This window comes from Calonectris borealis, chromosome 1 (genome assembly GCF_964195595.1).
Source record: "Calonectris borealis chromosome 1, bCalBor7.hap1.2, whole genome shotgun sequence".
Classification (NCBI taxonomy): Eukaryota; Metazoa; Chordata; class Aves; order Procellariiformes; family Procellariidae; genus Calonectris; species Calonectris borealis.
Window position 1 is genome coordinate 102,652,760 of NC_134312.1, and position 69,974 is coordinate 102,722,733.

The 69,974-nt window shown below is 52.7% G+C and overlaps 1 protein-coding gene across 1 annotated transcript; it reads left to right on the plus strand.

The window, feature by feature from the left end:
• The first annotated feature begins 767 nt into the window (after positions 1-767).
• CD101 (CD101 molecule) lies at positions 768-19,807 on the plus strand. The gene is made up of 8 exons (XM_075169979.1): positions 768-886; positions 2,126-2,503; positions 3,430-3,846; positions 6,985-7,368; positions 8,826-9,233; positions 13,858-14,265; positions 15,130-15,525; positions 18,112-19,807. Exons 1-8 carry the CDS (start codon positions 838-840, stop codon positions 18,306-18,308), a joined length of 2,637 nt encoding a protein of 878 aa, XP_075026080.1. The 5' UTR covers positions 768-837; the 3' UTR covers positions 18,309-19,807.
• Positions 19,808-69,974: the final 50,167 nt, after the last annotated feature.

Consider the following 69,974-nt stretch of genomic DNA (forward strand, 5'->3'; position numbering starts at 1 on the left):
GGGGCTGTGGCCAGCAGCCTCCTGGCCTCAGCCCTCCGAGTGCAGCTCCCCGTGGTCTCACCGCCCCGTCAGCAGTGCTGGTCCGGGGTCCTCCGCATCTGGGTGCCTGCCCATGGGATGCGCGTACAGGAGAGCGTTCCCGGCCAATTTCTGGCTGTGTGGTGATCCTTCAAGAGCCGATAAGCTGCCTGGACTGCGCTGGCTGTAACGAGGGAGGGTCTCCTGTCCATGTAGCCAATGGGCTGGTGGGGGTGCTGTGGGGGAGAACACCCCACTTGGGGTGCCCCACTGGACCCTGAGGAAGAGCTTGGTCAGCCGTCCTCGGGGAGCACTGTGCCAGCCCAACCTGTACCTGAGGCATCACGCTGCTGTCTGCAGCTACGGAAAATAAATAGCTGTGGAGAGCTTCAGCCCCAGAAATCTGTCCCCATTGCTCCCTGGGGTCCGGCCCCTCGCCCCGTCTGTTAGCAGGAAGCAAGCTACTCCGTGCAACAAAGCGGGAGTCACGAGGCAGAGGGTTACCCTGTGAGCTGCTGTCGGGCAGCAAAGCCACAGCCAGTAGTGCCGAGCACCTGGCACGCACACAGCGGCAGGAGGGGCCTTGGGCATCGCCCTTGCCCAGGCGGTGTGAGGCTGGGGTGCCGGCTGTCACCTCCGAGGAGCGTGTTACTTTGCACCCTACTCCCCAGCTCTCCCCGCTGTTTCTAAGCAGAGGAAACCACCACCTCCCGACAGCTTCCTCCCAGCCGCTTTCAAAATAGCGGGGTGGCTGTTGCCATCGCCCATGAGAGCCTTCCACAGCCCCTCTGGGAGAGGACCCAAGCAGAGCCATTTCCCATGGGGCTGGTGCGGTGCCTGGCAGCTGCCTTCCTCCTCCTCCTCCCAGGTGAGTGCCCTGCCCGGTGGCGGGGGCTTTCCAGGGGCAGGCGAGGGGAAAGTAAAGCAGCTGGGGTCGGGAGCAGCGCTCGCATGGGTCAGAGGTGCGGGCTGTCTCCCTGGACACTTTGCCTTCCTAAAGTGGGCGGACAGGACCTTTGCAGGTGGGTGGCTCAGCAGGGTGGCTGGGGCTGTGGGGTGAGGACAGCCCTGCCGTAGCCAGCGCTGCTGTAGCTCGGTGGCCGTGGGAAGAGGTGCAGCAGCATGTTCTCCTTCTGGCACTGTGGTTTCACTCCGAAGCGATAGCCCAGATCCTGGCAGGGTTTTGGTGAGGGGACATGCGTGCCCCTGTTGCCTCGCTGCTAGGGGTGTGGAGGGGGTTACCTCACCCCTCTTCCCTTGGGAGGGGGTTTCTGAGGGTTTCTTAGGCTGTGCCACCACCAGCTCTCTTCCCTAGTCTGGTCTCCGTGGTTGGTTTTTAACTCGGTGCCCACATCCTGTGGGCATTTTGCTTGGTGTGCATGCTGGGCACCAGAATAGAGTGAGTCACCGCTGGGAGCTCTGAAGGGGAGGGGAGGGTGCACAGGTGGCCATCACCTCCTCAAACCCTCTGCAGGCAGAAATAGAGGGAGCCCTTGATGCCTCGCGGTGCTCCCTGCCTTTGAAGGAGCTCTTGCTGGCCCCCTCCCCTGCCCTCCCCAGTTTCTGTCCATGGAGCACCTCTGCATCACCCAACCTGCCCCTTCCCTCTGTTGTCCCATGTCCCTTGGCTTCTGCGTTGCATCTCCGTCTCTGACAGTGGTCAGTTCTGGCACCTGCTTCTTGTCCCCTACAGCTTGTGCAGGACTTGAATGCTTGGTCCTCTTAATTTTAACACACCACAAACCTTCCTCCAGTGATCTCAGCCTGGTTGCTGCTCCCTCTGAACAACTGGCTGAGAGATGCTCTCCAGCCATGAAAGGGCTTGACAGCCCTCTGGCCATGATGCTCTGGTCTCTGTCGTGTGACCCCCAGTGTGCTAGGAGACAAGAAAGTTCGGAGGTCTGTTGTTACAGGACTTGTTCTTACAATTGCAAGGGGCGTGAAATCCCTTGGCCTTCATGCTTCAATGACTGAGACTGTACAGCAATTCTTTTCAGTATTACATTGCGGTCTTGTGCACATCCAGACCCACTGCCGTTTTGGGTGTGCAGCCCTCGGGTAGCGTATACCCCTGCAAACACTGCATGTGCCGACTGTTTGCTGGCAGGTTTGAGCACTGGCCAACGGGTGGTGACTGTTCAGAAGGGGCCCCTCTACCGCGTGAGGGGGTCCCACGTCACGCTGTGGTGCAAGGTGAGCGGCTACCAGGGCCCGGCAGAGCAGAACTTCCAGTGGTCCATCTACCTGCCCTCGGCCCCCGAGCGGGAGGTGCAGATCGTCAGCACCGTCGACCCCTCCTTCCCCTACGCCATCTACACCCAGCGCGTGCGCAGCCGGGGGATCTACGTGGAGCGGGTGCAGGGGGACGCCGTCCTCCTGCACATCACGGAGCTGCAGGACCGGGACGCCGGGGAGTACGAGTGCCACACGCCCAATACCGACGAGAGGTACTTTGGGAGTTACAGCGCCAAGATGAACCTCGTGGGTAGGTCCTGAAAGACAACCTTGCTCCCCGCCGGGCAGGGGTGCGGATGGGCTTCCGCTGTCCCCACCTGTGCACTGGGGAGAAGCGCTCGCCTCCGGGTCTCTGACAGAGGGGCAGCTGGGGAAAGGGGAGATTAATGGGACTGGCGGGCACAAATGTTCCTTCCCTCCCCGCTGTGGGATTGCTGTCCTACCCCCGGGTGGCCAAGGTTGGGATGCCCAGATGTCCCCTTGCAGGTTGCTCTGGCCGATGTCTCCCAGCCAGGGCAAGGGAAGGGAGAGGAAGCCTCTGCTGTCCGATGGCCCAACTTTAACTTCAGCTCCTGACGCAGCCACAGCATTTCACAGCTAAGCGCTTAGGAGGTCAGGAGTTCTCAGGCTCTGTGTGTTAGCTGTTGGTGTCCTCTCAGGTCAGGGTGTGGGACTTGACCCAAGCTGGGTACCCACAGATGGAGGGAGGTAACAGCTCCTGCAGAGCACTGGGAGAGAGAAGGCAACGGGGTGGAGAGGCAAAGGGAAAGGCCCTACTGTGAGCCCACCAAGTCTACATGGCGGTATGATACTTCCACTTTGTATTCGCCTCTGTTTCCTCCTTTGTCCTGGTGTTGTACCAGCCTGCACTTGGGATCGTGAGGGGCTGGATGTTAATCTCCTTGGGGTTGCCTAATTAATACTGCCTGTAGTTTGACTGAAGAGGGTACTGCAGAGAGATTCATTGTGCTTTCTTCCCTGCTGAGGTTTTAACTTCACACCTTGGCATAGGCGGCTGGAAGCCTTGTCAATCAGCTACAAAAGATATTTCTCCTACGCTGTCAGATCCCTTAGGGCCTGGCCGCGGTTTCATAGTGGCCGGCAGGTTGCCCATTGAGGCCAAGAGACGATTTTTCCCGTGACCAGCTGCTCTCTGTGTTTCTCCCCTGTGCTCAGTGATCGCAGACACCCTCTCGGCTTCCATGGTGCCCCAGGTCCTCACCTGCGCTGAAGGGGACGTGGTAGAGCTCACCTGCGAGGTGTCCAAGTCCACCGCCCAGCACACGCATCTCTCTGTTGGCTGGTACCATCTTCAGGGAGCAGGAGAGAGCCATGCCGAGGAGGTCCTCACCCTCTCCAAGGACTTCGTCTTGAGGCCAGGGCCCTCATACACGCAGAGGTTTCTGGCGGGGGACGTGCGGCTGAACAAGGTTGGGAACACCACGTACAAGCTCTCCATCGGGGGAGCCAAGCTGTCCGACCGGGGGCAGCTGTACTGTGAGGCGGCCGAGTGGATTGAGGATCCCGATGAGACGTGGAAGGACATCTCCCGAAAGCAAACAGGGAGGACGTCGCTGGTGGTCATGAGCCAGGGTAAGGCCTTCACAAACTTGCATGTTGGCTCTAGCTCCTTTACGCATTGAAGGCCCTATAACAGCAGCCTTCAGTGGTCTTTGCCTGCCCCTGCTGCAGCCCAGGGACCCGCCGGTGGGTCTGGCTGCCTCCACCGGGCACCGAGGGGGCGGACTGGGCTCAGGGCCGTGGCAGCCCCTGGTTTGGGAGCTGTTGGTGCTTCTTGCTTTGAAGGCTCACACAGCTGAGTCTCCGACGCCGGCAGCGATGGTGCAACCTCACAAGCCCTTGCGAGGTGTTAGCAGAGAGAGCAGCATGTGCCCGGAGCAGCCTGGCTCCTTGGCAACGTTAAGCTCCAGTGTGCAGAAAACCGCATTGTTAGACTGCCTCGAGAGTCTCACGGCCTCAAAAACTGAAGTATGTAGCAGTCAGCTGCCCGTCACGGTGCCTCGGCCACGGCCACTGAGGGACGTGGAGATGTGTGTGCTGCATGGCTCTGGTGTCTGCTGGTGGTGGCTTGTCTGTCTGTGCTGTCACAAGTCTGCTGGCCTCCTGAGCAACTGGTGTTTCTGCTTATTAGACCATCCCTGTGTCTCCTCCTAGTAGCTCATATATGGTGGTAACGGGACTGTGGGTCAGACTGTGCTTTGAAGTGGGTGCACCAAGCTCCTGGCTTATGCTTTAGGAAAACGTAGTATTAGGTATTTAGAAAAAGGAGACTTAGACCTGCTACCACGTATGAGATGGATTAAAATAGGAAGGTATGAAAACCAGCCCCTTGCCAGTGCTGCCCATTCTCCCCCCGCTCCACTCTGTCCCTGCCAGGCACCTCCTGTTCCCTCTACCAGCAGCTTCCCATGGCTCCTGGCATCTGCCAGCTCTACATTGCCTTGCTCAGGGCCAGTGAGAAAATACCTCTCTCCCCACTGCCCTGGGATGATTATAGCACTGTGTTTGCTGCCACTCCTCTGAGCACCCTGCCTGCTGTCCCTCCTGCCGCAAGCCCTTTGCTGGCTGTGGTCCCTCACCCTGCTCTTCCTCCAGCTGTGTGTGGGTAGCTGTGCCCAGAGGAAGTTTCACCTCAAAGGAGCCAAGGCAAGGCTGTGTCTAGCTGATGCCCTTTAACATAGGCATATGCCATAAAATGGGAGCAAGTCTCTCACACAAAAGATGCCTGGGGAGATGGTGTGCCATGTCCTCATGCCTCGGGGCGGATGGAGGAGGCTGCAGAGCCGGGGCGGTGAGGGGAACCAGTGTCTCGTGGGAGGGTGGTGAGTCAGAGCAGGAAACCAAAGAAACGGATGGGTAAGGACCAAGCACCCTGTGTGCAGCTCAGTGGGGCAAGGTACCGGGGGAGGGGAGGGAAGTGCAGTCTCCCACTGTCAGAGCCTGGTTCCAGGAACCTGGCTGACTGGCAAAGCTTTGTTCCCCATATTACGCCCTGTTTGCTGCAATGGCTTTCCACGTCTGCTGCTGCCTGGCGAGCAATGGCAGTTGGTGTGCTTTCCTGCATCCGCTTGTTTAAGAGGGTTCATCATGACCAGTAGTGTGTGGCTTCAGGTACTGGTGCCACATGATTGCTTAGAAATAGAGAAACCTTGTCAGAGTTTAATATTTGCACTGTGGTAGCCATTAAGGGTAGAAGGGAGGCAAGGGTGGTAAGAGGACAACATGGTGGTTGTACTAGAGCCGCTGGTATTGCCAGAGGGAAATGGTGGCAGGTGTACGAGCCCTCCATCACATCTGCGGGGCCGGGGCTCCCTCCAGTGCCCTGTGGGAGAGCCCGGGCTGTGGGGCTGAGCACCCCATTGCACCGGGAGCTGGCGACCACTCTGACCGTGGCCAACTGCTCCAGCGGTTTCTATAAACTCTCCAGCAAATATTTGGGACTGCCAAACATATCTGCAGCTGTTGGGATTCCTGTTCGTAAACTGTTTACAAACCATTGTTTAAATTCACAGAGTACTCTGCTTTCAATAAATTATTTGAGCCCTCCCAGTGGCAGTCTGGGAGCTGCTCTGTTTTACGTCCAAACTACAGCACGTAGCCTTGTCCTTGTTGTTAGACACGGGGGACACCACCGTGACCCAAGGAGATGGAGCAGCACGAGCCAGGCTGCCTGCCCAGGGAGTCGGGGCTCAGCCCTACCTCCTGTTTTTTGGTCGTGCCACCGCTGTGTGGGTTCATGGTGCAGGGTTTCGGGGTACCCTGTGAGTCTCTGCCTGCAGCCGCTCTCCAGATGGGCTGAAGCTGGGTACCAGGGGGCATTAGCGACAGAGGCTTTGAATGCCCTGTCAGGAAGGTGAATCGTATCATAGGACCCAGAGACAGCGTCCTTATCTCAGGTGCAGTTGACTGCCCAATATGGTCTGCCAAGGAGAAGATGACTTTGTGCTCCCCCTCTTTGGTTGGCACCTGCTGCTGGTCGGTATGGGGGGCAGGACAGCGGCGAGGAGATGACTTCCACATCCTCTTGCTTCTCTCTGCCTCCCTATGCTGCAACGAGTCTTGACGTTTCTGCTTTCTGTAGGAACTAATCCAAAACCTCTCCAACTTTGAAGAGCGTCTCTTGCCCGCATCCTGCAGCAGCCAGTGAGAGCTGCAGCATGCGGGACCAGCAGCATCAGATTCAGGCAAGCAATTTTAATGCCAGCCCTCCATGCACCTTCTTCCACCACAGACAGCAGAGTTAAAAACACCACTGAGTGATAAAGCCCCTTTGTGCCCCTTTCTGGTTTCAGGGGTATTTGTTACATGAAGCAGAACAGCTCCAGCAGGTGAGATGGAGCAGCCCCCTGCAAAAGCCTCTGGGTTAGGGCAGCCCCCGGTTCGGATGCCTGAGCTGAGCGGGAGGCGGCTGTGGCCCGAGGCCGTCCCGATGGGTGCTCTGCTCTGGGGGGTTTAGTTGCCCTGAAGCGGGGAGCTCAGCTCCTCAAGGCTCTGGTATTTCTTCTGTCTGTGACTGCTGGTTAGTGCCTGGAGCTGGCAACTGTCTCCCCATGGGCAAAATTTTCCTTCCTTATCACTTTTCTAATGAAAGAAAGTGGTTCAATAGAGAATTCCCTCCTGTTTCCCTCTGCACGGCCATCGGTGCTGCCAGGTGGGAGGGAAGCATTGACAGGGCTACCCAGCACCCTCTTTGCTTTTGATTGCCCACAGGCAGAGACCTCTCTGTGGACATCACTGCTGCTGAAGCCTCCCTTTCTGAAGGTGATACCTTGCAGCTAAATTGCATGGTGGGAGCCCAGAAGAGCAGCAGCAGGCACTTCCAAGTGCTTTGGCTCCTCAACGGCGTGGAAGTGGCCAGGGTTGACCCCCATGGGGTATTGATTTGGGAGGAAGAATATGAGGAGAGAGCCAAGCTGGGGCAGCTCCGAGCATTCAAGCAAAGCAATATGGTTTATGTCCTCACCATTTATGAGGTGGGGCTGAAGGACAACGGTACGTACCACTGCTCTGTTTCGGAGGTGAAGACTCCTGGAGACTTTCACACCATCCAAACCAATCTGTCATCAGGCATCCAAGTCAACGTGAAGCCGATAGGTTAGTAAATCCTAATGGCTGCTCTTCTGGGTAAAACCTGCAGTGATCCCTGACTGGGGAACGCTTCAAGTCAGGCCTCATCTTGGCAGGGGCAACACGTGCTGCTTGCAGTAAGGGTGCAAATGTGCCATAGATTTTGGGAGATAATAATGGGAAAAGCACTTGCTCTGGCAAACGTTAGCATGACAGATGCAGCAGCTGTCAACAAAGTGTAAACCGTTAGCTCCGTCTCTTTGCAATAAGTTTTGGGGCAAATAGGTAGAGTTCTGGGGAGGTTGGGTCTTCCTGTGTCTTTGGTACAGAAAATTGTGAGCAACTCCTGTTGCTACTCCTGAGGATCACAGGATGACCCAGCAGAACAGGTACTTCTGGATGGTGGGGATCATTGCCATTTCCATCAGGGTGCTCTCTCTGTTTTGGAGGGATGACTTGTGAGAAACCACTCTAAGAAAGATGTGTAGGAGACTCTTGGTTTCCTTGTCACAGCCAGGCGATGGCTATTCTGATGTAGCAAGAGCTGCCTGTTGGGACTCTATTTCTTAAGTATTTCTTTATGTATCCATGTCCCAGGAAAGACATTAAAGAAGAAAAAAACCAAACAACCCCACAAAGCTGCTGCTGCAGGGTGACCTGGGGCTGATCACTTGGCCCTGGAGTGCCTCAGTTTCCCATTTCTAGCAGGGTGCTCGAGTCCTCCATGAGATGTTTTGGGAGACACAAGTGGGACGCAACAGCTGAAGTGCCCAGAGATCTGAAAGGCAGTGCCTGGCTCAGCAGGTCTTTCTGACTGTCTCTTTGAAATACAAAATATCTGTTCCAGCAGCATAATTATTTACAGTAATTAAGGTCAACAAAGGCACTTGTGTGGTGTCAGAGATAACTGACACCTGCTGCTGGCATCTGATGCTTCTCCTGCCCTCCTGTCTGAGCACAGAGCTGCTGACCTCCCCGGGCGTGCAATGCCTACGCCGTTTCTTCTTTTGATTGCTGGAATGGGTGCCTTTATGGAGAGGCAGCTTTTGGCTCTGATTTAGGGTGTTTTTTCTTTCTTATTGCTGGGCTGGGTGCCTGAGCGCCGGTCAGGCCACAGGAGTTGTTAGGCTTTTGTGGAGGGTGGAAAGAAGCAGCAAACAGGGCAGCAGCAGCAGCAGAGGATCCCTCGGCTCCCTGCCATGGGGTGGGATGGGGGAGCCTGGAAGAGAGGGTACCCAGGGCTGCCCGGAGGGCTGGGGGTGGGAGAGCGGGGGCCAGGTGGGAGAGGCCAGGGACTGCGTGGGGCTGGAAGAGCACAGTGAAACTCGGGGGAGAGCGGCACCGGCAGAGGAGCAGCAGGACTGCTGGCTGCCGTGGGGCTGCGGCGGCTGGGGCAGCGGGGACGGTGCTGCGTGGGAAGGGTGGTGGCGAGGTGGCACGGGGCAGGATTTCTGTCCCGGCACCAAGGGCTCTCTTCTGCCGAGCAGGTCTCGGTCTGCATGCCACGCTGAGAAGCCGAATTGCCACCGTCACATATGGGCAGAGTTTTGAACTCGTCTGCCAAGTGAGCGCCAGCTACACCCTTGAGGAGGTGCCGACGTCCGTGGGGTGGCTTTTCCAGCCCAGCCCACCCACAGGCCACTACCATGAGCTGGTCCGGGTCCTTCCCAGCGGCACCATGGCCTGGGGTGCAGCGCAGCCACACTTCCAGGGGAAAGCCCAGCTGACTAAGGCTGCCACCTCCTTCAGGCTGCGCATCCACAGTGCCACGGCTGCTGAGGAGGGGATGTACCAGTGTGAGGTGGAAGTCTGGAGGAGGAACACCCTGACGCTGGGGCAGCCGGCGGCCACCGCCAGGTCCAATGCCGTGGGGATAAAGGTGGTTCGGCCAGGTAAGCAGTGCCATGGGCGCTTCTTCAGCAGAGATGTCTCCTTCTGCAACTTTAAATCCATCAAACGTGCCAGGGGCAACCCAGACCACTGATGATTGGGGTGTCCCCAGCTGGGCCAGCTCCCGAGGCCACACGAGACAGTACTGCCTGTCCTGTTTCTTCCTCAGCACCCACAGCTCCCGACAACATTCTTGGAGGCAAATTTGGTGTTGGGGAGTGGCAATGTCTATTTGTTTGCAGATTATGCCAAGCATATAGGGATCAGCCTTGCCACTAGGCTTTTAAGCCTTGTTTCTGGGAAGAAGTAATCCCCCCAAGGAGCCCAGTTGAATGCTGGGCGTGTGAGGTGCCTCCCATGGCGTGGGCTTCTGTAGGGCTGGAGGGCGGTGGAGAGAGACTGGCCCCCGAAGCTGGTGCTGGGAGATGTCTGTGTCCCCCTGAGCTTCCCTCAGTGTATTTGAGGTGCGCTGAGAAGTGCGCTGGGAGCCAGCACTGAGCCTCAAGGTGCTGGCGGCTCTGGGCAGAGATATCTCCTCCGGTGCACAGCGGGGCTGTGCGGCTGGGGGCCCTGCTCAGGGTTCCCTTTTATGGCCACCTCTGCAGCAGGGTCTGCGCTGCCGCCGTGCCTGCCAGCATCGCGCAGGGAGCCTCATCCTCTTATGGAAGAGAGATGTTGCAAATGCAGCACAGCCCCCTGGCCGGCCCGCCGTGTGCCTGCTCCCCGCCAGCCCCGGCAGCAGCACGGTGTTGGCTTGCCCTGCTCACAGCTGGGGCTGCTGGAGGAATTGAAGGGATTGTCCTGTGGAGGCAGGCATGAGAATATGTTTGGGTTTTTTTCCTAGTGTCTGTTCTGCCAGCAAAGGAGAGTTCTTGCTCTTTTTTCATGCATTAAGTGCTCCTTCCTCTTATCCTTGGATTTTTGGGTTCACAACCCAGTGAACTGAAATGATGCATTTTCTGTGTTTTTTAACTGATGGGTTTGCTGTAGCGTAAGCTGATACATTCCCTTCCCTATTCAAGCTCATTTCCATGGTGCTTTCCCTCCTGCTCCGCTGCTGCTCTTTCCGCGCCCCTGCGGAGCTGGGTGCTGGGGTTCCCCGTGTTACACCTGAGCTACAGCCAGCCTGCGGCTGGGAGTCTATAGGAGGCTACGCGTGACAACAGACAGCAGCTGTGAGCGCACATTCGTAGTGTAAATGCCATTAAGATGAGCAGGTGTAATTATAGATCATCTACCCAGAGGAGATGGTAGCAGCGGAGCACCAAGATATTACAACATTCGGCTCCAAATGTATTGCAGCCGTTACTGGATGCTGCGATGTTGTAAAGATGGTGGGAACTGAGAGGGGGCGATGCGCGGTGGGAGGTGGCTGCTGGCTCTAGTACCGGCTCTCTGAGAAAGGCAGCATGAGCCAGCGAAGGATACTAGGGAAGGTAGAGGGTAAGTCTGGGAAGGAAGCCGGCTCTAGCAGCAATGGGATGAGGCGAAGCTGCAGAAAATGAAGCTGCAAATTATGAAAATCACCATCCTGTTTCTTCACATATAAAATCTCATAGTTGGAGCCTGCAGAGATACTCCAGTTCTTGACTTTTGCTTCAGCACTTTATTTACCACTCAGTGTCAGTCGGCGCTTTGGGAGTTTAAATGCCACTGTGGATCTGGCCCGTAGCTTCAGACAGGAGGGACATGCAGGAAAGGTCATAACAGGAGGGGAAGGAGGACAGGTCCTTTCTGTCTCCGACTTCTCAGGTAGTTCAGCATCCAACCCTTGGTGGGGTCCCATAATTAGTGCCCTGAGCAGGCAGATGCTGCCCAACCCTAGCGGGGATGCTGCCGGCAGCCTCTCAGCGCAGCAGCCTGCGGTGCCTTCCCCCGGCTCTGGAGTGAGCCCCGGGGGGCTTTGCACCAGCCGCCCCTCTGGCCGGCTGGCCCGTACAGGTTGCTGCAGCGGCCGTGCCCTTCTGCGTGTCCCGCTGCTCCCGGGCCGGGCAGAAAGCGTGGCGTCAGCAGGCAGGGTTCACAGCGAGACGGGCAGCGAGAGGCTCGGCTTGGTTAATTAAATTGAAATTGAAAGGGAAAACAGCACTACGTCTTTCTGTGCCAGAGGAAAAGGCAGGCAGCTGCTCTGCCCTTTTCGGTAATTGATCTTTAGCGGGAGTGAGAGGAACGAGAGGAGACTTGGAGTTGAAAGAAAGGGGCTTTGCAGCAAGTGCTCCGCTTCTTCTCGAGGTGATCTTCTGCGAGAGCGTAACAGCAATTTTTCTCATCAAAATTGAGCGCTCGCAGCAGCGGTCCCCCTGGCTCCTCTCTGATCTCCAGTAGCTTTTGCTTGTCTGGGGTATTTTCTGCCCTGGTGGGTGTGAGGCCGGGCCATACTCAAGTGAGAAGCCTCCCCGGGCAGTTTGCTGTCTCCTGTGCTGGCAGCCTCTCTGGGTTTGGGCAAAGGTCCTGGGTTTTACCCACCCGCCCCTGACCGCAGCAGCGCTGCTGGGAGGAGCTCACTTAGAGGGAGGTGCACGTTTTGGTCCAGCACGGCCCCACAGCTGACTTTTCTGGAGCCCCTTTTTGCTGGGAGAGGTGGCAGAGCTGCTTGCGATGAGCGGCGGGGCTGCTCTGCTGGCACGCTCTTGCTGACAGCTGGAGCTGGGGGAGGCACATCCATGTGTCTGACATGGGAAGGCTGTCCTCGATGTCCACTACCTCCCCTGGTCCTGCCTGCTCCTCTCCTGTGGCCTTTGAAATGGGGGCAAAGTCTCCAGTTAAAATACCTGGGAGTATTTTTAGTTTTCCCTTTTGGCAGAGTTCACTTCTGGGTCCCTCCTGGACTTCAGCAGGCTGGCTGATATTCCTGCTCTACTGAGCAGCTGAAGTTAAGAACCAAGTGTCTTATTTTTTCCAGTGTGATCAGTTTACCTGTCACAGAAACACAGGATGGCTGAGGTTGGCAGGGACCTCTGGAGGTCATCTGGTCCAACCCCTTGCTCAAGCAGGGCCACCTAGAGCCGGTTGCCCAGGACCAGCTTTTGCATATCCCCAAGGAAGGAGACTATCCTGCCCTGAAGATTTGTGCTGCTTTAGAGCTGGCTCTGGGCTGGGTGCACTTTTAACTGCTGAAGCTGGAAGATAGCAACTTGCAGCTGGTTCCGCCTAAGTCTGCTTGGTCTTTGTGTGTGTGGATCTGATGCATTTGCACAGCTTCCTACTTAGGGTGATTGCCTTCCCGTCTCTTCCGCTTCTTGCCCTTACGCATTCCTTTAGAGCAGGGCATGTGCACTGTGAAATGCAGACAGCATTTTGTTGATCGCTTGGGAGCGGCCACCTCCCGGTGGCTGTCACTGCCAAACTTCTCTCCACTGAGGTGAGGCAGTAAGCAGATATTGGGACTTAGGGACGTGCAAGTCCTACTATGGAGGAAACTGTCTACCTTTTGGAGAAAATGTGTCTGTTTGCAGTGTGGAGAGAAGAGGAGGAAGTGCAATAGGGTGCAAAGAGAAAAAAGCAGCATAAGTGGACGTGAGCAGGGAGATTTTGTTTGCAAATTTGAGATGGAGGCAGAGGCAATATGCAGGGATGTCAAGGGCCGTCAGTTGGGATATTTTGGATTGACTGGCCTCAAGAGAGACCGTGATGGCCTCTAAAGTGGATTGCTTGAGTTTTGAGAAGAAATGCTTGAAGGAAGGGGAAGTGCATGGGCTTTCTTCTGTGCTGTCCTTCTTCCCCATCAGCCCCTGCAGGAGAAGCCGCAGCTCCCTCCAGGTCCACAGGCTTTCTCCTAACCTGCTGCTGCTGCCGCATCCCTCGGGCAGGTGCCGCATCTGACAGAAGTGGTGTCTCAGTGTGGAAGGGAGGGCCAAGGGGAAACGCAGGCAGTCGGAGGCCCTTTGAAGAGACAGGTTTGCAGCCTTTCCGCTGCTGGAGGAGAAGGAAAGGCGCCAGCAACGGGTGATGTGTGGTGGGAAGGGGGTCCCTCAAATCAGGAGCAGCACAGGTGCTGCTGGGGGTGCAGAGCTGCAGGCAGCACCGGAGCCCTCCTCTCCTGAGCTGCTCAGCTCAGGAGATTGCCGGCTAGAATCACAGCGGATGTTCAAGACCGTGTTATGTGGTTTCCGGTTAATAACCACAGCAAACACTCGAGATGACGACTGTTAGCAAAACCCACGCAGGCTCTGTGGTCTCTCTGAGATAAAAGACACTTGTTCACAGGCTCCGAAGCCATGGGCTGGTTTTGTCACTTATGTGTGAGCCTGCTGATAGAAGCAGTGGTAGACGGACGTTTTTGCATCAGACAGAGGCCTCTGAGCTCCACCATGGCGGCTGCCTCCATCCCCCCATTCCTGCCCCATGGTCCTCCAGGCACCTCCTCCACTACTCCCCTGCCCAGCAGCACCCAGTGATTCCCCCCCAAAGTTCAAATAAGGGTGTGTGGCTTTGCTCTTTCCCTCCTTCCCCCAACCCCGCTTAGCGCTCCTGCTCCAGCATCCCATAATGGGTTTTTGTTCTCTGAGCACCCTCTTCCTCCCTCCTCTTTTGGCGGGTCTCTCAGGCCAGCCTCATTCCTCTCCTTGCCAGCACCCCTGTATTGGCAGCTGCAGCCAGCGTGATTATTTTCTTTCTCCATTTTAGAAAGCAAGCTTCAGGTATCTACGAAAGAGAGTTCTGTGGAGATTGCCGGCGGTGCTGAGACAGCCATTGAGTGCAGGATCGTGTTTGCCCAGAATAATTCTCAGTTTTCCATTACCTGGTACCTCCTACCTCCTCCTCCGGCAAATGCAACCCCCCTGAAAATCGTAAGGGTCAACTACAGCAGCATACTGGAATACGGGGCTGAGTTCAGCTCTCCTGCACAAAAGTCCCGGTTCCTGAGCCAGAGGGTGTCCAGCAACGTTTTCGGGCTGCGGATACTCTCTGCGAGCCCCAGGGACCAGGGCAGGTACTACTGTGTGGTAGAGGAATGGTGCTGGCTGGCGGACGGCTGGTACAAACTCGGAGAGGGAGCTTCGGGAAGGACCACGCTGGAGTTCAAGCTCCCAGGTGAGCGGCGGTTCTCTCTCGCATAGGTGCTGCTGGAGAAGGTTGGACCTATTTAAGATGGGGCACCTGCCAGGCCTCTCCTAAGCTGGCAGGGCTTAGGACAACCAGCGGCTCCAGCGTTGGATCTGAGACTTAGGGATGCAGGAGGTGTCAGTGCCTCTTCAAGGGAAATAGCAAATTAGGAGGATCTACCACATCCTCCCAAACCAACCAAGCTGGTATTTTTGCCACTGGCAGATGATGTCTAATGCTTCATAACAAAGCGAATCATGGCATTTTCTTTTCCCTCCAACACATGGTGCGCTTGGTTGGCTGTACAGTGCTGTGAATAGAGAAATAGTCCTTTCCTGGTATTCCCGAGCATCCTAAAGCAAGAGACAAAATTTTCCCTACCCTGTTGCACATAGCTACAGAGAACAAGGCTGAATGCTCAGCTGCTCCCACCTTGGGCACTGCACCACTGGAGTGCATGGTGGGTCTCCCTGGCTCAGTTCTTCCCTCTCTCTCAGCATGACCTGGCTTATAGTTGCAGCCCTAAATAAAGTGGATCAGAGAATTCCAGCTTCCTAAATAGCTTTTGGTCCAAAGGATGCTTTATCACTTACTTGGAGAGGGAGAGACGTATTACAGCAGAAGGTCATGAACAAAGGGCAGAGATGATGGAGGTGGAAAAAACACCCCAGGGAGAACATGTCACAGGAGCAAGGGGGCCCGTGCATGTCCTGCCAGAGGCTCTTCCAAGGGGCCATCCCAATCACCCATGGTTCGCTCCGGAAGATTTCCATCAGCCTGCGGGTGCAGACAGGAGCATTTCTACAGTGGCACAACACCACCACGTCTCTTTCTGTTTGCCTCCTGCCCTAGAGCGCGAACTGCACCTGGAGAAAACCAACCACAGCATCTCGGCGAGGGAGGGCGAGGAGGTGACACTGCACTGCCTGCTGCGGGGTGCCCGCCCGCCCGCCGCCTGCCTTTCGGCCACCTGGTTTCGGGGGGAGGAGAGTGGCCGCGCCAGGCCCCTGCTCACCCTCCACCGCAATGGTGCCATTGAGTACCCCCAGGAGAGCCAGGCGGGGAGGCTGCACCTCCGCCGCCCCGCCGCCGGCGACTTCAGCCTGACGCTGCGCAGCGTGGAGAAGGGCGATGCCGGGGTGTATCACTGCCAAGTGCAGGAGTGGCAGCAGCAGAGCGAGGGGAAGGACTGGGCTCTGCAAGCCTCGGCGCGCTCTGGGTACACTCAGCTCACCACCGTCCCGCCAGGTAATGCTGCTGGGCGCGAGGGGCTGCTCACCCGCACCAGTTCCCCCTTAGCCGTGCTGGGGTGCGTGGCGGGGGATAACGGCAGCTCTCTGCTGGCGATGCCGGCTGCAAAGGCAAGGATGCAGCAGGACTGGGAGGACTTGCTAAGGGATTGCAGCGGGGGTCAGTGCTGGGGAGATTGCCAGAGTTGCGCTGGGAGCCAGGGGAGGGAGGGGAGCCCTTCGAGGGACACGTGCTATGGGCCTGGCAGGGGGAGGCAATGAGATCTCATTCCCAGTCCCGTTGATCTGCCAGGGCTCAAACCCAGGTGCTTGACACTGTAAACACTGGAGGTGGTGGTCAGATGAGACACCAAGAGCTCTGACTGTGAGGCACATGGTTCAGAAGGTACCATTGAGTGCTCTTGTGTCTGCAGCACTTTGCTGGCTTGTGGGCTTTCTGTGGGACCATGGGCACAAACCCCTGCTCTCAGTCATGCCATTGGGGCCAGAACACTAACTGTTTAGGGGAAAAAATTCTTGGTGTGATTTTTCTGGCAAGTCCATCTCCAGTGAGGTCTCTAAAAACAGCCTCTGCCCTCTTGGGGTGAGTTGGGGTGCATGCCAGATGCAAAAATAGTGCTGGATTCTGCATACAGAATTTCACATAAATAAAAGCAAAGGTTTCAGTCAGGCACACACAGTATTTTTAGGGAGGTACCAGGGAGGAAAAAAGTACTCTCTTGTTGCCTCTTGGGGAAATAGGAGGAAAAAAATATGAACTCTGAAATCAGCCATGTGGCACCCAGCTGAGAGGATCCTGCAGTTCTTCTCGTGCCTTCAGCCCTGGAGTTGCCATGCCCGAAGCCAGCCTGGGTGCCCACACGTGGTTATAGTTCCTGCAGCAATTACCAGCGCTGACTGACGTGGAAGAACTCAGGGGGACCCTGTAGAGCCCTCCCTTGTGTGCTACTGGCACAGGCACGCACGGAGCCTACTCACATGACTCTGCACCTACAGCAGAGCTAATCTGGATTTAATTGCACAGGGAAGGACTGACAGCACTTCATCCCCCTGCTGTTATGTTCCTGCTGTTGTCCATCACGGCTCCCTCTAGCATTCAGATTTCTCCTTCATCAGCTCCCTCTGCCTCTTGTTACCTGGTACTGGTGGAGTAACCGTTGCTAAAATTGCTCAGTAATTGCTGAAAAATTCTCCTCCAATTTTTGTGTAAGTGTTTTGGCCAAGTAGTTTTCATGGTTTTCACAAAATCCAAGAGATTAGCTGGGTGTTTTTTCTTTCTTCTTTTTTTTTTTTTTCCTGCGTGTGTGTGTTTTTCTCCAGTGATGCAGATATCTCAAAATGCCCCTCTGGCTCACAGATTTCAATGTTTCAGTTTTCTGAGGGGTAAGGACACAGCCATGTGCAAGTATACCCGTAACCAGGAGTAACTTCATCTCTAATCCCTGTTGCTGATGCTGCCCTTTGGGATACCTCCCTAGTACTACAGAGGCATTCATGTAGTGGAGACTTCGCCCTGTTTTCCTATGGGAGAGTAAATGCTGCTTCCGTGTATATGGATGGGGCGCAGAGCTTCAGGGGTAGAGAGGTAAAAGCCAGTTTCACAGCCAGGAGTAGCCCCCAGGTTGGTTCATCCCCAGGGTCACGCCTAGCCCACCAGGCTGTAAGGGTCCCCCATGGACAGCTTCAAATCAGCAGACCCACATGTTCAGCATAGTTCTGCAGAGCAAGCGTAAAGCATCTGCGCATGGGTCTTGGTGAGGAGCAGAATTGAGGAACAACACTTTGAGATGGATAAAACAGACCTGAAGGAATTGGTATGACCCTTCATGGTAGGTCAGTGCATCTGAGGTTAGTCTGTGGTGTTGAAGCTGTATGCCAAGTGAGGAGATTTTGATGGCCAGGATTAGTTGGTGACTGTAAGGAGTCCGGGACAAAAATGCAGAGGCTGCGAATGAGAGCTTTTGAGCTAGCATGGGGCTGACCAAACCCAGGCTTTCGCAGTACCCAGAGGTTCTGCCAGTGGTACAGGCAGCCCCCACCTCAACTGGGGAGCTGTTCTGCAGGAGCTGCCGGGCATGGGGCTCGCAGCTGCCTGCAGCTCAGTGTGGCTGAAATCGGATAGCAGAGTGGCAGAAGCAAGGAGGGGCAGGTACCTGGGGACACAGGGACCTCCTTGATCTGCTTTCCTCTTGTCCCTCCTTGTTCTGTGGTGCAGCCTCCGGCAGACCTCTGCCTCACCCCGCTGTCACTGGTCTCAGGCAGGGACCCAGGGGGTGCAGGGTACATGGCTTCTCCTTACTGAGCCCAGCTTGGAGCAGGTTAGCTGAAGAGCCGTGCTGTTTATGTTGGGATGCTTAAGCTGTACGAGCCGGGGCCCTATCTGACCTCCCAAAACAAGAAATTGAGGCCAATTACCTGTTTCTCTCTCCCTTCTCCTCAGGTAGCCAGTAGCAATTCTTAAAAATTGGTAGGTGTTGAAGATTGAAGGAAAAGTGATAAGAAGATAACTTACAGAAACAGTAGGAGAGAGAAACTCAAACTAGCTTGGGGCCTCACTTTTTTTTTTCTTTCTTTTTCCCTCCAGAGTCAACTGTTTTTTCTAGGATCTGCTCATCACCACCACTGCTGAACTTCATCCTATACTTACCGCTGGTTCTAATCCTTCTCCTGGCCCTTGCTGGCTTCTGCTGGTACTTCAGATTAAGAAAAAGCAAAAAGGGCAATGTCACAGGAGACCAGCTGATGGAACTGCAAGGGGCTGAAGAGGTCAAGCAAACCTAGCTGGTCTGTATTGGCAGATGTAACTTGAAGGAGCGGAGCTGGACAGCTGAGGAGGACTGAGTACTTGCAGAGGGGCTTTTTACGGTTTTGCAGTAGCTCTTGCAATGAACCCATGAAATTGCGTGTTTACTTTCAATGGAACAAAGCAGCTTTGAATTACTAAGCAACTAGGGTTTTCATAATGGGTGTTCCTGTCTCTTACCCACCCTACACATTCTGTTCATTGTGGTATATTTGAGGTCCTTGCAGTATGTGTCTCCCAGTGTGGATGGATTCCCCTACAGGTATAAGGGAAGAACGAGCTCTTTTTGCACTGTGACACAAAAGTATCAAATTGCTGCTTATTTTAGGTGACTTGACAAAATCTATGTAGTGTGCAGGCTAAAAACCAGTGGCAGAGCCTGAAATGGAGTGTTGATGTCCCATTTAAGGCACTTGCCCATCCCTTCCTGGGGAAGCTCTCGGACACTATCCCCTCCTCTGAGAGCACCTGTGCCCAAAGAGCATCTTCTCCAAAAGAAAATGGGTCTTCATCACAAAACCTGTCACAGGAAGATAAGGGCTGAGCAAGGCTGGCTGGGGCTGAAGAAAGTCCATAGCAGGAGCACCACAGCCATCCACAAAAGAGAGGAATCCTGTTGACCCAGTAAGGGACTTGCATGGAGTCTTAGATCCCAGAAGGAAGAAGCAGACACCAAGCCATCTTGGAGATGACTATACAAAGATTTTCCAGTTCCTTCCTTTGCTGGGACTGCTGTAGGAGAAGACAGCATCCAGCCCAGTGCCTGGGCTGCCTGTGGGTCAGGAAGCTGCACAACTGGGACCTGGTATTAGACGCTTCCAGATTGTACCATGTAATATATTGGGATGCAAGCGGGATCAGCCACCAGCAGCTCACAGCACAGGAGCAGCCTATATCTGTAAAGGGTTGTGTGTGTAACGTAGTAGTAAATTGGGAGTACTTCTTGAGCTGAGTTGCTGCAGAGCTGGTACCAAACCCCCCATTGCCTGGAGAGACATCCTGGCAGACTCCCAACTGTGCCTTAGGACAGTATGGAGAGAATATGTAAATCCCCAGGGCTCTCACCCGTGTATAGAGGAGGTCTTACTGGTCTGTGTGCTGGATGGACAATGAACCCCCGTGCCTTCCCTCTTGGAGAGGGGCCTTCCTGAGCATGTGCCCCTTACACTAGCTGCAAAACCACCTGAATCCTCCTCCTAGCTGCCACTGAGTCATACGCAGGCTGTGCCCCAGAAATTTGGCACAAGAAGCCAGTAAGACACTGTCTAAGGGGTCTGTTCCTCCTGGCAGAGCCATGTGTGTGCTTGTGGGGCAGCTGCTCTATGCCCTGGGATCCAGCTCAGACCCACCTTTTCAAGGCTGAAGAGCTGTGCTACCGGAAGGCTGCCTGGCTGATGCGTTAGAGGAGAGGTACTCAACCTCTAATTGTGCAAAGTGAGCCATGGTCCCAGAGCGTTATAAGGGCAGGTGTCAGGGCGACACTCAAAGCACCGTCCTCAGACAAAAGCAGCCATATGGAAATCATGGCAGAAGTTTATGGATCTGCTTCCTTTGACCAGAGGGAGGGTTGGAGACACCACAGCCCCTCTAGATGCTGTTCGAGTCCTTCAGTTTCCTTACAAGAAGAAGAAGCTGTCTGCCCTGTATCCCAAGGAACTGGGAGGTGCTTCAGTCCCTTTCTCTTTCAAAAAGCACTTTTTGCATAAGTTTGAAGACTTACTGCTCCCATTTCCCGGTTCAGCCACCTCCTCTCTCTGTACTGGTTGGCTCCAGCTTGCTCAGCCTTTCCCTGCGGGTTATGTTTTCTGGACCTCGTGCAGCTTTTCCCTTTGCTGCCCTGACCCCAGCTGTCTGTCCCGTGGCGTGAGTGCTCAGAGCCGCAGACGGGGCACGCTGCAGAGGTTTCTCCCCTGCCTTGTGGGTTACGTCCTGTTTACACATCCCAGCAGGATGTTTGATTTTCTGTGTGCGTGCAACAGCACGGCACTGTTTGCGCTTGGCTTGTGATCGGCAGGCTCCTCTCCTGCAGGTTTGCTGTCTAGCAAGTTGTTTCTCCGCTGTGTGTTCAGGCTGTTGACTTTTCCTATCTAATTGAAGCACCGTTTGCATGGGTCTATTGAACAGCTTTCTGCACCAGTTTGTGAAGGATCCTGCTGTCTGTCTTAGTCCTGTCTCGATAATGCTTTAACTCATGGACCAGTTTCAGTCTGTTTTGACAGAGAAGCAGATGCTCCCAGGACATTAAACTCCTACAGGTTTCATGAAAAGTGGTAGCTGCATGAAGGAGAGGAGGCAGGCGAGTTGTCCCACCAAGGGAAGGCTGCAGTGTGAGTTGCCTGACAGCCAGCCCTGAGCCGGCCGTACGCTGGCTGCCTTGGCGCCCAGCTCGTAATTAGGGGTGTCCTGGTTTCGGCTGGGATAGGGTTAAATTTCTTCCTAGTGCTGTGTTTTGGATTTAGTATGAGGAGAATGTTGATAACACACTGATGTTTTCAGTTGTTGCTAAGCACCCTGCTAGTCCAAGGACAGCTCCCGTGCCTACTGACTGAGCTAGGTACACAAGGTGGGAGGGGACATAATCAGGACAGCCAGCCCAGCTGGCCAGCGGGGTATTCCATACCATGTGACGTCATGCTCAGTATATGAACGGTAGGCGTGATCCAGGAAGTGCCGATCGCTACTTGGTTATCGGTCAGCACGGGTGGCGAGCAATTGCATTGTGCATCACTCACTTTGTATATTCTATCATTATTATTATTATTTTCCCTTTTCTGTTCTATTAAACTGTCTTTATCTCAACCCACGAGTCTTTCTCACTCTTACCCTTCCGATTCTCTCCCCGTCCCACTGGGGGGGTGGGGGGGAGTGAGTGAGCGGCTGCGTGGTATTTGGCTGCCTGCCAGGTTAAACCACGACAAGGGGATATGGAAAGAAGATGTAGGGGTGTTAGGGCATGGGAAAGGAAAGAAGGAACCATTTTTGACCATAAACTATTAACAATTAATCTGTACACATACTTTATCTACCAATTTTGTGCTGTTCCTCTGTGATTTTGTTGGGATTGTTTTCTTAGCTTGCCCATAAGAGTACCTTGGGAGGATACTTCACAAGCCTTGGTAAAGTCAAGAATATATGATGCCTACTGCTTACCCCTTCCCACAAGGCTTGCAGCCTGTTTGCAGGGGAGATCAGATAGATCTGACATGCTCTGTTCATGATTAAAACAAAGCAAAAAAAGTTTCTTTTTTCTTGTATTCTTCTAGGTGCTTGTAAGTATTTTGTCCCTGTATCTCCCTGAGGATTGCAGTCAAGAAGATGCGGGTGTTCAGTTTCCTTTTTTCTTAAAAATAATTTTGCCCTTTTCTTGAGGGCACTTGGTGTGTCACACCATAGCAAACCACTAAAAGATGGCTTGACAGCCTATTCTTTATGTGTCTAAGGATGAACCTCATCGAGACCAGCCTTCTGCTCAAAGATCTAACCTTAGGTCGCTACTCATTACCAGAGTGCTGGGGTGGTGGCGTGGGACAGCCCCTACCCCGCTGCAGCGTCACGTGTGTGGGTGAGTCTCCATAAGCTGTGTGAGCCCTGTGAGTGACCTGGCTGGGTTTGGTGCATCCCCCAAGCCCGCGCTGGCCCTCGCTCGGCCACCTCGGCACTCTGTTGCAGGTCTGTGGAGGCATCTTTGCTGCCGCCTGACCTTCACGTCAAAAGCTGCAGACTTACTGCAACACAAGGTTTTTGTGTCTGGTGGACTGGGGGAAGAAGGTGGGCAGAGAGAAGGAGGTTTCCCCATCAACGGGGGCACTTTCTTCTTCTGTTCTGTTTTCGCTCAGTTAACCAGAGGCCTATGTAAGTAGCAGCTTTCTATTCACGCAGGTTTAGAGGTTTTAATTTAAGTTTTTAAAGTGTGCCTAGGGCCTTGATGAAAGGGTCTGCAAGAAGAATGTGTGTTTTTGCAGTGGCGGGGTTTTTTCCACTTTATTTTTTTTTCTGGCTTTGCTGGATCACTGCCAAACCTTTTGGCTATATTTTTTAAGATGTATTTTTTTCCATGAGTGAACTTAGAAAGAGTTGTAACTTATCACAGCAAAAGCTCCAAAACAGTCCTATTTTTAAAGAGAACATTTCACTTGGCTGAGGTAAATGTATGAGAGGGAGAGAGACGTGTGTGCATGGTGGGTCAGGGGATGGTGTTGATTTTGCTGCCGGGGCTCTTGGCCACCTTCACCCACCCCCATCGCCACCTCTTTTCCACGTCCAACCTCTGATGTAAATTATAAAAATAAAATGTATATTTTGCTGTTATAAAATATATATTTAGCTGATAAAATATATATTTAGCTGTTATAGCCCCTTGGGGGAAAACAGTGCAACAGCGCAGACCCTGCAGCACAGGAGTGCTCCTGTTGCACCCCGTCCCCCAGATGCGCCCTTGCCCGGGGAACCCCCTGTGTGAGGGCAGCATGCGCTGGGAAGGTCCAGGGTCCTTTCATAGGCTTTAAAGCAGCTTGAAGGGGCTACAGGGCAATGCAGAGCTGGGCCCAAGAGGAATTAATCTGGTGGGAAGCAGTTGCACGGGACTATAGAAACACAAGAACTGTGTTGTGCTCTTCTGTTTCTATAGGAAGGTATGGAAACTGCAAGGCAAGGGGAGCGCGACGCTGCCTCCCGGGCAAGCGAGCACAGCCCTGCAGCTTGGCAGACTTTCGCTGTTCAGAAGATGGATGACGTGAGGGCGGGACGGGTGGGAATATAACCCCTGCGTTGCGTTGCCTTCCTGGAACGCTTTCATGGCACCTGCCTTTGGGCAGGAGCAAGGCCAGTGCTCAGAGACCGCTGGGGCGGCGCGCCCGACGTGCAGCGGGACAAAGGATCACACCAGTGACTCTCTCACCTGAAGACGGGTGCACTGAGGACCTTTCGCTGCAAGGCTTCTCTATCCTGTGAGGAGGAAGGGTGGGTGATGAGTTAGTTGCTGCGCAGGGGCGGTGGGAAGTGGCTTGCAAGCAAGGAGATACTTTGCATCCTCTGGCAGCCCATGGCTCAGGGTTTCCTGGCCTGCCTGGGAGCAGAGGACACAGCAGCAGCGTGCTGTCCTGTACTGCCAGGGCAAGGTTATTGAGGAAGGTTGCCAAACTTTCAAGAAATGCTTCTGAACAAGCGACTTGGAGTTCTCCTGGGATGGCGCCTCTCAAGCAGCATCTCTTCATTCCTTCCTATTAACTCTGAGTTGGTTTTGAAATTTGACATTCAGTTTTCTTCCTGTGACAAAATATTTAAAAACTGGAAATAAAAGATGCAGTTATGATACGTGCGTTCGCCTCACTTGATGCCATTTTGCATTCCAGCTGGTTCCTTGCGCCCCTACTTGTTTCGCGTGTCCTTTGGCCTTGGTTTTTGGCACCTGAGACAAAGCAGAACCACTCCTAGGACTCTAAACCTTCCTTAACCACTAAGAAACTGCTGCATCGCATCTAGCTACTGCTGGTTTTTTGGTCCTTCTCCTCCAGTCCTCTACCTCCTCCCTCCTTTCTTCCAGCAGATAATATGGGATTACAGTCCTGTTGGACAGGGCAGGAAAAGGCAGCCCTTGCCCTGGAGTGATGCTTTCAAGGCAGAAGCAGTATAAACCGTGGGGCTCAAGGTGGGAAGGATGTGCGAGAGGTAATGCGGTATCTGGCTCACTTTACTACCTGCAGCAAGCAGGAGGGACCATCTCAGCGTCCTTTCAGCCAAGCTGCGCTCACCAGCAAAGAGGCTGGTTGTGGTGGTGTGGGACTGACAAGATTAATGGCCCCCTATCTGCTTGGGCATTTAAAAATCCTTTCATGGACATCATTTAAAACAAATATAAGCATGTTTCTTTAGCAGCTCCTTTTTAGAGATGCAAACAGGAAAGCAAGGCCCACACACTACTTGCTTCTGCAATCCGGACAGGAAACAGAATACCACAGGCAACAAATTTGAGCATGTGCTCGTCTGGGCTTTCATTCATACATTACATTTTTTTTCCTGTGTGTTTCTAAGGAGAGTTATATGTTTATAAATGACGCTGGCAGGGAGCTGAGCCCTCCTCTACAGCCAGTGCCAGTGAGCTTTCCAGGGACGTGTGGGCACAAGCCCGCTACTGCCATTGCAGGGGGTATTTTGTCTTTTAATTGACACCGTGCTCATTCCCCCTGCAGGCACCGGGAGCAGGTCCTGTGCCTGGGCTGTTGGGCAAAGTGAGGGGAGAGGGAGGCAGCTGCTGCTCCGGCATCCCCGGAGCCTGCCAGGGCACGATGGGTGCCGTCCTCAGACCCCTCCTTGGGGACCATCACGAAAGCAAAGCACGGTGGGGGTGGCTGCGAAGCAGGGGCTGACCTGGTTTCTGGCCTCGTGCGTGCTGTACCTGCTCCTTGTAGGGGTGGGGGGAGCGTTCGTTTCTGGGACTGTCAACTCAGTGTGAAAATTCACTGGCAGGGGGGGAAATACTGGGTTTATCATTATTTTAAGCGTGAGGGAATGAATGGGCGAATGCTGGGAGCAGTATGGCAAACCACGAGGGGCTGTGACTCCTCGCAGCTCCCTCGTGGGATGCTAATGGAGAGGAGAGGCCCACTGTCCCATTTGAAAGAGAAGGGCCATGACCAATCGCTGTTAAATGCGGCAGTAATGCCTCACGCGGTGGCCGCGGGATAAAAGGCAGAGGCAGCCTGAACTGTAAAGACGTTTCATTTCCCTGGTAATGAGGGAGACACACTGTGGCAATGAAACCGGAGAGAGAGAGACCGTGAGATGCTAATTTCTGTTCCTGCTGCCGCTGCCGCTTTGATCTGAAGCAAATGCCCGTTTTAAATTGCAAACGGATGCAAGTCGGATATCATCCAGCCAGTGGCTTACAGGCTTAATGAAGTGGGACGTACGGTTCTGCCTGATAATGTTAGGAGAGGCAGGCAATTCAGAGAGGAATTACTGAAGGTCTAAAGAGACGGGGAGGAAGGATGGGGATGTCGCGGGGTAACTCTCACCACCATCAGTGTGGCACAAAGTCCCCTGCTTTCTGTCCTTGCGAAGCTGTGCCTGTGGCTAAGCTCCTAGCCCCTCTGTGCCTAGAGAGAAAGCTATGAAGCGCCTATGTTTTAACGCCCGCATCCTGTAAAGGCAACGCAAGGTCTTCCTGCTCTTTGGTCTCAGAGTGTGGACATCAATTTGGTGCGTTCCCCAGGGGAGGCAAAGGCATGGGAGGCCAAGTAGCTCATTTTGTGCTATCACCTGGACATTTAATTGGACTTGAGCAAGACAAAGCTTGTTGTGACTCGACTGACGAGGCCGTTCTGGGGCAGACCCAGAGGCTCCTGGGAACGGTGTCATCAAGCCAGAAGCAGTGATCTGGGAGCCTGGTAGCTCACACTGGACAACTGCATCTTCCTGAGTCTCTGTACATGCAAAGATCTGACCTGTTTTGAAGAATGAATGTCTAAAGGGATGTTTATTACACTCTTCACTAACAAAAGGCACTTGGGCCCTAGGATCAGGCCAGAGTTTGTTGTATGTCTTGCGTGGGTACTCAGAGGCTTGGATGGCTCTGCAAGCTGCTGCGCTAGACTAGCCAGACACGGCAAGGCTGGGGGACCTGAAGGCAGCTGGAAAGCTTGACCTCTGCACCAAGCAAGGAAGAAATGATCTGGCTATTGAAAAAGGCAGGTGTGGCTCACAAATCTATTAGGTTCTTTGAAGGAGTCAGTGAGCATCTGGATGAGAAAAATGTCATGGATGTCATCTGTGCGGAGCCAAAAGAGTCTCCACAATGTCCATCATCAAAGGATCTTAGGGAAACTAAGTAATGATGGGATAAGACTGGCAAGTCCTTGCATGGATAAATTATTTGTTAAAAATACCAGGCAGAAAAGAAAGTAAATAGTTCTGACAGAAAAGGGAGGTCACCAGAGATGAGACCTGTGCTGCGCAATGAGCACATAAATGGCCTGAAAAGGAAGATGACTGCTAAGAGAAGAAAGATAACGTTAAGTTAGTCAAGGCATTAGGAACAAGAGCTGGCTGTGACGAAATGCACAGGGGTGTTATGAGACTGAGTGACTGGGCAATGAAACAGCAGATGACGTTCTGTGTAGGTGACTGTAAAGTGAGACATGGTGGCAGTCTCAGCTTCACATATAAAATGATGGGCTCTGAGCTGACCATTATCGTTCAGAGGCAAGATCTTGACGTGAGAATAGCCTGGTGTATGTAACATCTGCCTGATGTTCAGAGCAGCCAAGATAGCAAACAAAACGTTGTGAGTTATCAGGAAAGAAATACAGACCAAAACGGAGAGCATCATTTTGCCGCTGCGTGCACCTTCTGTGGGGGGCCGCTCCTCCGCCCCAGAGGGGAGAGCAGACCTGGCGAGGGTGCGGGGAGGGCTGGCAGTGACTGAGGAAAACCACGGCGCAGCTTCTGGGTGGGGAATGGCTGAACCACCCGGGCCTGTCAGTCTGGGGGAGATGACCCCAGGCTGTGAGAGAAGTCTGAAATGGGAAGGAAAGGATTGACAGCGGTTGGTCTTTCCTCCTCTCCCTGCATGAGAGCAGTGGGACACTGAAGAAGCTAGCCGGCAGCAGCCTCAAAATGAAAAGGGTTTTCACACAACATGAAGTTAAGTTGGAAAGCTCCTTGTTATGGGATGTTGTGCTGTACTTTTGTGTTTTCCAGGAGAAAACGAACAAGAAGGGCATCTGCCGAGCATTGCTAACCGTGAAGTAGCCATCCTGCTAAGTCCCGAGCTGTGGATTGGTAGAGGTTTGGGGAAGTCTCACATACGAGTGCTCTGCTTTTGTCTTCTGCTTTAGGCCTGAGCTTTTGGCCATTGCTCAGACAAGGTGAGGAGGTAGATAGGCTGACCACATTCTTATTCTATGTTTACTTTGTAGCTGTACATATAACTGTTTAAGATGCAAAAAAAAGGCACATACCCCCTCACATTTTCTCTTCCTTTTATACTGCCTATCAGGGCTTTTTGGTTTTTTTTTCCCCCTAAAAATGCTTCCAAAAGCATTAGAATCCTCTTTCAGTAGAGTAAATCATGTTAATCTGTAGGCCATTAGGCAAGATGAAGTTTTTAGATTATCCTTTCTTTTTCTGCAGCATCTCCCTTCAAGGACTTCACACCCTCACAATAGCATAGTTGAGAATTTTCTCTGCTTAACAAATGAGGGAACTTAGACACAGTAGTTTGCTGTGAAACAGGCAAAGAAATCAGAAATCTGCTTTTTTAGAACATCTCTAGAGAAGGAGACAGGAGGAAAGACCGACTCCAAAAGCGAGAATCACAGGGAAAAATGTCTCTGCTGGACCCAAAATAAGTTTCCATAGAAACAGATTTTTCTGAAAATGAATTACTGCAGTATGAAATGAAGATTGTGGATCTAATTCTGTGAAACATTTAAGCATGTTCTTTGCTTATCCCCATTCAGCTCAGGATGCAAGCATGTGATTTCCATGGAGCCTTATGTGCTTTATTTGATGTAGGTAGAATTAAGGACAAGTTGTGTTGAATTGGGATCCGGGCTTTCTTGTGCTTCCTCACTGCTGACAAACTTGCAACTTACTTTTTATGACAGCACGTGTTGCTTTGCTGCTAAAGGTACAGACCCCGGTGCATAGACCCCAGTCCTTCAGTCTGGGAGTTCAGCACAAAGTTCCAGTCGACTCTTCCCACTAATGGGGAGTGGAGTCAGCAGAGTGTTTACATTGCTGGGTACTTTATTGTTTTGTTAATTAACTCTTTTTCTATTTACATGCAGATTTAAATTTACATGGGATATTTATTCTGTAAATGAACGCCATGGTGATTATCAGATAATTAACTTGAGAATTGATGGCATAAGAGATTGAGATTTGTTCCTAATCTATCTTTTGTGCACCCCTATTTATGGCCCATAGACATTTTAAAGATGGGATAGGTTCTTAATATCTTGCACGCTAATTGCTTTTATTGTGACTGTGTGCTGGTAAATGATTGGTTTTCGTTTAAGCTATTTAAGGCTGTTTTGTGTGTCTCTTTTTCCCCTCTGTTGTGACTTTATGCTCAGTCAAATTAATAGGACAAATAAGGTCTGACTCAGAGTTTTATTCCCATTTGCTATACTTGGAATAGACAAAGCTTTTGTGTAGCCAAGCTGCGGCTACTCTTCTTCACACAAACTTTCCATCTTCTTGTTCCCTCTTTATTTCACACTGGCTTTCAACTTTTTATTTGGGGAGGTGTCTCTTTGTAGACAACCCCCCAATCATTTCCCAGCAGCACTATAAAGCCTCACATGATGAATTTAGGCCTACTGCTGATAGCACTTTGGGACTTTCTTCAGACACTGAAGAACAAATAATCCTCATGGAAATTGTATCTAGTTTTCTTGTTCCCTCCCCTGAGCCCCTGTGCCTGTCCCAGCCAAAATAAACTCTCAAGGCATTTAAACAATCCATCTTAATGTAATGTTCGACATGGAAGCTGTTGACTTGCTGTTGAATCCATATGAGCAACCTTACTCACTTGTCACCCATCAGGCCTCCAGTGCTGTCGCTGCACCGGGCTCTTAGATGCAGCGGGGTGGTGACGGTCACTGACGGTGAAGCTGGTGCTGGAGCCCAGGTCATTAGCAAAGGGGCAGCAGCAGCTGAAACTGCCCCTTAGCACTGCTGGGCTTCGGTTTTTCCTTACAGCTGGAAACTATTCTTTCTCAAAATTTTCCCTGACAGGGAGATGGAAGACACTCTTCATCTCCTGGAGATTCAATTGTTTCTTAGTGCTTGCTGAGAGCCACGCTCGCTTTGCAGGCATCCTCCCCTCCTCCTCCCCGCTTTGGGACAGACTTTTTGTTTTGTCGGTGCCTGCCATGCTGGTACCATCAAAAGCGCACGCTAGCGATGGCGGCAGTTATATGTCTCATTTGGTGGTGGTTTTCAACCCCTAGCTTTTCAAGGTCTATGGAAAGGATGCTTTCAAAGGAAATTACATCCCTCCAGCAAGACCAATGAGGGGAGCTGCAGGTGCCTGCCGGACAGTCTTTCTCCTTGGATGCTTTCAGATCCCTGAGGAGGCCCGTGCCCTATGTCAGCATACAAAACGCTGAACAGATTTGCATGGGAAGAGCAGCTTTTGTCGCCCTTTTGGTCCAAGCGGGGCCTCTGATCCCGCACGCCCGGCAGCAACCACCACGCAGTGCAGAAGGTAGCCCTGCCGGTCTTGTCTAGATCTCCCCTCGGAGGTGCCCTAGGCCCACGAACAAGCCGTGGTCCTGGGCACACCTTCCTCCACGCTGCAGGCGTGAGCCGGGGGGTACATCCCCATGCGAGCCACCCCTGCCGGCCTCCTAGCCAGGCACATTTCCTTTCTGAGCTTGCAAAGCCTGCTGTTCGCATGCCAAATTGAAGTCATGAGAATGAATTTAAAAAAAAAAAAAATCTATTTTTAATCCAGTGTGAGATCTCCTACTCTTGGCTATTTTTTTCGTAATTGATTCTGTTTTCTGCTAACGATTTGAAATTTAGCATCTATTCCTGCCTCGGAGTGTTACTTTGATAACCGGTGTTAAGGAAGAAGATTAAGACTGTTGTTAGCAGTGGAGGCTGCAGGACATATGGGTGCTGCAGACCTGTTAGTGATAGACAGAAAGTTGTTTTGAGGCAGTGGGACAGATTGTCTGGGAATCCTGGCTTAGTAGCAATGAAAGGCTGATGAGGTAAGTAGTGCTGGGAAAATCCTGTTAGGGAAGGAAAAGAGCAGACTGGAACCGAGTGATCACAGGACGCCCGATATTGACTATGCAGTTTGTCTACGAAATTGAATTCACTTTTGGCACAGAAATGGGATTCTTATTTCTCTCCCTATTGCACTTGCTTCATTAGCAGGCTTGTAAGGCACTCTAAACTTTCCAGCATTTAGTAATGGATTAGGACCAACAACTCGTTCTGAACCTTTGAGGCAGTTGGTTCAGGCTTGCATCAGACGTTTCCACCTTCATCTCATTTGCAGATGCTGTGGAGCGGGATAAAGGATCCAGAACAGTGTGATCCCAGACAACATCCCCAGATCTGGTCCCTGTTGAAGTGACGGAGGTTAGAGAACCCAGTGCAGAAACATTCCTTGCTGAGCTGGAGGGGAGCTATTTCCGAATTCAGGCAGGACAGTATGGGCAAGAGAGATGTGTACGCACACGTATGGTGAAGCCTGCGGGTAACTACCAGCACCATCTCTCCAACGCTGGGAGCTGCCTGTAGCCGGAGTCTATGCTTCCATGTTGGCCGCGTTTTGCTGCACTCTTTCTAAAGCACTTCCCTGGCTCTGTTTGGTGGACGGGTGATTTGTTGCCTGTTCATCTACAATAGGTAGATTAGCCATGATTTATTTGGGACAGGGTTGTGACTGGTGATCTGTGTGCTCTTGTGGGTGTAGGAGTTGTGTGATCTCATGGTGAAGGGTGATTGCTGTGCTGCGCAAGGGGACAGATTAGGATAAATGACACAGAGGAGTCTGAACGTACCGCCTGAATGGGTATGTGGGTAGGATATCCAAAATCTTTCAGGTAGGTTCCTAAATACAGCCTTTCCCGCTCCCTGCACCCTTCTGATTAGGGGCAACAAAGTGGCAGGCTTGTCTCCCTTTTTATTCTCTGCTTTTTCAGGAGGAGATCAGGGGACGAGCAAGGGAACAAATCCTCCTGCAGAAGAAAAGCAGCAGCGAGGGGTCTGCAAGCAGAGACAACACTTCTCCTGTCAAGGGCACATGCTATCTGGGGACGGTGCAGTCATGGTTCCCCCTCGTAAGAGGCAGGGGAGGGGACCCTGGGAGGGATGGCTGGAGGCAGTGTCCCTGGGTAGCAGGGGAATTGCCTGGGAGGGGGCCTGGGGGTGCAGGGTCCAGGAGGTGCAAACAGCTGGAGGGAGCCTGGGGTCTGGAGACGGGATGAGTCTCATAGAAGCATAGAACAGCCCAGGTTGGAAGGGACATCGAAAGATCATCTGGCCCAACATTTTGTGGAAAAGGGAGCCTAGATGAGATTATCTGGCACCCCTGTCCAGTTGCATCTTGAAAACCTCCAGTGATGGGGACTCCACCACATCCCTGGGGAAGCTGTTACAGTGATTGATTGTTCTCACCGCAAAAAATTTATTTCTTATATGAAGATGAAGTCTCTCCTGGTGCAACTTGTACCCATTGCCCCTTGTCCTCTCCATGTGGCTTCTTGTGAAGACAGAGTCTCTGGCTAATTTGCAGTCACCCTTTAGGTACTGGAAAACTGTGAGGAGGTCCCCATTGAGTCTTCTCTTCTCTGGGGAGAAAAGACCTAACTCCTTCACTCTTTCCTCATAGGGCAGGTTCTCCAGCCCTTTGATCATCTTTGTGGCCCTCCTTTGGACCCTCTCCAGTCTGTCCATGTCTTTTTTGAATTGTGGGGACCAGAACTGGACACAGTATGCTAGATGTTACCTGAAAAGCACTGGGTAGAGTGGGATGATCATGTCTCTATTTCTCCTAGTAATGTCCCTGCGGATGCAGCCCAGGATCCAATTTGCTGCAGTGGCGCACTGCCGACTCACGTTCAGCTTGTCCACCAGGACCCTCTGGTCCTTGAGTCCCTCCATACTACCAAAGTCAAGAAAGCCCTAAGGGGTGGATGGCTTGTATGCAGGGTTTGTGTTTCTGCAGAGGGTACTACTCAACTTGGCTGGCCGCCATGCTGCAGTGCCTTGCCATCCCCCGAGGGAGAGGGGAGCTGGCCACCAAGCATGGGTGGCAGGCGTTGTTTGCACGCTGAGGGTAGACAAAGTAATTGCAACGTCAGTTGGGAAGTCTTTGATGCAACAGGAACCCCAGGGTGCCATGACATGTGGCCTCCCCTCCCTGCAGAACAGCAGCTTCTCCTTTCTCGTGGGAAGCGCTGAGGCCTGGGCCTGGAGGAGGCCACCAGCACCCGTGCTGTGCCTCCTGCCTTGCAGATTTGCTGCCCGCCACCGTGGGCTCTGTGCATACACATCTTCCAGGCGAGGCTCTGTCCAGCTGGCACAGGCATTTGGAAAGTATTTTCCTGATGCTTGTGTGGAAACTGCTTACGTCTTTTTCTGTAAAATGCCATTTTTCTTTTCAAAATCCCCATCTCTGAGTTGCAGAGCTGACGCTAAGCATCCCGAGTCTTCTGGCTATTTCTTAGCTTTTCATGCATCACGGGAGCAAGCTGAACAAGAGCCTTCCTGTTCCCCTTGCTGCAACTCAGCACTGTCAGCCACAACAAAACTGCAAGTGTCTTGTCAACTTTTTGCTACTCTTGGTAAAAACTTTGAACCTCTCTGAAAATCTAGCAGCTGCGTGAGCTACAGACTCAGCAAGGTGAGCAACATCTGGCAGTAGATGAATCCGGTTGGAAAGACAGCCTGGAAAATGAGAAGGGACATACAGAACTGTGGATACATGGGTGCGTCCCACAGCATCCGGCAGGTTGGAGTTGGATGGGAAGCTATCCTTCTCTTCTGCAGACAGAGGGGGAGCAGAGCCCATCGGACATCTATCATCTGGTGGAAGCAACCTATGGACTCTTCAGCTAGATTTTGGGGAGTTCAGCCTGTCCCATCCTCCCCACAAAGAGGTATGATGGTGGGCAGGGAGGAGTGCCAGACTTCCACCTGAAGCCCATTAGCTGTTACCAGCTCCATTGACTGTTGAATCCCGTCTTTTCCTTTGAAATCCCACTCTGGGTTAGGACGAGTCTGGTTTTGAATTGTGTTCAGGAGGAACTGAAGAAGGGTGGCTTGCAGAGCTGTGACACTGGCCCCAGAGCCATGGCCCACAGAGCAGTAAGGAGTGATCCAAGCAAGCGAGGGCCCTTGTGGGGGGTTTCTGGTTAAGAGACGGACAAGGCGGCCGCAGGACGATCTACAAGAAGGTCAAATTGAAACCATGATTTGTTGCCTCAAAATATTGAGAATCACCAAACCGTGGCAAACCTGGAAGAAATCACCATGGGCTTTTGGTTTGGTGGTCGAAACCAACATTATTACCAGCAGGATCCCGCCACATCTTTGTGGGCGGAAGGGGTTCATAACTGAAGATCAGTATTACCTCCAGCCTCATAAGCAGTCGCTGGAGAGAGAATTATTTTGCTGGCCTTGCAAGGGGCTCTGCCTGGGCCTGGAAGAGCGTCTGCTCAGCTTTGAGCTCGGTGAAGGTGACACTAAGTCAGGAGGGACATACTGCGAGGCGCAAGCTCTCTCCCACCGGGCAGCCCCCAGCTCTCACTGCGGCTCGGTTCACAAAACACGTGGTTATTTCACCGCCAGACAGAGGTCCTGTGCTCCCCTGGCTAGCATCTGGGACCTCTTACCTACGGATGTGCCTGGGCACCGGCAGCACTGCTCGGGCCACCTCCCCAGCAGGGGCTGGTGGTCCCGGGGGGCTCGCTGCCCCGCTGCTGGGAGGCGAAGCGCAGATAACCGCTTCCACCTGCTGCCGTCGCCACCGGCTCGGTCTCGCTGATGGCGTGACTTGCAGCTACCGCCTGACAGACAGCCCAGCCCTGTGGTTGTTTCCCTACCCCGTTACCAGGCCACGCTTAGTGGCGTCCTCTCTTAAAAGCTTTTACAGAGGGCTGGCGGCTTGTGGTTCTCCATTAGCCCTGCCTGCACGTCATCGGGCCGTGAGGGACCCTGGGGACCCTTTGCTCTGGGATAGTGTCAGGGGACACCTTGCCCACCCCTCTTCAGCTCCTTTCAGGGTGGTGTAGGAGAGCGAGAGGACCCGGTTAGGTGCTGCGCGGCCATTAATTGCATGGCCTCTCCCAGCAGCTGGTCTGGCTGGTGTATTGGAGGGAGTGGGGGCCGAGCGCAGCGATGTGGGTCGGGGGGGCTATGCGTGGGACCTGGCGTCAGGAAGGCCGCCAGAGCATTTTGGCTGACATCAGTCAGGACAGAGCTTTTCACCCGGGTGTCTTGTGTTAGGCCTGAATAATGTTGCTGTGATGAAGACATTAGGATGGAGAGACTCCAGCCCTCTGCTTGGAGTGAACTACAGTGGGTAATTACCTTCCCAGATAAGAGCACATGGCTTTTTTTCCTGGTAGCGCTTGTCTGGCTCTAAATTTCAGCCACTGACTCTTCTTTTACCTTTCTCCACTAAATTATTAAAGACTCTTGTGAAGGTACTTGCTTAAAGCGTGTTACAAGTGTTTTTGGACTACCTAGACTAAGCCCTTCATGCTCTTCACTGGACAGCATTTTTCCCAGTCCTAGAAGATCAAAATGTGTTTAAGCGGGCAGAAGCCTAAAGGTGTAAAAGCACGGATTTCCCACGTAACCCACACCGGGAGGTCTGCTTAAATATTTGAGGATCGTTTGATTCACCTGTACTTAAAAGAGAGCAATTAAGGAAACTAAAGATGATCTTGGAGGGTTGAATAATTCCTTCACATTAGTTTCCACTACAAAGGTGGCTCTAGAGGTGCTTACTCAGACCTTGCTCTTTTTCTGGACAAAGATAAGATAGCATCAGAGACTGAGAGAGGAGGAGCTGGAACAACCAGACCGTATAAGTATCAGTAAGCGGCCAGGTCATGATGGTGTACAGCCAAGAGGTCTTGGGGAACACGAGGATGAAAAGGCTGCATCTCAAAAAGAAATATTTCTTCTCTCCTTGAAGAAAAAAAACCTCCACAAAAAACAAAACAAAACAAGAAAAACCCAAACACAAAACCCCCCCTGTCCTGGTTTCGGCTGGGATAGGGTTAAATTTCTTCCTAGTGCTGTGTTTTGGATTTAGTATGAGAAGAATGTTGATAACACACTGATGTTTTCAGTTGTTGCTAAGTGCCCTCCTAGTCCAAGGACAGCTCCCGTGCCTACTGACTGAACTAGGTACACAAGATGGGAGGGGACATAATCAGGACAGCCAGCCCAGCTGGCTAATGGGGTATTCCATACCATGTGACGTCATGCTCAGTATATGAATGGTAGGTGTGATCCAGGAAGTACCGATCGCTACTTGGTTATCGGTCAGCGCGGGTGGTGAGCAATTGCATTGTGCATCACTCATTTTGTATATTTTATCATTATCATATTATTTTCCCTTTTCCTGTTCTATTAAACTGTCTTTATCTCAACCCACGAGTTTTTCTCACTCTTACCCTTCCGATTCTCTTCCCGTCCCGCTGGGGGTGGGGGGGAGTGAGTGAGCGGCTGCGTGGTATTTGGCTGCCTGCCAGGTTAAACCACGACACCCCCAAAAAACCCAGAAGAAAAAGCAGTGTTTGATAAGGACAGAGAATGTTGTACTCACAATTTTAATGGCTCTTGGGATGATCTGGAGAATTACAGGCCTATTTGACATGCGTGTAAATGAATGTAATACCTAGCAAATTAGGAGAATTGGCCGTGAATCTTACACAGGTAAGACTGCTCGGAGGTGCAACCTGCAGAGATTCTGCAAAAGGAAACTGCGTTTCCTGAAGTCTTGCAAGTCTTTGGACAAACCAGGGAATTAGCTGAGAAAGAACAACTGCCTGACATCACTTATTTAGCTTTTTCACCAGGCGTTTTGCAAGGGCACGTTCAAGACGTGGCTGCAGACATCCAGCTAACAGTGCAAGAAGCGGCTTATCGCTATGGCTCCGGCACCGGCTAGGAGCTGGGCGAGCGGGTGGTCAGTGGTGGTGTGGGGGATGAGGTGCCAGTGCAGCGCCTTGATCAGCCGTGGCACGGTAACCTCTGGGGACAGGGATAAATGTGCCAAAGCTGCAGCGAAGCTTGGGTTACTCAAGAAGGAGGAGGAGAGGTGGGTGGAAGACTTGAAGGGGTAAGTGATGGATTCACTTGGAGAGTAGAAGGAAAAGGGGTTGATGGGACAGGGTACCTATGTCAAGGATGGTGCCAGGAAGAGGTACTGAGGGGTGAAAGTCATTGTCTCCTCAGCATTGCATGTTTATGTCCCTGGTGCTGAAGATCTGGGTGTGTAGGACACCAGCAGGCTGGCAGCAGGGACAAAGCTGCTTTGCCGGGCAATTTCAGAGGTCTGTGTTAGACCCTCCCAGGGGAAATGTTGAAAGAAATCCAGAATAGGTGACGATCCGAAAAGGGAGTATGTAGGGAGAAGAGAGGACCCTCTCCGTGGTAACAGCCGAGTCGATAATCTCCAGGCACGGAGGACCAGGCTCTTGATGAGCCACCAAAGCACATCTGATCGATAACTCAGAGTCCCGACTTGCACATTAGCAGAGTCAATTATCAGCTCTGCTCTCTGCTTCCTTGATTATTATTTCAGCATGTAGCAGCTGTTTCACAAGCGTTATGGCCCATCACACTCTGAAGGGACTAAGTTAAATGCAGATTATTGACCGATGAGGCCATAAGAATGTACTGTAAAATATACAGTCATGTTCGCCCATAAATCCCCAACGAGAGTCCTTTTTAAAGAAATTCTTCTTGTGCTGGGAGTGCTCTGGGTCACTGTCAAGGCCCTGAAAAATGGTTTTTCCACCTGATTCCCGCCACCTCCTCTGTGGCGTTGTGTCTCTCTTGGCATTGCATCTTCACGTGAATGAGTGGTTCTCCCTCCTCGAGCTGCTCGTCGGGACCCCTGGGCTTCAGTGGGGATGCTTGGATTACGGCTGACTCTGCAAGTAGGCAAGGTGAACTGTATTTAATGTTTCTGCTCTGGCTCCGGGTTTTCTGCTGCTCCTGAGTTTCTCAAGTTGCTTAAGTTCCTTAGTTTTGGCTGAGGTTGCGGGCTTACTGTTTGGGGCAGCCTAAATTCTGGTGAGCACAAGGAGGCTAAATCATGAGCTGTTTGAATACCAGGTAATGACAGCTTTCCCTCCTCTGCCAGTCTGATATACTGCTGGCTGTTAGCTGCGTGGTTCATGGAGGCAGGCAGAAGTGCCTGGGTCGTTTTGCTTTGCAAATCTCCTTGGCTTCAGGACTCAAACCTATTTCAGGGGAAGGGTTGCATGTCTTTTCTGGTTATGAATTGGGAATGCTGTGCATCTACACCGAAAATCTCTCTCTATTTAAGATGCTGGTAGCTAGGTCAACAGTGCAGCTTGTGTATCCATACACCTGTCCCTCTTCTGCTGTAGCGCCTAGGCTTTGGAGGAGATCACCGGTTTTGATCACTGCCCTCAAACTGAGACATGTGGTCTTTTAGCCCAGGCGGTGGAGTTTAGTGCCCTTGAAGCTGGGTCCCTGCTGCTGGCAGCCTGCTGAGGCTTCCTTAGTGCTTCTGAGGATTTCTTGATCTGCTTTTCCCCAGGGTGCACCCCTTCCAAGGACGGAGAGAGGATTTCACGTGCTTGCGCTGGAGCCCTAAGAGATGGCTAATTTAGAGTTTGATGCATTATGGACGTATTGTTGCTGTTGGTTTTTTTTTTTAATATAGTTTTGACATGACTCTAGGATGGGTTTTTTCCTAAGCTTTCTCAAGTGCAGGATCCTGGCCAGAGTTACGGTTGCAAGTGTTTTTAAAACCTTTCACTGTTGGAGCAACTGAGATCCCCGGGGCCAGGCCCTCGCGGGTTCCCGGGGAGGCTGGCTGAAGCCGCCGGGCTGGTGCCAGCAGGTGTAGGGGGGTCCTGCTGGTCACAACTCCTGGGACCCGGTGCTGAGTCCCAGCTGCTGCAGTTTCTTCGTGTCATGCAGATAAAAGCACTACAAGAAGCATGGGGACAGAGAGCACTCCCCGCTGTGGCAGGGACACCGTGGCTACTTTGTGGACATTTCTTGGGGGTGAAGAATGAGCTTTGTTTTCTACCCTGGTGCTTACTGCTGTGAGAGCTGCCTGTCCTTCAGAAAGGACTGCAATGGCTCACTGATGTGTGTTGGGTTGCAGAGCTGGCCAGAGGAGTAACCAGAGTTGCCTCATGTCACGGGGGTGGAAGAGGAAGGAACGTGCTGTCCCGTGGGTTAACAGTGCCGTGAGAGCCCAGGCAGGGCGGCCAGAGACCAGGGAAGTGGGAACCCAGTTCCCAGCCTCGCTCCCCACCTTGGGGAGGTTGTTCTGTTCTCAGCAGTGCCCATGTCCAGATCTGGTGTTTTTACTTTCACGAGGGAAGGAGGCGAATGTCGCGAGGGCAGCCGACAAGAGTGCCAAGGTGGCCGAGCACGAGACCGCCCTGGGAATGGCAGCATGAGCGGAGGAGGCACAGCTCTAGAGCTTGTGACTTTTCCAAGGGTACCTCATGTTAGGGGTGATACCGGGTGGTCTTCCTCTGCTGTGGGCAAGAAGACCCAGCACAGGCACATAGATACTCCAGGCTGCATTTGTGCTGTCGGTCTGATGCTCCCTCAGCTTGCCTTTCCCACCACAGGGAAAATTTCTACCAGTACCTCAAACATACATTGAGCCTAAACTGATGCAGTGGTGTTATCTGCAACCTACTGACACTTTCTCTCTGTGTCTCAGGCTGGGGAGTGAAGAAAGAGGTGGTCAGGACCAGGGCAAGGGAGGCAGCAAAAATTGGAGTGAGGAATCTTGGATTTATCATAAGCCCTTTTGCAGGCCACCACAGTAAACCCACTGGATGGCTTGCTGGCCCACCCATGATTTGGATGGGGGTTGGCAGCTGCCCCCGCATTTTGTTTCTCTCTCCCCTGCCTGGCCTATCGAGCAATGTCTCATGCTGCTCAGCAGCTCTCACTGAGGTTACCTACCCCTGGACACGTGATGTTTTAGCCCTGAAGGCTAATTGCGGTGATTGGGGATGGGTGGTGGGAGGGCTCGTCACGCGTGGCCGGGAGGCTGATACAGTCATGCTGTGTGTTTGTGTCTCACGCCAGCTACCTGTAAAGAATTTCACACAGCTGTACTGCTTGGTCCATGTCCTGTCCCTTGTCCCACCCACACCCCACAGCATGTTGTCCCCCACTGTAAACTCTGTCCCAGGCAGGGCCATGCACAGCAGCACATGGCATGGCCATAGCTGTGCAGCTGGGTGGAGCAGTTGCAATAGGATCACACCATGTCTTTGAGTGGTGTGAATTCCTTGGTGTTTGCTTTCTTTAGCTCCCTTTTAATCTCATTTTGTGTTCCTGGGGATGTTTTTCTGTTAACACAGCTGTGTCACGCACATTTAATTTCACTGCTAGGGTAAATCTCTCCTATCTTCTCTGCCAGGGTAAAGCTCTCATATCAGCCCTGCATAAACTCCTCTCCTTTCCCCCTCTCTTCCGCACCCTGCATGTGCTCAAAACACCTTTAGTTAAATATCAGCCTGGAAAGAGAGGTTTGCTGGTGATGGAGTTGGCCTCCTTATCAAGGACATCATTGCAGCGGGGCTGAACTCATCAAGGAGGAACAAAAACCTTTGAAGAGCATCCAGGAAAAGATCATTGTGAAGTGACTTCTGTCCCTTCAAAGGCCTGAGGTATGTGGAAAAGCCAATGAGCTCCTGAATTTTTTTTCTTGCTTGTCATTGTTGTAGAAGACTAGCCAGCCTGGAGTCTTATAACTGCCTCATGCAACCTGTCTGGAGATCCATATAGTATCTCCAGCACTTGTTATGTACGCACTGATGTTCGCTGCTGCCTCTGCCTGCTCTAGAAATGTCAGGCTACACACAATGAGAGTCCCGTGGTGTGATATGAAACCTCTACAGAAACTGCGAGCAACTGAAACCACACTGCACCAGGACAGGCTGTTCCTGCGACACTTCCAGTCCTGCAGCAGTTTTCAGAATGGCTTTCTCTCACTTCTCTTAAAACCTTCCGTGTCCCCACAGTCAAAGACTCGTGGGGCTAGACCTAGCTGTCACGTGGTTAAAGTTAATGGGTGCATGCCAGATCTCCACCAGTTTATACACTGGTCTTCAGGCTGAGTCCTTCCATAGCTCCCCAGATGTGTCTCACCGGTCCCCTTGGACATGTCCTTGGCTTCAGCCTGAGGCAATTACCTGAATACCAAGGCAGGTATGGAATTAGATGTGGTTATATGGGCTCTTTCAGGGATGCAGGTTAGGCTCCCATAGCCCTAACTGCATCCTCTGATGTCTGAGGGATGTGAAAAGACTTCAGTTTTTGGAGAGGAGGAGACTGGGAGGGAATACAAACGAGGTTTGCTAAACTGCAGAGGCAGTGAACAGGGAGTTGTTGTTCACCCAGCCCTGCAGCACAGCCACCACGCGACACTCACTGAAACTCCTACACCTCTTCGAAAAAAGCTACGAGAAGCAGCACGTCTTCTTGCAGCAGGTCCTGGATGCCTGGCCCTCGCCGCCCCCGGGGAGGCAGGCAGCACCGGCAGGCTCGGGCAGGGTGAGAGGCATTTGAGGACAGCAGGCTCAGGAGTGGGGTACTTGAAGGGATGGGAAGTGCCCCCTCACACCCTTGGCTCTGCGATGACAGGTGCTGTGGGAGGATGTGGTCGACCCCATGTGCTCTTTCCCATGGCCACGAATTAAAGCCTTGAGAGAAATCTCCCTCTCTCTCAGAAAACTGAGGATTTGGAAGCTGAGAAGTAATACCGACAGAGGGAATTATCAGGAGGTTAAATACACGAAATCACACGGTGTCCTCGATTTTTCTGCTCCTGATTTCTCCACTGTGGCAATGTTCAAACTCGAGCGTGTCCTGCTGGGTGACATCTCATCTTTTCTTGCTGCAACACAGAGGTCGTGGTTTGTGGCTGAGGGCCCCGCGGGTGGCAGCGACCCAATGAGAACCAAACAAGCTGAAGCCTCTGATTAAAAATGCCCCTGTAGGGAGGACATACCTAACCGTGCCCTGGAGAGCCACAACTGCCAGGTGGCCAGCATGCCAACGGGGTCTCAATCCTCTACCCGCTCACCTACATTTGTGGAAATACAGGATATAAGTCAAGGAGACCTTATTATAGCTGAGACTGCTATGCTCTCAATCAAATTTCATTGCAACTTGAAGAGACAGCAGTGAGTACACACTCATGGGGATGAGCAAAACGCCCTCTTAGGCCTCTTTACTGTGGAAACCGGCCTGGAAAGAAACCTCGGGTGGAGTGAGGCTTCATCCAGGGGTGCTTTTGAGGCTGGCAGCTGCAGAGTGGCTGCTAACACCTCGCAGTGCTGCTGGGGCGGCGCTGCCAGATCCCTGCCAGCCAGGCTAGCCATCACACTGGCATGCACACACACACACATGCATGCAGGCTGCAAGGAGCGGTGCAGAGAGGATGCTTCAGCTGCCAAGCACTTGATCAGATGTGTCAGCTGGGAGCTGCTGGAGGGGAAGGAGAAACCCCCGCCACGGGGCAGAGAACAGAGGAAGCCAAAGGCACTGTTGGCCCAACCTCAACAGAGAGACACACATGTTTATAAAGCAAGGCTGAAGCACCTGCAATCCCCAAATAAACAGGAAAGAGTTATGCATGCATGTGCCTGTAGGTTGCAGGGCAGGGGAAGGGTGGCCACAGGTGGCCACATCCTGAGGACAAGGCTGGAGGGGCTGGGGACACAGAGCTGGGCTGCCTGCTGGAGGAGGAGGTTGGGACGGTGCTGCTCGGGGGGCACGTATAGGGAGGAGAGAGGGGCATGGGTGTAGGGGAGGGCCGGGCCTGTGTGCTCCCTGGCCATCTGGGCAGCAGCAGCAATTTGGGGGTCAGGCTGGGGAAGGTCTCCAGCATGCAAAGCCTCCTGGTCTGGCTGACTGGCTTGGGAAAAGTCATGGGGTTAGAGCGCAGGGTTTGGTGATGCAGTGCCCTGTATGAGCACCTGGACGGGAGGCAAGGCAAGGGCATTTGCTGGGGGAAAGGAAAGCTAAGCGGGCAGCTCTCTGCCAGACAGCTCCCACATTCAGGCTCAAGCAGTAAGTCCCCTCCCAGGGCGCTGGGCAGTCGGTCCCAGCCCTGCGTTCTGGAGGGGCTCTGCTCGCTCAGCTCTCCCAGGCTTCAGGTCACAGTGGCGTGCCTGGAACAGTGGTGTCATGGTTTTAAATAACATGTGGGTAATCCCAGCTGTTGGGCGTAGATGAGAAACGGGTGGGCTCTCTGCTCTGTAATTTAAAAGCTGACTTTTGTTTAGCCGTGACTGCATCACCACCAGCTGGGAGTACCAAAGCCCACATGGCTGTTTCTAGGTCAGCAGCTTTCCGTCCTTGCTGTGTAGCTCCCTAGGGATGCCTGTCCTGCTCTTTGGGGTCTGAGATACGTGAGTCTGCTGTCTGCTGGCAGTCCTCCCCGACACAAGGGCACGTGTCCTGCACTTGGAAAGCACTCTGGGCTCCACAAGCAATTGAAAACCTTTCGCTTAGCGGGGAAATGCCTAGTGCTTGTTGTGTGGTACTGACCCGCTTTCAGTGCAGGATGGACCCCACATCACCCTGGGTCACACAACAATGTATTTTTACTTAGAAGGTCTGCCCAGGTCAAGCAGACTCTCTTCTCTTTTGCCCGGTGCACTGCTTTCCCCCAGGGCCCCGCTGCCCTTTGAGCCCAGCCCACAACCCCTGCAGAGAGGAGGAGGAGGACGGTTGAGCTGCCTGCGCCTCTGCCTGCCTGCCCACCTCTCCACCTTGGGATGCTGCTTTTCCAGACCAGCCCGGCAGTGCTGGCGGTTGAGTTACCCCCTCAGGCTGTTGCTGAAACGCCTCGGTGTGGCTTCCCAGGCAGCTGGTCCTTGAGACGACACAGCCTGCTGCATCTTCACCAGCCTCTGGCACAGTCCTGCTCCGAGAGAGGTTTGGGAGAGGGTCACTGCTGTGGGGGTCCCAGGCATCCGTGGAGAGCCCGGGGAGCCCTGTGGTCAGCAGAAAGGGCCCCTGAGCGCAGGGGAAAGTCTCTTTACTGGCTGAACTGCTGTCGGCACTGAAACTCCCCCTCCCTCCCCCCCAACCCCCCGCTCTGGTGCTCCTCTGCTGGCATTCGACATGGAAAGGATCCTGATTTATTCTGGAATAATAGGATGAAATGGCGCAAAGGAAAATTTTACACTGAGGATCGAGATAAATTTGCCCAGAGCAGTCAGCCAAGAAAAGGGAGGGGGGAAACCCCATTGCTCTGGTCACTCAGAGGACCAAACGTCGCACTGGAAAGTACAGTGTTGGGAACAATGCGATGCTGGCCAAGGACCGTTGGCTGAATTAAAAGGGGTGGGTGCTGACCTTCTCATAGCCTCTGGGGTCTTACTAGCGCTTGACGCAGGGCCTCCCAAAATCTCGCACCCCTGCTCGCCCCGCTTCCCCCCGCCGCCATCCGGGAGGGGAGGCAGGCGGCAGCTCCCGGGGCCCCCCGCGGTGCTTGAGCCGGGGCCGGGCTCCCGCAGGGTTTCTGACAGTCTGGCACCATCTGCTGGGGTTTCCCGGGAAATAAAGCGGGTTTTGGGGAGGCAGCTGTGCCCCAGGACAGCAGTCTGAGAGCTGGGGACAGCGAAGCAGCTGTGGTTCCCCGGGGGCTTATCTCCATGCTGGCTCTGCTGGGGAGGCAGATACCACCCTCCTCCTCCTGGTCACTGCTTTGCAGTCAATGTGTCCTTGGTAGCACGGTGGCAAAGGTGACTTATGGCCCGTCTTTACAGACCCAGGGCCAGCTTCCAGCTTGGGCCAACCCAGTGACCCATCACTGGTTAGCGCGGTTTAGCTGAGGGGCTGGGGCCCGGCCACATGGCACCCCTTTGCTTTGGAGAAGGATGCCTGCCTTTTCTTGGGCCTGGCAAGGTCAACTTTCTCGCTACCGAGTTTCTCTCGTATTCCCCTTTCTCCTGTCCTACCTTGCCCAAAGGTGGTGGTCACTCCTGTCCCAGTACCTGGTTTGCTGCCCAGGAGCTCTTGATCTGTGCTCTGAGGTGGTGCTAGTGATGAGAAAGCATCCTAGGGCCATTGGGAGGAGGGTCCCAGGGTAGATGGAGGTGCACCAAGGCAAGTGCTTCCTCTGCCATACGAGCCCCTGCCGGGGCTCCCAAGGGCTCGCGTTGCTCCCTCAGAGAGGGCTGAGAAGGAGCAGCAGCAAGGCCTCCCACTGGGCGGCTCCTGGGAGCAGCCCCCTGCCCGCTCCTTGCAGGCAGGAGGAACCCATCCCTGCCTGTGTGCTTCAGCAGCATGGGTCTGGGCATGGCTGGGTTTGCAGAAATGACCGTCACCTCTATGGCCTTTACCCTGAGGCAGCTGGGCAGCAAAAGTGGCTTCTCATTGCAGCTATGCTGCCCCTTCTGATATTGCCCACAGCTCCTGGATGAAGCTCTGCCCAGTGCCGGCCACGGCTTCATGCAAGCAATAGGTAAGAGATGTCCCGGATTAACATGCATTTGTCCTTATTAGGGACTCCATTGGAGGAGGGAGGGAGGGAGATGGAGAAAGGCAGAAGTCTGCCTCCAGCAAGACGGTCTGCACAAATGGACTGGCTTATAAATGAATTTATAAGTTGAAATTGGCCTATAATGAGAGAGTTACTGAGAAAAAAGGACTATGCATTGCAAACCACTTAGGAATCTGAGATCTCGGTGCATTATGCAAAGCCAGAGGGGAAATGCCAGGTCCTGTGAGCAAAGGCATTGCAGATTGCTCTGAGCGGTGATGAGCAAGCTAAGCCCAGTTACGTTGTCTACCCCACAGTCCTTCACCAGCCCTGAGTGCCTTCCTCAAAACGCACTCCCCTCCTCTGATAAATCTGCAACAGCATTGGGCTTTTGAAACTGCCGCTAAACGCCATCGTTAAAAACAGTTTTATTTCAAGGCAGCTTTTACTAGTAACGGTTCTAAGGTTGGTTCTCTGGAGAAATATGGTAGTTTTGAGGTTTTTCTTTCTAAAAATAAAGCAGTCTCCCCAGCCCACTGCTGTGGTTGGGCTTTGTGCTTACAGGCTTCTGTTGACAGCTTGCTTAATGAATGAAGATGTGAGGGAAGAAAAGCTTTTCAATGAGGAGGCTGTGTGCTTCCCAGGGCTGGAACGGTAAACAAGACGTAAGCAGTGATTGAAAACATGACATCCTCCTCTCAGTGCTCCCTAACACATGCAGAATTGATTTCACCTTTTGAATTCCTTGAAACCGGAGAAGTTGTTGTGCCTCCATGTGTGTAACCCATGGGTTATCTGTTTGGGAAGTGCGCAAAGATTCAGGCTTGTCTGAGTTAGGTACAGCTGGTAGGTGTGGGGAAAGCTCAACCTACGATCTTCCTTCCCCCAACAGTAATCTGACCTCCAAAACTGTCCAGAAACCTGTTGCCTCTGATTTCATCCTCCCCCAGCAGCTAACCTCCACCCTAATGCTATCTTTCTGAGGTGCAAGGAATAAGCATTTTTCTCCTTTGAGTCTGAAACAATGTCAGGTACCGTCCCCAGCTGTGAACGCGAGGTGTTCTCACTGTCCTGTCGCCGGTTGTGCCTCACTCGGGTGCCTACAGCAGGGGGGAGGAGGGATGGAGACCAAGCAAGCTCACCAGGAGGGTCTGTGGTTCCCCCGTGTCTCCCCACTGCCTTGTTCCATGGCAAATCCACCCTTCGCCTGAGGGAAAGCCACGCTTCTCTTGGAAAGCTCAGCAAGCCTGGCCCCTTCCTAGCCCGGCGTGCCACTTGGCACAGCTGGTGGCCTGCTCTCCTTGCCTGTGCAGAGCTGCTTCTCCTTGCGGGGCTGCTGCCTCTGGGAAGCTGCTACCTCTCCCACAGTCTGACCTGGCGTTTCTCTTCCCATGTTGGGAGCATATTAGCGTATTTTCTCTCCTTACTGTCACATGCAGCTGTAAAATATGCTCTCAAACAATTGGCCTGGGAGCTTCCAGAGACCACTAATAGAGAGAGAAAAACAGCATCTATATGAAGAAAATCAGCCTCAATATTTAGCTGGCATTGCTCAAAGTTGAAAGGCTTGCAAACCTCCTCTGTAACAGGGAAGAAGAGTCTTAGGCAATGAGAAGAAATACTGAGCGAGGAGTAAGAGCCAGGAGGTACTGCTATAGCTTCTGTAGAAGTGGCAGCCTGTGAAGACCCAGTGCAGCTCCAATGTGCAAGAGGCACTGAATGTTCCCGCTCCCTTTGGCTCCTGAGCGCTCCTGTCCCTCCACAGCGCCGGGCCTTGTGGGGCAACAACAAACCTCCTGGGATGTCTGCTGGGGCCCGTTTCCCTGGGGGGTACAAAGTACAGCCAGAGATCAGCCTTCTGGAGTAAATTTTAAATGAGTTCTCCCATCAGAAATGGTTCTCCAGCTCATGCAGGATAAAAGGGGACCTGGAGCACCTTGGTGTGCGTTGACCCAAAAATGCACATCAAAGAGGATGCATTTGGTATCAGCCAGAAATCCAATAGAAATGTCTTTGTGGACACAAACCTCTGGTGGATAGACGTGAACAACCAAATTTCTCTGGCTATTACATCCCCCGGGAATATCTGAGATAACACTGAGGCATGACTTTTCTTTTTCCTAGAAGTGCAGCACATTTGTGTTTTCTGCTGAGGTCAATTAGAGCTATGGGAGATCAGAGGCTGTTAAAAAATGAGTGCCTTGCTATTGTCTTGCCTCCTGAAGTAGCAATTCTTTGATTTCTGGGTTATAGTAAAGCGCTTACTTCAGAGTCACGTGAAGAGCCCTAGTCTGCTCCTGCCTCTTCCTCAGGGCAAGGAGGCAACGAGCCTTCTAGATCCCCTCCTGAAGGAAGACGAAAGGATGGCAACTGGTTTGGTTGGCCGCCTTTCCTCCGCCTCATTCCCTATGCAGCAGCGTGTCCTAGGGGACTTAATCCTGTGAGTTGCCAGGGCTGGCTTGCCCCATGGGTGCTTGCCCCTTGCCCCCTTTCTTAGCATCTGCAGATGCAACTGGAGGCCCACGGCCCTGCAGGACGCGTTGGTGCAGGAAGTACTGGCGCTGCACTGGTATTTCCACTATTAGTTTGTACAGGAGCTCATTTCAGCAGCTCACTTTCTCGTTAAGTGGCTCGACCCCCGGGAGTGCTGCCCGCGTCTCTCCTGATTATTCTCACGAGGGCTGCCTGCCTCTCTGCAAGGCTTGTCAGTGCCGTGGCAGGGGAGGAGGGGGGGAGGATGGAGTTGCCTCGCTGCTGATGTGACTCCGCTCTCGGCGATGCAGCTAGGCATGGCTCTGATCCACCTCCCGCTCTGGGGTGCAGCAGCACCTGGAAGAGCACGGTCCTCCTCGCCCCCAAACACCAAGGACCAAGGAGTGCTCAGCACTCGGCTTACACCATATACTCCTGCTCCCCGCGCCGAGGCTGCTGCATTTTTGTCACTGGGGGAGAGCCAGCCAGCTGTTTGCTGTATGACAGCGCCTGGCTGACATCCCAAAGGGTTTTGCTGCTTTCCCACCCCTCCCGACAGACAGAGAAGTGGGATTATTTGGCTGAAGGATGTTTTTCCCAGCACCGGCCTCTCTGGTGGCAGCCTTAGAAAGGGGTCGTCCATTTGGCAGTGAAAGAAAGGCACCACTGATACATCCAACAGGGCAGTCCCTTGGCTGGCATCAATCTCCCAAATTCCTCCGAAATCAGAGAGGCCCCTGGACTAATGCCGCATCAGGAGCTGCCACCTTTCTGCTCAAGGATGCATGCGGCGTGTGCTGAGGGCCTGTCGTGGTGGTGCAGAGGGCTTGGTGCTCTGCCTCTTCTAGATGGCTAGGAGGTCTCCTGCGGGCAGCGGGGAGCCCCTGGCAGCCAGGGGCAAGTGGGATCCAGCACTTCTGGGGCACCTGGGAAAGGCAGGTCCCCTGCTGCTGTGCTCTGGCTCTGCCTGGCTTGAGAAAGCAAGTTGCTGGGAAGTCACTCAAGCTTCGGTGGGAAAGGGGTCCCCACATGCCAGAGTCAACGACGGGGGAGCTAAACGCTCGCAAAGCATTTCTGAGAACTTCCTCTGCTTGGAAGAGTCTGGAGGATGTGTAAGAGGTCTGGCTTTGGCTAGAGCCATGTATGGAAAGCTGGAACTGTGGCTGCTACAGTTAAACCCAAGAGACAGGAGACAATGTCTGTCTTGGGGGCATTTTAGGCAGGTTTTGTCCTATTTTGTCCGCAAGTTTAGTGACTGCAGTATCTGCAGGGATGGAAGGAGTGCGAAGCCCTTTTCCTGCACGTACAGTGCTGACTGGGGCCATGTCCCTCTGCGCTGGCCCCGTGAAGTGTGCCCGCACCCCTCTCCTGGGAGAAAGGGGCCCCTGCAAGTCAAGAAAGAGCTGACTGCATCTGCGAGCCCTTGGTGGTGCACGGCGGGGGTCTCGGCTGGACCCCCCGCTGCTGCGCGGGATGCCAGTAGGAAACTCAATTAATGACTCTGCCCGTGAGCTGGCTTGTGTCACCTCAGCATCACGGCACGGGGGGCTGTCAGGGCTCCAGGGCTTGGCACCTCGCTCCTGCTTTTGCTTGCAGTGGCTGGAGGGCGATACCAGCATGTGACAAGCTGATCCAACCGGCCACACATTGGCCAGGTTTCAACATGTGTTTTTAATGCCTTGCAAGTTCTGCCCTTCACTGTGCTCTAGCCAGTGTGTTGCTGTGCCACAGCTGCCTACAGATCCAGGGAGATCTGCCCATCTCGTGTTCGCCTGAGGAGCCCAAAGCATGTGACAAGAAGCAGCAGATCAGTTTTTTTTCTCTCAAATGCAAATGAAAAGCAACAACACTATTAGTAGCAGACAGCCTCTCTACGGCTTAGCTCCCCCTTGCAACCCTCCAGCTGATGCATGAGATGAGCGCCTGGTGAGGGATGCTAGGGGTTGGACACCTGCTTGGCCCTGCTGCAGCCAGCTCCTCTGCAGCCTTCCCCTTGCACCACTGCTCCACAGCTGGCACCCAGAAATGGCCATAAAAATGCATAAAGATGCATTGTTTCCATGCTCGGGGGCAAGAAGCAGGCCATTTCCAGGGAGCACGCGGCATGGTCTGTCACACGTTGCTGTCTCCCCGTTGCTGTCTCCCTGTGCTGTGCTCCCCTGCTCCACGTTGTCAGCCCGGTTTCCCCCTGAATGACATTGTTCAGACAGCAGAAATCCAGAGGAGGGTTTCATCTGCTGGCGGGGTCTCTAGGGCTTTTTGCACAGGGTTTAGGGGCTGTACCTGCTCCTGGCTGACCAGGGAGCCTGTTAATCCCTGGAGGTGTGTCCCCTTTTGCTGTCTGCTGGTGGCACGGTGACAGCGTGGCCGGGCTGTGCTGTGGTGCTTGTGACACGGGGTAAGGGCAGTGCTTTGTGTTTGCCTCTGGGGTACAAGGAGGAGAGGGGGGAAAAACCCAGCTCCTGTGAAATACTGGTGGCTCCAGGTTAGGTAGGTAGGGCAAACGAATCCCTACCTCACCTGTGGGTGCTGGCTGTGGCAGTACCCCAGGCCCTCTTTTCAAAACGCTGACCGCTCCAGCAGCCTTTAATCAATCTAAAGGGTACGCGGGCTTGTAGCCTGATTGGGGGCAAAACACCTGCCTGCTAACGTGCTCGTGCACAGAGCGAGCGGGGGCTCAGCCCTCCCCCCCGGCAGAAGGCACGCCTCTCCCTCAGCAACCTGGGAGGGCTCCCCGGGTGCATGTCCAGTAATTAAAATAGCACCTCCGAGCTGGTGCAAGGGCTTGCTGGCCGGCCATTTCACACGGTATCCACCCCCTCCATGGGACGACACCTGAGCCAGAGCCAGCGCAGAAGCGGGGCTGTGACAAGGTAAATCGCACGGGCGATGCTCTCTTTAGAGGCTGTTTGTGTCCAGATGCTGGAGAAAGTAGAACTGGGGAGGAGACTTGGAGACAGGACGAAGGCAACCCTGAACCAGACTAGCGACAGACCTGCCCTGAGGCAGCTCCCAATTCAGGGACTGCCTTGTCTGCCAAACCACAGCAGGGAGAATCCCCCTGCGAAATGGGGCTCCATGGCAGGAAAGGGGTATTTGCCAACTGGATGTTACACTGTGGTAGAGCCGGAGGAGAAAAGGTTTGGGGAAGGGATGGATGAAGATAAAGGACAGCAGGGCTGCTGGCACTGCTTTTGGCTCACTGGTGCTGGGGTTCATCCTTCCTTGGTTTTGTTGATAGACACCGTGGTTGCCAAATGCTTGCTGTGGGTGCCTGGAAAGGTGCTTTGCCCAGCCCAGCAAGTCTGGCCTGGGGAGGAAGATGCTCAAAGGAGAGAAAGAAAACTTTAGCTGGTCAGGTGGGTCTACCTTAAAAAAGAGCGTGTACTCTTTAATATCCCGTAACAGGTATCAATAGGGTGAGGATAGGAAAAGGAGCTTTCTTCCATTTGCCACTCACCATATTATAAATGTTTCTCACTGCCCTGCTGCTCAGGCAAATCACGGGATGCTACCGCCTCTCCAAGCAGGGGTGAGAGCAGGGCAGTCGGAGGACAAGGGAATTTCCTCCTCGTGCTGGATGGGTTGCTTGTCAGCCCCAGCTCCAAGCCACTTCTCATCCTTCTTGTGTTGCTGTTTCTTTGCCACCCATTTTCTTTTAGAGGAGACCAGAATTAAAGGTAGGGCTTATTACAGCCTGCCTTTGGGAACGGTAGATTTGTAGGGAGAAGATTCCTTATGCTGTAAAAGGTAACCACATCTAAACAGCAAAAGAAGAAGCTTTAGATCTTCCCAGCTACGGCCAGGGTGAGGTCTAGGAGAGCTGACAGCCTGGGGTGAGAAAGGTCTGGAGAGGAAGGGGTGGCTTCTGGATGGAGGAAGGGCCTGCGCTCTTACTTTGCCTGGCTCTTATGCTAGTGTAGAAGAGCAGCCCTCGGGCCTTGCAGCCGCAAATCCTGAGCTTGTTATTAAACCCTAACATACACAGCACTTCACAAAATAAGAGGATGCCCACGCTGCGTTGTCAGGGATGAGGTTTGGAGGCTCCCGTAGCGCTGCTCCCAGGGGAGGAAGGTCTCTGTGCTTCTCCTTGCCCTTGTCCTCTGCTGAGCCCCAGCAGTGGGGGAAGGCTTTCTTGCAAAGATCCTTATCTGTGGGGACCAGGATTAAGCTACAGTGCTCCGCGACTCATTTACCACACTCCACCAAACCGCCTTTGGTTGGTAATAATTTTCACCCGCTGCAGTTTTGTGTTTGGAGAATTAATTGCTTTAATAAGGAGCTTAATTAGAAGTGCAAAAGTAGGATAAACATCAATAATATTGGGTAAATGGCAAAGACCACTTCCATAAAGAGAGATGCTGCCCTGCCGCCCTCCCGGTAGGAAGGGGTGTTAGGGCAGGAGGGTCGCATCGCCATACCCTGCAGCCAGGTTTCACGCCTCGCTGCTGCTTCGCCTAACGAAAGGCACCCAGGCGAGTGCAGCGGCGTGGGACAGGGGCCCTGTGCCGAGGGGAGCTCCGATGAGATATTCTGTTTGGAAACAATATGCTTTTGCATCCCTCGTGGCAAAATGGCATTTCCAGGGAGCTCTGGTTCCCAGGGGCTTTCCCCCACAGGTCTCTATGTGCAATCCCAAATCTTGTAACGTCCTGGGAGAGGTGTCAGGGCACTGGAGCAGAAGCGGGGGCTGCAGCCCTCCCTGAGCCAGAGTGTAGTGCAAGGAGCCGCATCGGGGCGATGCACCTTTGTCACCCCTCGCCTCCAGGCTGGTTTCACAGCCTGGTCATCGCCACAGCGAAGATGAACATTTCTGACTCCAGCTGAGTTAAAGAGCTTCGAGAACAAATGAACTCCAAGGCAGAAATAGGCTATTTTCCCTCCACCCCCCGAAGCAGCTAACAGCAAGGAAAAAAAACCCTCAATTTTCAGGGCAAACGAATCCATTTGCAAATGCGTGTCAAGTTCAACAAATAGTTTGGGCTTAAATAATGGAGGGTGGCTTTTTTTCAATATAAATGTTTTATTCCCGCAGTTTCTAAACAAAACATTTCACTTTTTCATTTTGAAATAATGTTCCGTTGTGAAATATGATTTTTTAAGAAAGCACAAAGCAAAACACAAGCCCTGAAAATGAAGTAAATGGCACTGAATTTTTGTGTCAAAAGCAAGGATTTAGCCAACCCACGGTGTTTATTTTTTCCATGGTAGGTGCCGGCAAGAAAACTGGAAAATCTGCATTTCTGGACAGCCTGAAATTATTCTTTTTTTCCACCCCTAACAACGAGCTCAGAAATCAATTTTCACAGGTCCATTTTCTGAGCAATCTCATCGCCACTGTCAAAATGATCTCTCTACTCTTATTTGTACCCAAAACAGACAGATGAAGAAGATTCCTGAAGCAGAGGTGCAATTCCTTTTCCTGCATCAGTCAAGCCCATTGGCATCGCTCTGATCTAAATAAGACGGATCTCTTTCTCCCCCTGTCCCCGGGGCAGCTCACTTTGCAGGTGGTGGTGGCGCAGGATCGGTGCCATCGCCTTGCTCTCCCGTAGCACCTGAACTTCCCAGGGCCCTTATTAATTAATTAAGCCTTGCAATGACGCCATGAGGTACACGTGGCACACACAGTGATTGCTTTCCCTGCTGCCAAAATCCTCATCTGTCAACATGCAGTCTTTTCTCCATTCTTTTTCTCTCTCGGCCTCACTCTGCACTTGGGTTTTTGCAGCCATCACTGCCTGGCTCCTTTCTGCCCCCGTGGGCAACTCGGCTGATGGCGTATCTGTCCCATGCAGCCAGACAAATCACACTGGTGCAAATTATTTGGTCCCCTAAGCATTGTTTGATTAACTTGGTTGGCTGGCACTGCGGGGTTGTGTGCCTGTTGTCTCACCAGCAGACAGTGGGAGCCAATGACCCAAGCTACTTTAATTTGTTGTATCCCTTGCAAGGCTGCGGCAGGTCCTGCAGAGAACTGCCCAGGAGAAATCTCTGGTGAAACCCAGCCACCAGTGAGCTGCCACGTAGCTCTTTATCAAGGGCCCAGCATGTACCAGCCTGAGCGGTAGCAGGGCTTTGCTTGGACAGCCCGGGGTTTTAATTGTAGCGTGCAGACCATTCCAGCAAGGTAAGTGTCAGCCGGTACCACGGTGCTCTAGCTCTGCTTTACAGGGGAAGCAGCTTATGAAACCCTTCCCTGATTTGGGAATGAACAAGAGTTCCCCCCTTCTCGACGTTTTCCTCAGAGGCTCCCTAGCCAGCTGCGAGGGTCTAATCCTTCGCTATCGAGCACTCACGGCACAGCTCCTTTGCCTGGTACTGGTGGGTGTCTAACGCCCTGCACGCTGTGCAAGCGGGAATGTCCAGTCCCACACACAAAGCAGGGGAAAACGCAGGTCCGTGTCCTCTTCTCTTTGTTACTAACACTTAGCCATCAGCTACCAGAAAAGGCCCCCGCATCTTCCCACCCTCTGGCTGGCTGGTTTCGTATTTGTTTCTCTGCTTCTCTGTGGTCCTCGCTGCTGGTCCCGGCAAGCATCCCTGCCCGTCTCTTACGGTAAAAGCCGGTGGTTCCTACAGGCAGAGGAGCTGAAACTGTGGAAATGCAAATGCAGCTGCCAAGAGAGGGCGGTGAGGCACTGTCAGTGGCGAGGCTGGCTGGGGACGAGCCTGAGGTGCTCCGTGGGCAGCCCCAGCCAGGCGGTCCTGCTAGCACAGGGGCTGCTGCTGCTGCTGCGCTCCGAGCTGCTCCAGCGCATGTGGCTGTTAGTTTTGCCTGTAATTTCTGCTCTGTAGACACGGAGAAAGGGTTGGTGCTTTTGTGAAGGGCTCGGCGGTGCTTCACAGCTGAGATAGCTGCACAGCCTGGTCTGCTGCAATATCCCACCCACGCGGGCTATGAGGGGACTCACCTGCCTACCTGCGCCTGAAATGATGGGGAAACATGTGCTCTGTTTCTCCATACACCCCAAACATAGGTGGGTGCTCCCCGCATGCGTGTGTGCAGCAGGCTGCTGGTGGAGGGGCCGGGAGGGTGATTATCCTCCCATACTCCCTGCTCCCCGCTGGCTTTCTAACCCTTGCGGGGAGAGTGCAGGAGCAGGGTCCAGGGTCAGCAGACCCAGTATGTAGGTGGATGATGATAGGGCAGGGTTCTCCTTGCCTTGCTCTCCCCCAGCCTCAGAGACAGGGGATATCCATGTCCTAAACTGTCCTCTGGCCGCGAGCCACGGGAGTGAATGCCCAAGCCCTTTTGGTGGAGGTGAGCCTCGCACCAGCTCCACCTGCACCTTCAAGGGGGAGGGCAGGGGCTGTCACCAGCCAAAGTGCCCATCCACCTCCTAGGCTCGTGTCAGCCACACTGGTGTTGCTCCCTAATGGAGCAAAACCAGGCAACTGCTCTTTAAGCAGCTATCTGCACCACTGAGATGAACAGCAACGTTTATGAAAATGCATATATTGTTTAAGGTGAAGCCAGGGTCAGTGTGTACTTCAGAGGAGAATCTCAGCCAGAGCATGAAAAGCATTTCATGTTGATTTCTGAAATCTTTAGCTGTCTTTTGCTTAAGAGAGATGCTGTATTTGGAAGTGAACATTCAAAAGTAGCAAGTGAGGCTTTGCGTTTGGGGAAAATAAGGGCCAGGGTTTGCAACACCAATTCATTCTGCATCCCCCAGAAAGCCACTCAGCTCTGGAGCTCTGCTCTCCTCTTTGATAAGGGGTGACATTAATACTGACCTAGATGCTGGGGAAGAATGGTAGAGCAGACAAATCTCTGGATTCTGTCAGTAGACAACAATAGGCAATCTTACAGCAGTATCATTTCAAATGCCAGAGCAAGGAATTTATGTTGGAAAAACTGTTCTGAGCTCCTTCTTTGGATATAAGCACTTACTGGCTTGTAAATGGGTTTTGACCAGTGGCATATACCCAGAGTGGTGTGATGTCTCCTGTGTTTGAGTGACAGTGTCTGGATGTATGTTTGCCTGGTGAAAATTTACTGCTTTGATTTTTGGCCTGGGCACCACATTTTGGAGGCTATGGGTGCCTGTGGGTTGGAGGGAGAGAAATGTGAGGTAGATCAATGCAATGAGGAAGGAGTCAAAAACCAAGGCAGCTGTATTTGTTGCTGGGAAAATGGATGGAGGCTGCGGAAAGCAATCACTGTTAGGAGCAAAAGAGTGATGGTATCCAATCAGGAGACAAGGAAGGAATACATTTCGGAGCAGTAACTGGTGTTAGCTTCCCGTTAACCATAATAATAACTATATCCTGGAGTGATCGCCGAGTTCATTTAGCCCCAGATACAATTATTGCATTGTGTGCAACAAGCACCCTCAATTTGCTGTGTGATATTGAGTTGGAGTCAGCTCTCTTTCGGGCTCCGGTTTCCAGAGGCTGGGCTGCTAACAAAGTGCCGTCTCGCCCTCGCATGCCATCACTCACCATGCGTTCACACACATCTATATTCTCTGATAAAATCAGGGTCTTTGCAGCTAAATGCCAGGCAGTATTTCTTTCAGAAAATTCTCTGTCTTCCTGGCAGCAGCCTGGGAGTCCCTCTCTGTAGACTCGGAGCGCTCTGTGCTTGGAAAAAAAGCAGCCTGTTTGTCCAGTCTCCAGCTCCCCGGTCCCCAGTTTGGGACTGGGGCAGTTGGGCTCTGTTGCAGGTGCGTTTTAGCCAGAGAGTCACGGAAAGCGTGATGCAGGGCACTCATCAGCCATTGCAAACACTCTCATTAACTTCAGCAGCCTTGGTGTTGCCTCTGCCAGACACAACCAAAGCCCGTGGGAGTAATAAGGCTGACACACCCCAAGCTTAAATTTGGACAAGCTTTTTAATACCCAGCTGAAGAGATTACAGGAGTGACCTACTTGTTTATAAGTGGCGGATCTGTGAAACGTGCAGAAGGCTCTGCTCATTAGGAGAAGAGGGCTGCAGGGTGGAGTCGCCCCACCAGCGCCAGAGCTGCAGCCAAGCGCGCGGATGAGATGGTGCCTCCAAGGAGCTGGGCTCTTGCGCGTGTTTGGGAATTCCCCACGCTGCCCCTAATTCTTACAGACAAAACACCTTGTGCTATGAGGCAGGGGTGGCTAATCCCAGCCTCTAAAGCCACTAGAGGTTTGTAAGCAGTTTAGGCTCGTCTGCAAAGCCAGTGCAACCTTGCACAGTGTGCCTGGGACGTACAGGCAGGGCAATGGCATGCTGTGCCCTACGAGCTGCTCCACAAGCCCGAGTGGGTTTTATGAGTGCTGAGGCATGCCACGCTGTGATCTGGGATCCACCACTCTCACGTCCTGGTCTTCCGTATCAGCATTAATAAATGTGTTTTGGACACATGCAACATCCTCTCTTTTCTACTATACAGTAACTTCCATGGAGGGGGGGGGAAATAACAGGGAGAAGCTGTGACCCCCAGCTGCAAAATGAACGAGTGCTGGATGAGTGAATTCCTGCCCATTGCATGGTTCCTCAGGAGAGAAGGAAATGTCATCTGGTACAACGGTAGCTTCCTTGAGAGAAGAGTTTGTCCCATCTTCTGCTGGCTGAAAGTACAAAGGCCTCAGGAGCATTACTATTACCCACAGACTTATCCTGATCTGGGTTTTGAGCACTTCCTAAAATAGGATCCAGTGAAGGAGGCAGAAGGTGTATTATAACTCGATGAATATAACTCAGGTTTTCTGTGCAGTGATCAGCCTCTCCCACAGAATGCCAGGCTGGAAGGTGCAGGAAAGGTGCATTTGTGGCTCAGGTGATGAGAGCAGGTTGCCCAGCTCATCCTCTGAGAGCCTTGAATCCCCAGAGCCTCTTTGACGAGCAGAATCAGAGGAGTGGTTTCCCTCTACATTCACCATTTGCTGGGGTGCTCCAAAATTCGCTGTGTATGGCTGTTGCAGCGACTCTCAAACCTCTCATGGTCTTACGACTTTAAGGAGAATGGAGACATGCAGCTGGGACCTGTCTGGAGAGATAAGTGTTCGGCTTGGTGAGTCTCTCAGTGGGGAAGGAAGGTCAGTGTGAACCCTTCATGCTGTTAGTCGCCCAAAGCATGCAACCATCTGCACGGCTATATTGACTGGCTTGGTCCTGGTGTGACCCAAGACATGACCCCTGTGCTGGCCCCATTTGGGGCAGCCTGGCCACAAATCCCTCTGTGCCTGCTGCCTGCCAGGGAGGAACCCCGGGCTGTCATGTTGCTCCGATACCTCTGCGTGGGGAGATGGGACAGGTCTGCCAGGGCATAGGTGGCACCTACGAGGGTTCCTCCACCCTCGCCGCTTGTCCCGTGTCCCAGCCCAATGAACCGGCAGGCAGCATGGGCAAGCAACAACCCGGGTCCCAGGGGTCACAGCAGTGCAGGTGCAGCCGCCGAGTCCTTGGACCAGTGACAAGGAGAAAAAGTGTGTTGTTATAAATCTACAACCTGGTCTTAATAGCTTTGGGCTACAGGCACGTAGATTAAATTTCAGCCCTATATTTCACAGAAGTCACACGGTGGCATGTCAAGGCGCTATAACTGAGCAGGTCTCTGATGGTGTGTCGGATGTCTGGCAGGTAGACTAACTGGAGCAATGAAATAAAGCATAACAACACGTAGGCTGAAGAACGGGAGAATTTCTTCGTGGTGAGATCAGGGCTGTAAAACAGCATCTTGGGGAACTGATGGAAGCTTCTCCACGATTAGGTTATTTAAAAAAAAGATTGGACAAATGCTAGATGGTGTATATTAGCCTAGTGGTGTGAAAATCGTGGCAATTTTGTCAGAAAAAGGATGACAGAGGGGCATGCTGTTCCATTTTCAGCAACTTCACTCTGAATGTTGCTTACTTTCCTTTGGAGAGTTAGGAGGAAGTTTGGTTTGGTGGTTTTTTTTTGTTCGGGAAGGGGAGGTTTCTTTAGCTGTTCATCCTATAGAAAAACAAATTCTTTTCATTCTGAAGCTTTAGCTTGTGCACTTTCTCGTGGACACAAGAGGGACTGGAGGAAGGTCACCTGCACCCCGTAAGGATAACCTCCCACAACACGGGTTTAGACGCGCTCTGTGCTAGTTGTACAAAAGGATGCCTCTCTGCGGTTGTCAGACACGGGGAAGGGGAGAGGGAGAAGGGCACAGATCAGATACCCATCAGCTGGTGCGCGGCACAAGAGTGGGTACCACCTTGCTGGATGCTGCTCTGCGGTGGCTTCCTTTTGGGCTGCCCAGTTTCCTCCATACATGGCCCTACTGGAAAGCCGCAGCACAGCAGCAGGGCTGTTTTCTGCAGCCGTGCACAGCGGACAAGGGAAGCAACAGCCCAGTGGTTAGGATCTCCCAGCCTTGCTCCCCTGTGAAGCCGTCCCTGATCACATCAGCCTTACCCTTTCTACCTGCCCCTGTTTCTCAGGTAGTCCCAGCATGGCTTTTCCCAGCCTGTGCGTGGTGCCGCCAGCTGGTATCAGCTCAGCTGGGGGAGAGGCCAGCAGCAAGCGTTTGGCCAGCAAGCAAAGGCAGCCCTTACCCTAGCACTGGAAATGAAGGGTCTTCCTCTCCAGCGCTAGCCCCCTTCAGTCCTGTTCCTGACTCTCCTCCCCTGTGCGATGGCAGCAAGCCCCTGGATTTCTGGACACCCTGCCGCAGCAGCCAGCTCTCCAAGCCCAGCCGCAGCGCTGTGCCCTCTGTGGGCTGCAGGGACCAGCCCTGGCCCTACGTGCTTGCTTGAACCTTATGTCAGTGGTGGCACACGAGACCTCTGTTTGGGGTGGCAGCTGGTCAGGACCAGGCGGGAAGGGGCCAGCCCTGCAGAGGCACGCGCAGCGAGTGCAGTCTCGGCCATCTCTTTTTGAGAAACGCCTTTTCCTCCCTGTGAACCCAGAGGTAGCATCCCTGGCCCTGGCAGTCCCCAGGCACCGCCTGTGGGGCCACAGCAGAGCAGAGGAAGGTGTCCCTCACCCCAAGGAGCCTGTCTGGGTGTGCATGTTGGGGGGAGCTCAGTCCTCGGTATAAAATGATGAGCTGGTAATAAATATTAAATTTATTTAGAATTGCAAATACCAGGGGAAGGAAACCAGTAAACAAAAGAGGCCGCAATCAGCATCCTGGCTAAAAATCAGGAATGCCGAACTGCAGCGATGGATACAGGAGGAACAGAAGGCGGCGAGTGGCCAGCCAGGCCTGTGCACTAGCAATTAAACCAAATTCAAGTCTGAGAAAGCAAAAACTCAAAAGGAAGCTGCTTAAGTTAGGCTTTTCTTAATGAGAGACAAATACACTAGAAAATATTGACCGCTAACAGTATTCATAAGCTGCTCCCAAGGTGTTTTGATTAAACTGTTGTTGTCTTTCTAGTGTACTAATGGTTTTTAATCTCTCTTGATGCCTTGGGGCAAAGGGGTCTACTGATTCACAGCAGCTTGGTAAGCTGAAACTTGTCCCTGGAGAATGCATCTCTCATGCCAGAATCATGGCTTTTAATTTTTAAAAATGTGAGTTTTTAGCAAAGGGAGAACCCTTAGTGTATGAGTGGGGTGTAACTGCGGCAATGCTGTGTGCCTGAATACGAAGGGAACTCCTCTGGGAGAGAGACACGTACTTCTCCCCCTTCTCCTTGGGGTACACTGAATTACAATGCTGGCACTATTTTACTGCTAGACAAAATCTAATTGCACTTTCCTGCCTAGCTGACAAGGTGGGCAGGAGCAGGGTGCTGTATCTCCCGCTGCTCCTGTGCCAACCTGCCAGAACCGGGCACAGACCCGCAGGGGTTGCACAAGGCAGCTGGCAAAGGAAGGTCAAGCCTTGTTTCGGTGGGGGCTTCATACCTCTCTGACAGCCGCAGGGAGTGATGCTGGGGTGGTGGGTGATGCTGGGGTGGTGGGTGATGCTGGGGAACCGCCGCTACCTCTTCCCTCGCCCAAGGCCCCTCATAAGTGGAGGAGCTCCGCTGTGCTCATCAAAGCATTGGGGGCAGAGGGGGCAGAGGCACCGTGTGGAGAAGTGTGGGAATGGGGTCGCAACCATGCCACGGCTGGGATCGCCGTGGGAGCGAACTGCAGGTGTTTGGCACAGAGGCTTTGTCCCGATCCCTCCCTTTACGTTTCCCTTCTTGCCGGCGGTGATGGGATGCCCTCAGTGCCCTCCTTTCTCTCCACCCACCCATTTCCCCGCTCTTGGCTCCAGTGCCTGTTACTGAAAACTGGATACCTTCTCCCTTCCTCACAAGGGCATGTCCCTATGGTCCCTTTGCCCCCTTCCACATCTCAAGCGCCCTCAGACTCAGCATGAACTCTTTTCCCCATCCCTCCTCCTCCAGTTGCTCTTCACTGACTATTTCCCATCCTGGGAAGGGCTAAGCACAACTATGAGTTAGAGGAGAAAAGCAAATGAATATCTGGGGAGGGTAGGGTAAGGGTAAGGGCTGCCTTTGCTTGCTGGCCAAGCCTTAACAGGGCTTCTCGTATCTAGGAAGTTTGGCTTCATCTTCCTCGTGAGCATCATCTGGTTGTGCCACTCGGGTGGTTCACGGGAAGTGTTCTGGCTATTGCAGTTTTTAGTTAGGAGGTGGGACATGGGAGGGCTGATTTCTGGTGTTTGGTGGTCCTTGCGTCACACAAGACTGCTGAGAGATGAAGGCAGTGGGTTGGGTTTGATTCCTGAGGAATTGCTCTCCTCGAGCTGGGAAAGCAACCCCTTTTGTGCCCTAAAGCCTTGCTCTGGGCTTATACCAGATTCGAAGCACACCCGTCTGTCATCTGTCTCCCAGCGGGTAGTGTTTTTTCACCCTCCTACAGGGGTGTCCGTACCTCCCTCCCTTTACAGCCCCCTTTTTCCCCCCTGTTTTATATTCAGCATGCCTGGCCACCCTCCCTGCCGCCTTGCTCCACTGATGGTGGGCAGCCAGGGCTTGCTACCAGCCATGACCCCTCCTTCCCAACTCATCCCGAAGCCTACAGCCAGCTCACCGTTCCCCCTCCGTGCAACTTTCTGGCTCCTCAGTTTCTCCCCCAGCCTCACATTAGTGGCTTTTACAGAAAAAGAGCCAGGATGGGCTGGGAAGGGAGGGAAGGCTTTTCTGTCAGCAGGTACGAGGGGAAAGCTCTGCCTGCCAGCCCTGCGTGGGCTCGCCTCCCGCCTCCTGTCTGGGCTGGGCACCAGGGAGCATCCCTGATGAGAGCAGACAGTTCCTCCGTCCTCTGGGTACAGTAGCTGCTTGTTGCTCGCGGAGAACGAAAACATATTAAAGTACGAAACTGCTGCACTAGTCATTTTCCAATTCCCCACTCGGAGAACTGGCTTCCCTGGAAAATAGGTCACTTACATAAAAAGCACCTTATTATCACACCACAGTGGTGAAGGAAAGAGATGGCTTGAGAGACACTTCCATTTCGAGCCCCTGTTCCTGGGTACTTAGATATTTCTGGAAAATTGACCCTTTGGGCTGCAATTTCTCACGCTCGTTTTCAGCCCATAAGGTGAATTTGAGGACCTCGTTCCCTCCACTGAGCTAGATGAAGTTAGGAAGGAAAATGTGGTACGTCTTAACCCTTGGGAGGGCGGTGCATCCAAACTCACCACTTTCCATGGGGTCTGGGGTGAGCCATTATCCCTGATTTTTTTTCAAGGGTGAGGAAGACTCCCAGAGACAAGTAGCTTTGTGTCCTCCCACCGCCTCCTGCAGTAACTCCCTGCCTCCCACCCTCCCCAGATATTCATCTGCTTTTCTCCTCTAACTCATAGTTGTGCTTAGCCCTTCCCAGGATGGGAAATAGTCAGTGAAGAGCAACTGGAGGAGGAGGGATGGGGAAAAGAGTTCATGCTGAGTCTGAGGGCGCTTGAGATGTGGAAGGGGGCAAAGGGACCATAGGGACATGCCCTTGTGAGGAAGGGAGAAGGTATCCAGTTTTCAGTAACAGGCACTGGAGCCAAGAGCGGGGAAATGGGTGGGTGGAGAGAAAGGAGGGCACTGAGGGCATGTGTGGTTGGCCTTGGAGCCAGGTCTTCTCGAGAGGGAGCCAGGGTCTTCTCCAGTGAACAGCTTTGGCTTGGCTCACTTCAAAGCAGTGACAATAGCAAAATGCTCAGCTCTCCTCTGAAAGAAAGAAGCTCTGGCTTTGGGGAAGAGGCTGACTGAGAGACTCCAAAGGCAACACCCACCTCCTTGGTCCTGGGCTGGGTGCTATGTTCTGCCTCCATTTCAACTGGGAGATTCAAGTGCTGTAAACCTGAGGAGAGAAAGCATGGAGGGTTTCCTCAGCCTCTCCGTTTTAATGTTGCTGAACTCCAGCCTTGGCCAGCATCCATTTCCCCCCACTATGCTGTTCAGGCTGTGGAAGAAAGCGCCTTCCTGGCAGACTTGTACTCAGCTAGGCAGGCGGAAAAGGGCCGGGGTGTGAGGGGGCCCCCAGAAGAGGAGGATGCAGAGCGGGAAGTGGAAGGAGGAGTGGGATGGAGGAGGACGGGAAGGAGAGGATGTGATAACGTGGGCAGACGGGATGGGAGGACTGAGGGTAACAGCACAGTGAGAAGCCTGTGGAGAGACTTGGAAGCTGGGGAGGGCAGATGGAGAATGGGCCAACCGAAGAGCAGGTTGCCGGTCCTCCACCCATCCTGAGGAGGAGCTCGCTGCCCTGGCACGCTGTGGACAGCATGGCTCCCACGCGGTGGGGGACAGCCCTGCCACCGACACCGCAGCGAGAGGGGTGCAGAAGGCCTGGTGTCTTGGCACAGAGGAGGTGCTTCCAAAAAATATTAGCAATTACCGCAGCAGCAGCGGCAGCCAGTGAGCAGGAGTAATTTACATAGTAAGAGCTGGGAGATAGATGGCTCTTTAAACCAGATCTGTCATTCCCAGCTCTCTCCCCGTCTCTGATGCTTTGATGTTCCTCTTTGAAGAGCTCTCCTCGCTTGCTATTTCTCGCTCCCTTGGTGCCGCTCCAGCTCTCCGAATGCCTTTGTCTTTCTGCCTGTGTGCCTTTGCTGCTGCCCTGGTACGCCTGCGTCTCGGCAGGAAGGACGCAGAGCAAGTGACAGCTGGCACCCTGAAAGCCAGCGCTGGCAGGGGGCTGCGGGGAGGGAAAGCGGGCTCCGGCAGGCACCGAGGCATTTGTTCAGCTCGAGATCTAATGCTCCATCAAGGAGGGCAATGTGAAACAATAACTGCAATAACGCCCAAGCAGCTTTCAATTGCTGCGTTGGCATCTGATGGGGGATCCAAGCGTTCAGCTCAAAGGTACAACAAGACGGAGGTGAGTGGGGGCTGGAGCCTGGGAGTTCCTGGTTCTCCAGCACTTCAAGGGCACTGTGGGCTTCCCAGTATTCCAGCGCGTGTGGCGTCTCTCACTCCACCTGTGTCCCTGGTAAGTTCAAGTCCCTGGAAAGGGAAGGAAAGGAAGAATAGACTCATGTGAGAAAAATGTTTTTTGGATGGCTGAAGTTTTAGGGGGGCTGGACACTCAGTGAAACAGGCCAGAGGCTCTTCTGAGCGGCAGCGGACATCAAGAAGGCTGCCAGAGCAACAGGGACCAGATCAGAGGAGCCTATCTGTGAACGAGGCATAGAGGAACAGAGAGGGGCAGGTGGGTTAGAAGAGGTAAGTCTGGGGACAGTTTTGTAAGTGTCAAACTAGAGGCTAAGTATGGCATGGGAGACCACGCAACCGGAGAGGACAAGCCTGTGCTGAAACTAAGGCCTTGTCTATATGCAGTAGTTTTACCAGATACTAAGGTGCAGCGACTCAGGTGGGGTTTCACCTTGCAACCCACCTCCTGCCCTGAGCTCTTACATCCCAGGGTGCCAGTGACTGAGGGTTTGGCTTTCTTCGGTTTAGCAAAAATCCCTTCACAAGCTGCATAAGCTAAACCAAAAAATGGCACTCTAATACCAGAATTAGTGTCTATTCAGGGTCTTATTAGAGATAAAAGCTGAAAGAGGTAACAGCAGTGCTTTGTTTCACCACTTACATTGGTAAAGGAGTAAAGGGGCCTCAGTATAACTCTTTTCACATAAAGGAGATTCCTTGTGTGTGAACTTTGTAGCCCAATAGTGTGTTACATCTCAGGATCACCTAACGGGTAAAGCTGGAGAGCAAACAACTGTCACCAAGGCATGGGCAAATGTCCCGCTGCTGGATATCTCATTTGTAAGATGTTTTGAAAGCTCCGTGCTTTTGAAATAAAAATTATTGCGGTGTATGCCCTGTACATGCAGAAATCCTAGTTCTGTCTACTACTGTTAGAGGTACTTAGGTCTATGTTGCCTTTGAGAGCTGCACTTGAATTTGAGCTCAAAGTCCCAGGGCCAAGAGGTGTGAAGCAGATGTTTTGACTGCAGGGACTAACGCCTAGGAGAGCGCATGTCCTTGCATCCCTGTCAAGAGCCTCAGTCTTTTTTGGCATCACAGCCACAAAAGTGGGCTCTGTCTTTGTAGGGCCACTTTGACGAGCGATAAAGATCCGAGTTTTTTTAGTTCCTGGGACAGGACAGAGACCTGCTTGGTAGCTCTCAAAAAATAAATGCATCCCTTGTGGATGAATTGCCCTGAACCGGAGACTGCCTTTGGAAACACTGGGCAACGTCAGGAAATGTTGTTGTGAGCAGCCTGTAGTTTGTAAGCAAGGATCTCAGCCCTGTGCTGGGACTCGGGAACACAGATCCCTTGTGGTGAACAGAGGCAGGTGGAGGCAGTCCATGTCTCATCTCCCTCCCCGGCCACGCTCGCAAGTAGGATTTTTGTTCCTGCTCTCTGATGTAAGCAGCTTGACTGGTTTCAGTACACCCCTGGGTTCACCAGCTTGGAAGGATAAAGCCCCAGCTGCACTCTGGATGCTCTGGCTGTATTCCTGCTAGCCATGCTGCAGGGTGCCGTCGCTATTTCTCAGACCCAGGTTTGTGTAGTTTGCTGGCTAAGCTGTGCTGGCAAAAGCAGCAGAAGGGCTGTTTCCCCTTCCGAATCTTTCTTCTGGCACAAAAAAGTGCTGCTTGACCACACGTGGTTGGGCACAGTACAGCCAGTCACCGTGGAGGTCAGACACCGTGGTGGTTTGTGGAGGTGGGTGAGGAGCACAGGCGCTGACAATCAGCAGGCTTTGAGCAATTCGGGTTTGCTTTTTATTTTCTAAATAAGGACTGTTGCAAGAAGAGGGGGTGGCGGTTGTTCAAGTGTGTGGCTGTCATCATTAGCACAAAAACCTGCCATGCTCAGAGACTGCTTTAATCAAAAAACATGTCAGGTTTCACCTACGGGTTAGGGACCCTCCGTCTGTTGCCGGCACCGCAAATTAACTCCAGCCTGGTACCCAGGGTAACCTGTTCTCCAGCAGCATAGGTATCCGCACGGCAGAGCAGCCAGTAGCGGGGGAAGCGGCCCTTGGTTTATCTCGCACAAGCTGGTAGCCTCAGGAGCTTGATTTTCTCTGCTGCGGTGTTGGGGCATGAAGAGGGCAGAATCTGGCCTTGTGGTTCCACCTGGAAAACAAAGGCAAGCTGCAACATCGCTAAGGCAGTATCTTGTATTCCTACCGTGATGCCTCGGGGCCAAATGACACCATCTATATGTAGGTTTGTGTCAGGAGCAATGCTTCAGGGGAGGCTCACGGGGACACTGTTTCTCACACGTGCCCCCTGTGGTGGCCTGCTGAGGGTCTCCCTGGCGAGGGGCTTCTGGCAGCATGTCCAACAAGCTTGGGGTGCTGGGAGGGAGATACAGCACCGCTTCCTCCTTGCTTTTCTTATGCTTTTTGCTGTGGCTCCTTCTCTCTTTCCTTTGGGTTGCAGAAGACCGGGGAGTCGTGCCCTTGGTGCGAAATGAACCTCCGTGGCCTGGACTCCTGGTGCCACCTGTGAAGCAGAAGGCCAGTCCCTTCTGGATGTGTGCCCGATGCTTCATGCACCCACAGTCACTCGAGCTGAGGTTAAGGAAGGGAGATGACTTGCTATAAACAGGTTGGTGAAGGAAAAGGATCATCCTTCCTCTTGTGAGTATTAGTGAATAAACGGGCTGTATGCACTGCCAAGTAAATCTACAGTTTTTAGAAAAGCGAGCACACCGACATTGTCACCTCACTTTTATCTCCCCTTGCCTTTAGTGATTATTTTCTTCTTGGCCATTGCAGACTACCTGACTAGCAATAAGTACAGCTTACTCCGCTGTTCTGGCTCAACATTAACTGTTAATGATGTAAAGCTGTATTAAGCTGAGCTACTCCCATCATCTCATTCGAAACATCCCTTGAATGCTGTGGAACAAATTTCCCTGTAACAAGCTCTTGGTCAGTGGATTCATGCCTACTTTGACTTGCCATTTTTGTCTTGAAAAGAAATTTTTGAGCTGAAAACTGTAGCTGTATATGTGTTGCAGGAACAGAAAATGCCCGAGACACACACTGACCTTCACTACACAAAGCCTATTCACAAAACTTACCTAGTCCTTAGAGGTCATCCTGCATTTTCAGTAAGGGTAGAGGGCCAGGACATGCAGCTTGCCTGAGAGGGGCCGAATTCTTCAGCTGAGAATTTGCTGAATAGTTTTTGATAGAGGTCTATAAAATCAGAAGCAGCACAGAGATGGCAAGCAGGGAACATCCATTCCCTAGCTGTTGTCCTACAAGAATAAGGGGGTAACAGCTGAAGCTAGCACGCTGGATGTTCAAAACAACAGAGAGCGATTCCTAATACAAGGTGCCGGTTAATCTGGGGAACTCCCTGCCACAGTATGCTATGGGCTTATGTTTACATGCTTCAAAAAGCCTTTGGACAAACTCATGGAAAAAAAACTCCGAGGGCTATTAAACACAAGAAAAACATGCCTTCTTGCTCAGAAAGCCCCTGAGCCGCAGGTTCTGAGAAACCAGGGAGGAATACATTAAAAGGGCGATCTTGGGCTAGCTAGAGCACAGAAAAGCAGGTTAGCAAAACCAGTATGGGCCTTTTAGTGCGTGGCAGAAGGTTACAGAGTAGGAGAATAACCTTCCTGCTCTTCCAAATTTTAGGATAATTTTAAGGAGGTGTCGTGGTTTAACCTGGCAGGCAGCCAAATACCACGCAGCCGCTCACTCACTCCCCCCGCCCCCCCAATGGGACGGGGAGAGAATCGGAAGGGTAAGAGTGAGAAAAACTCGTGGGTTGAGATAAAGACAGTTTAATAAAACAGAAAAGGGAGAATAATGATAATAAATAATGATAGAATATACAAAATGAGTGATGCACAATGCAATTGCTCACCACCCGCGCTGACCGATAACCAAGTAGCGATCGGTACTTCCTGGATCACGCCTACCCTTCATATATTGAGCATGACGTCACATGGTATGGAATACCCCATTGGCCAGCTGGGCTGGCTGTCCTGATTATGTTCCCTTACATCTTGTGTACCTAGCTCAGTCAGTAGGCACGGGAGCTGTCCTTGGACTAGGAGGGCACTTAGCAACAACTGAAAACATCAGTGTGTTATCAACATTCTCCTTGTACTAAATCCAAAACACAGCACTAGGAAGAAATTTAACCCTATCCCAGCCGAAACCAGGACAGGAGGCAATGGCACCACACAGCTAAAGCAGCCAGAAGTTTCTCTCCCACTCCCTGGGATGGATTGCTCGGGCAAAGACCAGCCATGTTATCAGGGGCAAGTCCATCACCATGGACCTGAGAGAGCATCCCTGGCCACAGCGAAGACTGCTTGCAGGCTTGCTGAGGGGGAGATGAGGTTCAGGCCATCCAGACTCCCCCACCTCCTTCTGGGAGAGGACAGCAGGAAAGAGTGTTGACCCAACAGTGGAGGAGAGAGGAAGAGGAAGGCAACAAGTGCAACGGCAGGGCAAACTCCTCCTGGGCAGGGACTGCAAGAGGGAATGAGCCACTGGCCTGCCTGTGATCTGGCTCTCCTCCTGAGCAGGGTGTTGAGAAATATTAGCACCCAGTGGGACGGAAAGCAGCAGCCTCATGTTAAGGGGTGAAGAGGAAGGGCTGTGCGCAAGGACAGGCTCTACACTTACTGTCACCCTGTCGTGAACTATCCAGAAATGAAGCTTCTCCTGGGGTGAGAGAAAGGTGAGAAAACAGAGGTGTTCCCCGTTCCTGAGCAATTCTGACCACCATATGGTGGTGAGAATTGTTGTCACTATAATTAATTCCTTCTTGACATTGCTCTGGCAGGTGTCCTCAGGTCTGCAGGAGCAGGGCTGTCTTCTTAGCAGCTGCAAGGAAGTGGAGTAAGAAGTAAGTGGCAGGGGGGTTTCCTTCTGTTTTGCAGGCTGGCTGAGCTTGCATGAGAAAGAAGGCATCTCTTGGAGGCAGAAGAGACTCTTCAATCTCTAGCCCTGCAGGCTTTCTGAGGGACACGGACTCCCTTTTCCCCCACTGTGACCCCACCCTTGGATTACACCAAGATTGCTGAAGTTGATGCTTTCATGTCGTGCATTGCAACAAGGAAAGTAAGCCAAAGCACAGCACCTATCTCATGCAAACATGACCCTAGTGTCCAGCAGCCATTTGACACTCCCCATTAAACAACTCTACTTGCAATTAAAATAATCTGAAATTAGCTTTTTAACTGATGGGCCTTAGGGTTACATCTCTGGAGGGACTAGTAAATGCACATGTTTTTCCCCGCTTGCCTTCTTTTGTGTCCCCCTATAAAGGAGGGTTCTGCATGAGACTGAAGGAGGGAACAAAAGGTGCTTTTTGAAAGTTTAACCCTTCTGCTTCTAGTGTAGCATAACCGTCAACCCCCATCTCTGGATTTCTGGGTACTGCCGTGGTCCTTGCTCCCTGTGTTGTGTAGTATAGGGGGGCCAGAGAGGCACACGGGCCATGACTAAAGACATTTCTGCTGGGATTTCTATGCCATGGCTCTGGTATCTCCTGGGGGCGTGTTCTGTAACTGTGCGTTGATTTGGGGCTGGTTTCAGCTACAACCTGGACTTCTGATACAGCTGCTATAGGTCTGAAAATCCTGAGTGCACATAGAAAACTCACCTCTTCAGGGCACACACAGGGGACCAAGAGCAGTCTGGTGATCAGAGAGCCTGGCTTGGGATATGCTGGTCGTCCCGCGGCGATGCCTTCTCCCTCCATGGGGACACAACTAGCTCTTGCTCTCTGCCTTTGCTGGCAGGTGCACCTATCTCAGAGGGCTCCAATGGCTTCTGGCACGCAGGAGGTGTTAAGGGAGCTACGGGGCTCTGAGTGTATTCAAAGTGATACTACTCACATTCCTGTACGTTGCCAATAGCAAAGTCATGCCGTGGCTGAGCTACCATTATATAGGATTTTTAAGAAATGATAGATGAGATGGATTACTGATGCTTCTTAAAAATGGCCAGTTCTTCAAAAGAGTCCAGCTTTCTACCTTTTATACAGAGGATTTCACTTTTATGAATTGAATTAGGGATTTTATTTTCCCTTCCCTTCATGTAATTCCTGTTTATTATACAACCTCTCCTTATTGACGTAGTATCTTTAGCTCATGCATTATTTATCGTTATCTGAACAGTTACTGGAAAGTGTCCCTGGGTAAGCTCTAGGGAAGAATGGTTGCCTCACTAATGGAGGAAAAGTCTAACTACTTCCTAAATCAATTTACCTGAAAGGCTAGCAGACACGTCCAGGCTGCTCTAAGCACGTGCACAGGCTCACATTCGCACACCGCAGTGGTCGGTGCTGCGGGTAGCGGTACGGCACCCACAGACACGCTCGTTACTCCCCGCGTGTTCCCAGCCATACTGACAGCCTGCTGAATGACGTTTCCTACTCAGCACGTATACATTCACTCCATACATCCCTACTGCTGCACACGCACTCGTAACTCACAGCTCAGCAGATGCCGGTTCCCCGCCTGCAGCTGACCCACGGGGGATGTGTGCCTGTTCTCCAGCAGGCAGTCCAGCTTTCAGGCTTGAGCCATAAAAATTCATGCTGTTTGACTCTGGAAGTCCTCAAGGTAATGGTCACCTCATGGGCGCACATATCCATATAATGCCTCT

Coding starts and splice junctions, on each gene's coding strand:
- CD101 (XM_075169979.1), top strand. CDS start 838: ATGGGGCTGGTGCGGTGCCTGGCAGCTGCCTTCCTCCTCCTCCTCCCA. Junction 3,847..6,984: donor GCTGGTGGTCATGAGCCAGG/GTAAGGCCTTCA, acceptor GATTGCCCACAG/GCAGAGACCTCTCTGTGGAC. Junction 7,369..8,825: donor AGTCAACGTGAAGCCGATAG/GTTAGTAAATCC, acceptor TCTTCTGCCGAG/CAGGTCTCGGTCTGCATGCC.